At 38.6% G+C, this 72,089-nt stretch overlaps 1 pseudogene; it reads right to left on the minus strand.

The window, feature by feature from the left end:
• Nucleotides 1–4,045: 4,045 nt before the first annotated feature.
• Nucleotides 4,046–27,352, minus strand: LOC141522600 (lysophosphatidic acid receptor 1 pseudogene; annotated as a pseudogene).
• Nucleotides 27,353–72,089: the final 44,737 nt, after the last annotated feature.

Below are 72,089 nucleotides of genomic sequence, written 5' to 3' on the forward strand. Positions count from 1 at the left end.
AGAAAGCACAGACAAAAAAACAAAGAAAAATAAGAAAGTCAAAGGTTTCAATTTGCATTCAGATACCATTTTTTTTCCTTTGGAGATGGATAGTATTTTTCATTGTAGGTCCTTCAGAATTGTCTTGGATCTTTTTATTGCTAAGTCATTAATGTACAATATTACTTTTTATTACCATTATTCTTCTGGTTCTGCCCACTTCACTTTGTATTAGTTCATAGGAATCTCCCTGTGATGGTCATTTCTTATAGCACTGTAGTGACCCATCACAACCATAAACTACTTTCCAGCCATTTCCCAATTGATGGGTGTCTCCTCAATTTTTAATTCTTTGCCACCATAAAAAGAACTGCTATAAATATTTTTGTACATATAGAATCTTTTCCTTTTATAAAATATCTCTTTGGGATATAGACATAGTAGTGGTATTGCTGGGTCAGTTTTCTAGTCCTCTGGATATACTTTCAGATTGCTCTCCAGAATGACTGGAACACAAACATAGCTTTTCAAAGAATTTTGACAGTGAAGGAGAAGGGAGTAAGACAAGAGTCTGAAGTGGTTCAGGTCAATTTTAAGGTGTTTTTTTTAAATATTCAAGAGACTTGGGCACGTTTGAAAACAGTGAGGAAAGAACAAGTAGATGAGGAGAGATTGAAAATTAAAGAGGCATGGGGGTGGTCAGAAGGGCAATTTCCCAGCAAATCCTGATGAGTTTCAGGGAAACCATACAAAGGTTGGGCTAGATGAATAGGGTCTCCACTGGGAGAAAGGATGAGATAATGGACAGTGATGATAAGGGCTTTTCAGATATAGAGAATGGGGGCAAAGGTGAAATGACCTCATTTTTCTTTGTCTAGTAAAAAGCGAATTTCCCAACTGAGTTGGAGTGAGGTGTGGTACAGGGAATGGGACTTTAAAGGAAAGAAGAGGAAGTTTGCAATAACTTCTTGGGGAGGGGGTGGGAATAAATTAGGAAGGAATGAAAGGTTGACTACCTTACTGTAATGAAGATCCAGATGAGATAAAACCCAGACATTTGTAGAAGGCTTAGTGGACTCTGTAATTTCTTTTGTCTTGTCTAGATACTGGTAAGTGGGAGAGGAGGAAGCAAATAGAGGGAGAATTAAGGGATGGAATTTGGCAAAGCCTGGTGAAAGGATGGGGGCCGGGAATACACAATTGGGGAGCAGAGAGTTGAAATGGTTAAATCTAAGGCCAAGACTGAAAAATGGAGCAGGAGTGTTGACCTGGGAAACTATTGAGAGATGGAAGCATTGGAGGTCCCAGTGAGGGTGAAGACTAGATTAAGGAGGGATAAGGCATAGAGAGTGTATGTTAGAGGATCATTTCATAACGGAATTTTAGAGTTTTGTTGTCCAAGCAGAATTTTGGCAGATGATGGCTAGATGAGGGTTGGGGGTGGGGTGGGGGTGACCTTCTCCATGTGTAGCTGAGATGGAGTGGTGAGTTGATCATGGATGTTGAGAAGACTGAGGAATTAGGAGTTAGGGCATTTTAGGGAATGTCAATGATCCTTTGGTGTGGCTTCCAAGTAGTAATGGGCTGTCATCAGTGATTTCATTGATTCCTAGTCTCTTCATGTGGCGCATCTACTTGTTCCATGACTCAGATTCATAGACTTGCCCAGAGTTCTGAGATTTTAGATGACTTTCCCAGTCTCACAGCAAAATATGCATATATATGTATATATGTATATGTATATGTATCTATATCTATATATCTATATCTATATCTATATCTATATCTATATCTATATATATCAAAAACCAAACTTGAACCTAGGCTTTCCCAATTCTGAGATCTGTCCTAAATCCAACCTATTGCCATACCTCTCTGTGACAATCATAACGTAGTGGGGTGGTAGCAGTGGCAGAGGAGCACTTTTTAAGTCTGCAAAAAGTATTTTACATTTGTGATCTTATGTAGCCTCCAAAATACAATGAATCCAGTGGCACAAGTACTATCACATCCAATTTATGGAGACACTGAAGCATACCTTTCTCCTCTGGATTGTCTCTTTACAACCTAAGCTGCCTGCGGAGGGTGTGCCAAGCCCTACAGCTGGGATGAGTTGAAGATGGGAACTGAATCCAGGTGTTTCTTCTTGGTCTAGCCCTTTTACTTCCTGGAGATAGTAGATTTGATGATTTACCGTCTGAGATTTCTAATTGTTTTCCTTGCAATCACATGATTTCAAAACAGATGAATTAATCCCAATTCTTTGGGGATTAGAGAAACTGGGCATGATTTATCACTCGGCACAGTTTGCCACACTTCATTCCAATGAAACAATTTCCCTCCATTGTCTTATACTTTCTCTGCTCTGTAGGGTATTCTCACACCACTTTGTGACTGTCCATCCCCAATTCCTAGCCTCTCTTTGAGATATATATTCCTCTTACATTCACCACCAGAGTAAGCTAATAATGAAAAGCTTATCATTTAATTCTCTTCTTTAGACCCACCTTCTTCTCTGACTGAGAAACCTCCACAAACTCTGCGAGAGTAGAGATTGAATCATTTTTTGTCTTTTTATTTCCAATACCTAACAACATATATTAGCATAAACATTAAAGGTTTAATTCATGCTTACTGATTTTTTATTATCTTGCTCCCCATAATATTAATTTCCTCTTTTAATAGTAGCTAATCTCAGTAGAATATTCTCAGAATTGGTTCCAGTCAATAGCTGGAAGGTTTGGAGCCTATGTCTATCTATGGATAAATTAGGGCTAAAAATAAGGTCATGTCATTAAATATTTAATCATTCACCTCTCTAGAAAGAATAAGTACATAGAAAACACTTTAAAGTTTAATTTGCATTATTAAAGCATTCTCCATCCTTTTCCTAAGTCTAGACAACCAACAAAATAATGACTCAAACCTTGATTTGTAGAGTTGATTGATTTCTGAGGTATACATGCTCATATTGAAAATTTAAAAATTGGGTACACTTCCTTAAAGTGATGGCTATAGAAATGATAGAGTCCCCTTATTGATTGTGGAGACAGAAGAGCTGAGGATGCCTAAAAGAGAGTAGTCCCTCAGCTTGTTCTTCCTTTCAGGCTATGGAGTATATCAATACAGTTGCCAATCACATCCTGAGAAGGAATGAAAGAAAGGGGGGACCTGCCTCATAGCTACCCTTTTGTCCAGGAAGGCATGAACACAATTGTATCTAAAGTCCAAGTCTTGTCTAGGCAGGTCTGAACTTGGGTTTAGTACAGTGTGTGTGTGTGTGTGTGTGTGTGTGTGTGTGTGTGTTCTGATCCTAGATGAATGAGTACCTCTCCCAAAATAGTCATATCCAGGCTTGGAATCTGTGAATTTGACAGATCTGAATCTTTTGAACCATTGGTTGGAAGAGATTTAAGTATTATTTAACTATCAATCTTCCAGATTTTAACACTAGTTATAAATTGAGGTAATGAATCATATTTTTAGTTTGTTGTCAGATTCTCCCTTATGTGTATGAAAATAATTACCGGCTCATATTTTATTCATATTTTATCCTGAGCACCTTTCTCTTACTGTGCTTAAGAGAAGGCCGCTGGGGCCAACATGGAAGCAGGATTTCCACCTGAATAAATGCAGATGAGGAATGGAACTTTTATTCTTGTTTTGTAGTGTCAACTGCACAAACTGACTTCTAACCTGCGGATGGTCAGAACCGAACAGAGCAGGTTAGAGTCAGGAGAGTTAGGAGTCAAAGACAGGTTTAGCTTCAAAGTGAGGGAAAGAGCTTGCATGTCAAGTAAGAAGGGACAGGGATAAGGCTTTTAAGTGCAAAGACCACAAATGGTTGAACCACATTCTCCAAGTCCATGGCTGAGCTACAACAAACAGTCTCTAAGTTATTTTGACTCTTGAGCTTTGTGATTGTCCAGTAGGCACAGAACCAGGCTTAAGGTGGCTAGGAGAATCAACTGAGCATCTGGTTTGGTTCTCTGTAATTACAAGTGTGAAGGATTGTTGGTAGTTACAAGCACAGGAGACTGTTGGCATGATAAGATCAGGACACAGTTTACTGGCTGGATCTTTCATCTGAATAAGTGCCTATTAGTTTCTTGACAGTAGGTTTAACTTCCATCTCATGTTGCTGCTCCTCCTGATTAATCTCCAGCCTTTGGAGGGAAAAGCCACAGAGAAAGGGGATCTATCTGACCATCTGTGTGTGCCTTCCATCTCATGCTACATTTCTCTCCTGTCTGATCTCCAGCTCCTCTAGAATGAAACTTCCACATAAGGATGAACATTCTCACTCCTGGTCAATTCCAGTGATTTTGACCTCTCGTAGGTTATCATCCAAACCCTATTCCCTATTCTTCACCATCCTATTCTTCTCAACTCTCTCATCCCCAAGTCCCAACAAGATACCATCTACTTTTTTTACTTCACCTTCTGGAAGTCTTGTTCCATTTCCTCTTAAGTCTTCTCCTCTCTCACTCCTCCCATTTTCTAACAATCAGTGAAACCTGGCTTCTCTGATGATGCCGCTTCACTGGTCACCCTTTCCAGTTCTGGCTGCACCTTCATTCATTTCCCTTGGCTTACTGGAGGAAGCAAGGGAGTTAGGATACCTCTTTCTCCTATTGCCACTTTTAGATTCTCTCTCTATTTCCATCACTCTATAACCTCTCTTCCCCTGAGGTTCATTCTCTTTATATCTGCTGTCCAATCTGCTTCCTGGTAACTATTTTCTACATGCCTCCTGATCACTCCCCTTCCTTCCTTAATGAGTTTGGTAACTGACTCATGGGTTTTCTCTTCTATCAATTCCTATTTTCACAGAATGGGACTTCAAAAGTACTTAGTGTGTCACCTTTAAACCTACTTACATCCAATGAATTACTCCACCATCCCATTCCAGCCACACACAAAGATGGTCATACCCTTGATCTTGCAATTAGGAATAAAAACCCTACCTCCACATTTCAGAATTCTGAAATCCCTTCTTTTGACCAGAAAACATCAGTTTTCCATTTTTCTTCATGTCTTACCTGATTGAACCCTATTCTTCATCTACCCAGTGACCTCTAATCTCTCAACCCCTCCATTGTCTCCCAGACATCTCCCCAGAACTAGCCACTCTTTCCTCTTTTTCCCCTCTTGACTCCTCAGTGAACCAATTCACTCTAAATCGTCCTCCTCTTTTGAATCCTTAGTCCCTTTATCATAGCTCCAGTTATATTCTAAGTGTCAGTTTGGGATCGTTCCCTCCTTTTGCCACCTTCCCTGCTGGACATTCTGACTGGGCCCACTACAAATTTAGGTTACACAATCTTATCTGGGCTCTTACTACCACCAGATAATTCTCTTACAGCTCTATTATCAGCTCACTCTCCCACTCTCTGCAATGGTTGTTCTAGTTGATTTTTTTTTTTTTTGCAAGACACTGGGCTTAAGTGACTTGCCCACAGTTAGGTACTTGCTAAGTGTCTGAGGCTGGATTTGAACTCAGGTCCTCCTGACTCCAGGACTGGTGCTTCATCCACTGAGCCACTTAGCTGTTCCTGCAATGGTTCTTCTAAACATTCTCATCCTTCCTCCAACCTGCCGTGGATCCCCGCCCCTTTGCACCCTCTCAACTGAGAAATTTTCCTTATTTTTTCAGAAAATTGAAAGCATTCACTGTGAGCTCCCTCTTTCCCCTTCTCCTCATCTCCCACCATGCAGATACCTTTTGCTCCTCTTTCCTCCTTCCTCCCTGTCTCACAAGATAAAATGACCTTATACCCATCCTTCCACTGGAACAAATGATCCTTTCCATCTCATCTCCTCCCAAGACATTATTCCTTCTGAAATACCCACTCTCACTATTTTAATCCCTCCCTAGCTACTGACTTCTTCCCTTTGTCCACAAACATGTCCATGTCTCCCTCATACTGAAAAACAACTTTCATTTGATCCTTCTGTCCCCAGCAACTATGATCCTATATATCTTCTGCTCTTTGTGCCTAAACTCTTTGGAAAGACTATTTGAATGGATGTCTCACCTTTATCCCCTCTTATTATTTTCTGAACCCCATGAAACATGGCTTCCAATCTAATCATTCAACAAAAGATGTTCTCTCTTAGGTTACCAATGATGTTTTATTTATAAATGCAATGACTTCTTCATTTTCATTTTTCTTGACCTCTCTGCAGCCATTGGCACTCTTCATGCTCTGCTCCTTGGCACTCCCTTCTCCTTAGGCTTTGGCGCACACTTTTACCTGGGTCTCCTTCCACCTATGTAACCATATCTCTGTCTCCTTTGATGAATCTTCCTCCAGATCACCCCCTTTAACTGTACGTGTCTCAGGGAGTTCTGTCCTGGTCCGTCCTGGTCCATCCCGGTCCCTCCTCTCGTTCTATACTACTTCCTTGGTGACCTTATCACCTTCCATGAGTTTAATGATCATCTCAATGATGACCCCTCTCAGATCTACCTCATCTTCCCGAATGTCTCCATGAACCTCCAATCTCACATCTCGAACTCTCTTTCAGGAATCTAAAACTGGATTACTAATAGATATTTTAAATTTATTGTACAAAAAGGGGTGGCTAGGTGGCATAGTGGATAAAGCACCAGCTCTGGAGTCAGGAGTACTTGGGTTCAAATCCTGTCTCAGACACTTAATAATTACCTAGCTGTGCAGCCTTGGGCAAGACACTTAACCCCATTGCCTTGCAAAAAAAACCTAAAATTTTTTTTTTATTGTACAAAAGTCTTCAATAGACAAACAAGGTTTAATATTAGATCCTGGAGGTAAGAGGAAGTCATTGCAGTTCACTGTGTGTGCATGTAGGGGATGGAGAAAAGTTAGCCCTGTGCTTTAGGAAGAACATTTTGGGAGTCAGAGAAGTGAGAGAAATGATACTTATAGTTAGAGGATATGGGTTTAAAATTCATCTTGGATGCTAATTGCCTTGGTGACCTTGGCCAAGTCTTAGATTCCTCATGTGTAAAGTAAGAGTATTAGGTTAGATGGTCCCTGGCAGACCTTCCAGGTCTAGACCTAGCAGTCTATGACCTCCTGACATGGAAGTGACAGACCAGAGGTGCCCAATGAGAATTTTGGGGCATGCTCATTGTGGAAACTGTCTTACCTGACTCTACTGACTTGTGACAAGGGAAGAGAGAGAGAGAGAGAGAGAGAGAGAGAGAGAGAGAGAGAGAGAGAGAGAGAGAGAGAGAGAGAGAGAGAGAGAGAGAGAGAGAGAGAGAAAGAGAGAGAGAGAGAGAGAGAGAGAGAGAATGTGTGTAGAGGGTAAAATGTGAAGGTAAGAGTAAATAGTGAAAAGAAGAATGCTAAGAAAACAAGATAGTATTGACTTCCCATTAAACCATTAGAGAAAATCCACAAAAGAGGGAAAAGAGAGGATCAAATGTGGGACAGACTGGTGAGCTTGCTGACTTTGGAACTAACTTAATGTACTGAACTGAATTGGAGAATTAGAACTTTGTGGGGTCATAGATGGTTCTCTTTTTTTGTTGTTTCAATGCAGAAATGATCTTATTTAGGGTGTTTGTCAAATGCAGAATATAAAAAGTTAAAGTATCCATGGAGGTATCAAAGTATAGGAGAAAGAGTGCTGGTCTTGTCAGAAAACCCGGGTTCAAGTTATGGCTGCTCATCTTTTTAATTGATTAAGATTGCTTTTTGTTATTTTGAATTTACAAACCTCAATAATGAAGAACATTTTTATCTACAAAGAAGATCAGAAGAAAGGCAGCAAAGATGAAATATGAATCTCTGTTGCCTCTAATTTGGTGTTAAAAAGTATATATAATACATTTGAGTTCTAGATCTAGGAAGTCCACCCTGTCAGTTACAAAGCTTTAGCCCATTCTGTTTGACCCCAGGGGCAGAAAAGAAATAATGATGAGAAGTCACCAAACCTTCCTTATAATGTGAATTCTCTCTCAAAGTACATTGGACTGCCTTTGGAGGCAGTGAGCTCCCCTTCTTTGAGAGTCTCCAACAGAGACAGGAGGACTGACAAGTGTTGGGGACATCAGACAGTAGATTGTGGTTCAGGTGTGATTTAGACTGGGTCATCCCTTCTGACTCTGAAATTCTGGGATTACATCAGTTGTTTTCTACCTTGGGGGGCGGATTTGAACAATCACATTTTTTTCAATTGATTGCATTTATGATCTGTCCACCAGATTGCTTTCTTTCCCATTCTCCCTCCCCCACCATCTTCTACCCCCTCACACTTGGGTCAGTGACTGGAAGACCTCCTGTTTTTAATTCCCCTGCTGGAGCCTTGCCCCCCTTTGTGGAGTCTAAATATAACTATGGCATATGTGTTTTTCCAAGTCATGGTGTTTATAGGAATGGAAACATTTGAAAGCAGATTTTTCAGAGATTCTCTCCCATGATTCTGGTGCTAACCATGTCAAAGACAGACATCTAAATCAAGACTGTTTTCTTTCTTTTCTGCTCTTCTTCTTGAGGAGGAAAGTGCACTTGATGACAGCATGAATCATCTTGACCACCCTGTTGCTTCCATTTTCTGGGAAGAGCACTGATTTATTAAATGGGGGCTTGACGTAGTTCTCCAGTTAGTGCCTAGTATCATTAGATAGTGTCCACATTCAGGAGCAAATTTCTTTTGTGTGTAGTTCTTTTTTGTTTGTTTTTTGCAAGGCATTGGAGTTAAGGGACTTGCCCAAAGTCATACAGTTAGGTTATTTTTAAATGTTTGAGATCCAACTGGAACTCGGTTTTTCCTGACTCCAGGACTGATCCTCTATCTACCTAGTTGCCCCAAAAGGAGCAAATTTCAAATGTTTCAAGACTATCCCTTCTTCCAGAGCCATATTTTGTCAAATAGCCCCTGAATTTGATCTTATGCTCTTGCCACTTCACCCCATTGTCTCTCTAGGAGGAGAGAGAGCAGAGGACTTCTCAAGGTGGAGGGGTAGCATGATCAAAGGGGTAGATCAATGAGTCCAATTCGGAGATTCCATTTTACAGGTGAGCAAACTGAGATCTAGAGAGGAAAAGTGATAGTTCTAGGTCACAGAGTTAGTTTTTGGTTGAACTAGAACTAAGACTGAACTCCCCCACTCTGGTGGTCTTTTCAGAGGGTCACACAGATAAAATAAATAATAATAATAACAACATTAAGGTTTATAAAATACTTCACATATCAGCTCAATCGATATTCACAATAACCTCATGGTACTAGGTATTATCAATACCCTTATTTTACAGAAGAGGAAACTGAGACTCTCAGAGGTTAAGTGACTTACTCATGGTCATATAACTAGTAAGTGTCTGGAGCAGAATTTGAATTCATTTCTTTTGGATTCCTAGCCCAGCATTGTGTCCATGATCACCACCAACTTTCCTGATGAGCCAGAGAAATGAACAAGTGGACGGTTCAAAGGGTCTGTGCAGATTTTCCCCACCCTAGCATTTCCTGTCAGAGAAGCTCACACATAGATTTTGCTGTGCCTTCTTGGCTCCTACTGATCTTGGCATCCTACTGATGATTCTTCCAATGTAGACCACCTTCTCACCAATAATCGCCCTCTCCATGGACAGAAGAGAAGCTCTCCATGTGAACAAATCTTCATCAAGTCCAACTAACTTTTATTAAGTGTCTCCTTTATGCAGTGCACCAGCTGGGACACTAGGGATTCAAAGATAAAGACCCCACTGAACTTATATTCTATTAGAGGATATAATACAGATAAATAATCGGAAGGTAGTTTGAGAAGGAAGAAAAAATTCAATATTGAGAGTTGGGTGACGGAAGGAAGATGTCACTGAAGAGTTGACATCCACCCTGGGCCTTAAAGGCAGACATTTCCTATCTATGTGATCTGAAGACCCACTGGTGTGAGCTTATCCATACCAAATTTAATTAAGATAAGTTAGTGTTATGAGCCTCCCAAATTTCACTAGGACAAGATAGGCACCATGGCCACCCCACATTCCATCATGTTTTCACCTTGTATGACTCTATACTAAAGGATCAACATCCCAATATGATTGATTCATCATTTTGTAGCATGGGAAAATAGGATGTCAGAGCTAGGAAGGAACTTCAAGATCCTCTAGTCAAATCAAAACTTTATACTGGTGAGAAAACAGACTCAGGACAGGAATAAGGTCTAAGTTCACACCTCAAATCAGACACAGATGCCGTGAAGGAGCTCAGGTCTTCTGACTCCTACTTCATCCAACGTAACAGGCTTCATCTTGTGTTCCATTCTTTTAGCCATTTGGAGATTCCCTGTTGGCCACATCAAATGCCTCATGGAAACTGAAAGAGGTTTGGTTCTGGGAACATGAAGTTACCTTGTAGTAAACCCTCATAAAATTTAATTACAACATTTTAAAAGTTTTGATACATCAAACGAATTTGATTTATTGGCATAAAACCATAATGCTCCCTCCTTCATGTTAACTAGCTATGGCTTCATGGGTAAAATGTTTTCTCCCCAGGAATCAGATTCTGGAAAAATCACAATCTTGACCTGGGAGGGTGGTCCCAGCCCAGTGAACAGGCCTAACTTGGGGTAAGAAGCAGAGATAGAGCCTGACATGAGCAATGAGTGCATAATCACAACAATCATCAGTTGATCCATCAATAAGAATTCATTAAGCACCTACTTAGTATCAGACATTGCAATGGACTCTGGGAATACAAAACAAAGGTGAAAATTGCCCTCAAGGAATTTATAGTTGATTCAGGAGAAACAGTGTAGACATCTAGAGACATATACAAATACACAGGGCACACAGAAGGTAATCACTTCTCTTTATATTTTTTTTAGGTTTTTTGCAAGGCGAATGGGGTTAAGTGGCTTGCCCAAGGCCACACAGGTAGGTCATTATTAAGTGTCTGAGACCTGATTTGAACCCAGGGACTCCTGACTCCAGGGCTGGTGCTTTATCCACTGCGCCACCTAGCCGCCCCATCACTTCCCTTTCTAGCTGTTACAGTGGTAGCTCATTTTCCTTATTCATTTTACCCCAAATTTGGAGTCTTGGAATTTAAGGTAGTCAAGGAACATGCTATGATATGTCTTCATTATTGCTAAAATTGCGACACCTTTTCCATTAAACAATTCTCTTTGAGTTCTTGTTATCCATTAAATGTTAAATATATTTAATTTTTTTGAATTTTTCTATAATACATTTTAAAATTACAGTATGATCTCATATATATTCCAAACTATAATGTTAATGTTGATATATATTGATATTATCATAAAGAAGCACATTCATATGTTTATATATTTGAAAATAAAAATATGTGGCAGCTGGGTGGGATAGTGGATAGCTATCTGAACTTAGAAAGAACAGAGTTCTTGACTTCAGAGCTAGGATACAAACTCATATGCCCCAATCTCACATCTTCCATGCCTTCTACTCCACTATACTTCCAAGGACCTAGAACTCACATCTTTTTGTACTTTGTGGTTTACAAAGCACTCTCCTCTTAAATATCATTTATAGTTCATAGACTAAGCAATCATCCATTGGCTGAGCTAATTAAAAATGGAAGTACATAGTTTAAAAAATAAAAATACCAATATGTGTGTTCACCATTAATAAACTTATCTATAGATTTGAACATATTGTGACCAATATTTTAAAAATCTGCAAAATTTACCCATATATCCTTATCGTCAACTCATTGCAGTATTTAGTCGAGAAATCTCCCAATGATTTTATTTCGTTTGAAGTTTATTTTATCACAGTATAAAAATACCAACATACTTCATTTTTGGTATGTGTTGTATGGGGAAGGGATATGCTTATGCTGTTGTTTCATCTTGACTATTCTCTGTGATAAAGAATTCTTTTTCTTTGGAATAAAGTTTCTTGAAAAGAGATAACAGTGGAAACTCATTTGGAATGTATCTTGGAGGAAGGTAAAAACATTACTATTCTAGATTGCCCATGTCAAAAAAAGGAAAGAACTTAGTTTAATTCCTATCTCAGAAACTTATCAACTGAATGATCCTGGGAGAGTCACTTACCCTTTTATAGCCTCAGTTTTCTTGTATGCATGTAAAATGAGGCTTAAAATGAAAACTTACTTTATAGGGGTATGGTAAGAATTAGATGAGGTAATTCATGTAAACAGTCCTTAGCAAACCCTAAAACAATATTCATCCTAGTTATTAAAAAAGGGAAGAGAATAGCGCCTGCCAACTAAAGGTCAGTGAACTTGACTCTGACCGTCAGGGAAATTCTAGGGTGGATCATAAAAGTGATGGATTGGCCAATATCTACGAAGACATTTGGTGGTTACAAAAAGAGAACATGGTTTCATCAAATCCAAGATATGCCTCAATTTATTTTTTGAGATGTTTACTAAACAAGGAGATGAAAAGAATTCCAGAGATACAGTTGATTTTAGGAGAACTTTTGGTAAAATATCTCATGAGATTTTCCAGGGCCACACAATTGTCCGTCAGTGTAAGACTTCAAGTAAAGGCTTCAAGTAAGACTTCAAGTAAACCCATCCGTTGGTGGGTATAATGTAAATGGAATTCTGGACCAGGCACAGGTTGGCACAGAGGGCCTTTGAAGTCTTTTCTGACTCTGAGTGTCTGTAAAATGATATCCACACAGATAAGCATATTGCAAGGAATCAATATCATAGGGGAAAAAGAGTGATCTAGGAAACAAAGTGTCCTAGGAGTGTTTGGGGAACCCTTGGCTTGCAGTGATGAGGGACTTTTCAAGAAAGAGTTATATTTTGAAGTAAGAAGAGGATTTGAACAGGTAGAGATGAAGAGGGAGTCTGAGGAATGATCTACATGGATGAATAGTGGATGAAACATACAATGTTGAATTTGAAGAACAACTTGTTTGGGTTTTTTCCCCTGAAACCTAATGCAATGGAGTGGACTTTTAATGGTTCCATATGCTGATGAAGACTTTGTTATGGTCCTGAAAATGTCTCCCTATAAAAATGGTGGAAATATTCAATTTGGAGAAGATGGCACCATGGGTAGTCATACTTGAGTCATGCCCTTGGCCTTGACCTTGAGAAGGAAGCTCAGACACAGATATAGATAGAAAAAGCGAGAGTTGAGAGTTCAATAGAGCCCAGAAATTGGTTTCCTCAAAGGGAAGTTTGAGTATCTGTGAGGTCCTCTTAGGGAAATGTGACTCCAGCTAGGAGAGAACCTTGTGACCCCCGATATTCAGAGTAGCAAGGAGTTCTTGGGACAAGCTGCAGAACCCTGAGACAGCAGGACTGCAGAGGGAGTGTGGGATCAATGATGAATATTTTGGACAAATGGAAGAAATCCTCCTGGTTGCTGAGGAGTTCCTATATAGTTGCCAGATGAAATGGATAATTTTATGATCAGGCAGAAGCTGGAGCAGAGCCATAATGTGGAGGGGCAAATCTAGACTTTGTCTTCTACCAGTATTGTGAGCTCTATGGACTGTGCAGGTCTTATTGAAGGGATTTGACTTGCTCAGATTGGAACACTGTTTAGGTCCTTGAAGAACCAACCCTCCATGAGGCAAATGACTGTGTCCTATTCATCTTTGCCTCTCTGTTTTCCTAGAAAACAATTGATAAATAGATTTTGAATTAATGAATTCCAACTGTCTTGTATGCATGGGAATGTTTTTTGATCTTAGAGCAATTATTCCTAAATTATTCCAATCATGTATGAAGCTTGCCAGACATGAAGTGAGATCTGTAGAAATGAACATTCCTCTTTCCTTATGTCAAGGACACATGAAATAGTGAAGATGGTGGTTTTCTAAGCTCAGAAAGAGGCTTTGGATGTCTAAGGAGAGGAAGGAGGAATGGGGTGGAGAGATTCAGTTAAATGAAACTGCCTAGGATCATAGAATTCAGAAGTGAAAAGATCAATTCAGTGAAATCTCCCTATTTTATACATGAGGAGAAATTCATTTATTCATTCATTCATTGATTCATTCATTCTTCCTTTCCTTCCTTCCTTCATTCATTCACTCATTCATCCATTCATCTAACACATATGTCTTGAGGGCCTGTGGCTTCCTAGCTGATGGCTTAATGATTAGCTTGTACATCTGAGGGACAGAAGAGCCTTTTTTCATCTATCCAGTTGCCAGCCTATATAATGGACTTGCATCATTTTCTAGTAGGAACAATCCCTTTAATGTCTCATTTTGGCAGCCACAGCCCAGCTCCTCAGTGAGAATTGGGGAAAAGTCTAGGACCCTCAACTGCAGACCTAGTCCCACAATTTCCTTTTCATGCCTGTTCTACTAAAGGACAGGTCCAACTGTCCAATCCACTTTGATCTGGACCACTCCTGAGCATGGATGACCTCTCCCTCTCTCTCCCCCCTGCCCCCGCTTGTCTGTCTATCTGTTTCCGAATGTCTCTGTTTCTCCGTGACTCTGTCTGTCTCTCTCTGTTTATGCGCCTGTGTGTCTGAGTCGGGGGGATTAGTAAACACTTCTACTATTCTCTTCTATCCCCCAGTAAGAAGGCTAATATTTCCATAGAAATGATATAGTTTGATCACAACTAGGAAAGTGACTGTTGGGTGGGCTTGTAAAACTCAGACACTTTCCTCTTTGCTCATCTGGAATAAATTTCCCTCTTAGCGCCAAGCCAAAGCCAGACCTCTCAGTGGATTGCGATAACATTCAAACACTGCAGTGCTGTCCTAGACTATTATTTAATTGAAGAAATAGAAGGAAGCTGCCAGGAGCAGGTTCAGAGCTTAGCTTGCTCTACAAGGTCTGGCAGCAGTTGACCAGGACGCTAACTGGGCAGGATGGAGCCAGGGGGCAAGGACAACTCAGATTTCTATAGCCTTTGCCAAACTCATCATTGCCACAAGGTGACAATCCTCAAATCACATATTTCTAGCTAGAGGTCATATAACCCACTCATTTTACAGAGGAGGAAACTGAGACCCAGAGAATTCAGTGATTTAACCCCAGCTCCTCTGTCTCCCAAAGTGGCATCTTCACTCTGCATTATGATCTTAGAGCTATTAAGTCCCAGAGCTGGGATTCAAAACTAGTTCTCTCCTGACTCGAGGGTCACATAGAATGTTTTCCCCGCCCATGTCATCATTCATTTGTTGTCATGGTCTTCTTTGATTATGAAGAACAATAATCAATCCATCTCTATTTTACAGTTAAGGAAACTGCGGCAGATAGAGGTTGACTGTCTTGCCCAAGGTCACACAATTGGTAAGTGTCTGAGGTCAGATTTAAATTTGGTCTTTCTTACTTCAGTCCTGGTTTGGTACTCTATCCACTATGTCGCCTAGCTGTCCCTGTGGATGGGATCGTTTACATTTGCTGTAACCTTGCGTAGTAGGTTGCAATTTAGTTCTCTAGCAGTTAAGGGATTCCCACTCTTAGGTCACCATGTTAGGGGATGGGTCCATCAAGATGTTATAAAATGATTGTGATGCCTAATTTTCTTACTCGTAATAGCAAGTCAAAACTAAAAGGGTGTTGCGATGGTCCTTATTGGAAATGTACATTTTGTTCTGTTACTATATTCCACAATACCCATGCTGTCTCGATCGAGATTGGGGAGCAGGTGGCATCACTGATCTTGGTCTTGTGATCAGTCATCACACTGATCAGAGCTCATATGTCTTTTCCTTCCCGATGTGGTTGCTATGCAAATAGTTTTGCTTTTGTTCAATTCATGCTGCATCAGTTCACACAAATCCTCCCAGGTTGGACTGAGACAATTGTTCTCATTATTTCTTTTTTTTCCTTTTTGGTTTTTGCAAGGCAGTGGGGTTAAGTGACTTGCCCAAAGTCACACAGCTAGTAGTTGTGGCTGGATTTGAACTCAAGTCCTCCTGACTCCAGGACTGGTGCTCTGTCCACTGCACCAAGTAACTGCCATCTCATTATTTCTCATGGTACAATAGGATGCTATTCCATTCATATACCATAATTAGCTCAGTCAGATCTTCCTAACTGAAGCCAGTTTTCTACCTGCTACATCATATTGCCTCTTAGCTATTAGTGTCTCTTAGACTTTAAGTTGTAGAGGGGGTATACTATCTGTAGTGATAAGAGGAGTCCTTCATTGGCACTCCCTCTACCACTGAGAACACAGATACAGACAAAAATATATAGATATATTCTCATACTATGCCTTTAGATATCATGTCTGTACGGAGACTTTCTAAATATTCAGAATTGGTAGAATGAATGGTTCTGATAGAACAAAGTGTTGTTATGAATATTTTGGTACATGTCCTTTTCTCTGTGATGATCAGATGAGATCATCGTTGAGTGCGCAGTGACTGGTCCATAGTGAGCACTATATAATGTGTTATTATCGACTATTGATCTTTCTCTTAAGATTTTAGCTTCATTGCTTTGACTGGGGTAAAAATGTGAATTTTTTTATCATCAAAATTGCCCATTTTATTTCCTGTGATCCTTCTTTTGATCCCTTGTTTGTCAGAAATCCTTCCCCTTTCTATTGTGGTGAGAGATGCTTTCCTTTATTTCTCTTCTTGTTCATTTAAGATTGCTGCTCTTAGCCTCACATTTTCCGGTCATTCTGGATGATAGAGTCCGTAGAACTAGAGGAGAGAATGGTATGATTAATCAATCCACTTAAGGATGGCAGGGTACTGATACTGTGGGGAACTAAACATCTTACACATGTGTTTATACACATGTGGATTCCATCATCCTGTTGTTTTAACTGATGATTTCTCCCAGATCTTCTGCAAATCTGATGCATCTATCACCAGTATCTTGATCCAAATCTCAACTGAAAAAATGTCAAATAGCACAGATGTCTGGGAAATTCCACCAGTGATCTCCTTCCTTGGGGATATTGAACCATTCATTCCCCCAGGTCTGAATATTTAGAATGTCTACACAGACACAACATAGCAAGGCATGTTATTTGGATATACTTATATATTTTTGCCTGGCTTTGTGTTTTCATTGGTAGAGGGAATCCCAGAGAAGAACTCCTTTTATCACTACAGATAGCACCCTCTCTGCAACTTATAGTCTAAGGAAGTCCAAGAGACACTGAATGGAAAGCAGGTGGAGAACAGGCTTCAGTCAGGAAGATCTGGCTTTGAGTTCCTTTTCTGATACATATGGCTGTATATCCCTGCCCACTCGCACATGGCCCTGGCATCAGTAATTATTAATAAGTGACTGATTAATTCATATAAGGATATTCATGTAGGTTATATCTGTACATTGGTTGGAATCTTTCAAACTTCTCTATGGAGGAAATTTCCATGAAGAAATGAAACTCTGAAGGTCAAATAAGATGATGAAAGGATTCTCACTCATTCCATTTAAGAATGAGTTAAAGAAATTGAGGATGTTTGTCTGGAAGAGAAGAAAACTCAGGGAAGAAATACCTGTCTTAAAGCCTTTGGAAGAAGGTGTAATCATATGGAAGGGAGATTGGACGACTTCTGCTTGGCCCTAGAAGGACTAACCAGGAGCAACAGGTAGAGTGTGCAAAGAGAAAAATATAAGCTTGATATCAGAAAAAAAATTTCCTAAAAATGAGAGATATTTTAAAGAAAGATGGGCTTGCTGATTAATTTTTTGCTAAATCACCACTTTCTTCTCCATAGTCATCTGGAACCAATGGCCAGATATGAATAAGGATGAGTAGAGATGGCCCTGCAAGAATCATGGTTAAGTGACTTGCCCAAGGTCATACAGCTAGTGCTAATATGTATCAAACGTCTGAGGCTAGATTTGAACTCTTGGCTCCTGACTCCAAGGTTAGTCCATTGTACCACATCATTATGGCCCAGGGAGCTTAGATTCTAATGGACATGCCAGTCAGACTATATTCTCCTCTCTCTGAGATAACCTTTGGGGTCTCCAGAGTTGTGTTGTCTCTCTTCCAAACTTGCCCCTCCTGCCTGCCACAAAGATGCCACAATGAGGAGCTGAGCTCACCCGGAAATGAAGGGTTTTGTACAGGAGTCTGTCCACCCCCATAAACCTCCCCTTCCTTCCTCTATTCTCCTGAAGTCATAGAATGTGGGCCAAACTTGTTCTTTGTGGTTAAGGAAAAAAATGCATGAACTAGCAAAATCTTGGAAGCTATGTTTTATAGACTAGAAACCCTTAGATGATTTCCCGCCTGATATAAGTGTCTTTGATCTGAGATGTTTTTAAAAGATTGAGGAGGCTAGTCATAAGAGGAAACATTAATCTTGGTCCCGTTCAGCCCATCTGGGGAGATGGGATTATTCACCAACCAGGAAAATGGAGCCCATTTGGGAAAAAAATTCATACAATTCCAGAATCTCAGAATGAGAAGTTGACTGCAAAGCCACTTGCTCCTACTTGCACAACAATGGCCTCTGCAACATCCCAATCCAATCTTTATTGGAAGCATTCCAGAAAGTGGGAACCCGTAAGATCCCAATTTGCTTTTGGATAGCTCTCCATTTTGGCAGAAGCATTGAGTCTAATTTGGTTTCAATGCAACATTTATCCAATATGCCTAATTCTGCCCTCTGAAGTTAAATGGAATAAGTATAGAATTCTTTCTCCTTTTTTTAGTTTTTTTTTCTTTTGCAAGGCAATGGGGTTAAGTGACTTAATTAAGGTCATACAGCTAGGTAATTATTAAGTGTCTGAGGCCCATTTTGAACTCAGGTCCTCCTGACTCCAGGGCCAGTGCTCTATCCACTGTACCACCTAGCTGCCTCTAGAATTATCTCTTTTTCTGATGCTGGGCCTATCCAAACCTGAAGATAACCATTACATTTCACCCCTAGAGTTTACTCTTCTTCATATTAAATACTTCCAGTTCCTGCCACTGCCTGTTATGCTAAGAAAATAAAGTCCCTTTACTTTTCTGTCTTGTATCCTCTGGATGCTTCCTGGCTATCAACATCCTTTCCATAATATGGCACCCAGAACTCAATATCCTTTATGTGATGTGACTAGGGCAGAGCATAGTGGAACTCTCAGCTCTGCCATACCTCATTTAATGTAAAATTGTCTTTGTTTGCTTTGATGCCAGATCTTGCAGCTTGTTCAGGCTCACCCAGCTAGTGAATGTTTGAGGCTAGATTGTTTTTCTAGGACAGAGTTCTCTCTCTCTCTCTCTCTCTCTCTCTCTCTCTCTCTCTCTCTCTCTCTCTCTCTGTGTGTGTGTGTGTGTGTGTGTGTGTGTGTGTGTGAGAGAGAGAGAGAGAGAGAGAGAGAGAGAGAGAGAGAGAGAGAGAGAGAGAGATGCACCTCTGGTGAAGTCCACAGCCTCCTGAAAGTAATGCTTTTAAATGTACCTAGAATGTATCTGAGTTCTGGATGCCATATTATAGAAAGGGCATTGATAGCCAGGGAGCATCCAGAGGATGGAAGACAGAAAAGTAAAGGGACTGTATTTTCTTAGCATAATAGTCAATGACAGTAACTGGAAAGATCAGTTAATAAACCTCAAAGCATTTGCTGAGAACCGCTCTGGGTGCCATGATACAAGTAAAGAAAATAAAGCATTTACATTCAAGGCAGTGGGAATGGAGTGCTAAGAGTTACAGATTTATGCATATATAAATATTGATGATGTCCTCTAAGGACAAATATACCTTTTTTTGCAAGGCAGAAGATCATGATCATACAACTAGGTAATTATTAAGTGTCTGAGGCTGGATTTGAACTCAGGTCCTCCTGATTCCAGGGTTGGTGCTCTAGCCATTGCTCCACCTAGCTGCCCCAAAATAAATATATATTTTGTCTGATTTTCTTTTTTTAATAGCAAATATGCATCTCCCCATTGTATCAAAAGCACAGTGGATGGTCCCTACAACCTAAAAGGAAGAAGATTCAGGTTTTGTGAAGGTTTTTAGCAGATTTGATAAGGCTCAAAGGTCCTGCTGGGAGGGGCACTCCACCTAACCTAATGGAATTCTTGATAATGAACTCTTTCTCCATAATGTGGCACGAAGCACATCCTGAATTGAGGGGGACAAGCACAAAAGTAGTTTTATCAGATCCCACCTTCATTCCCCCAAATCACACTGTGGAGAGTGTGGGGGGGGGTTCTAATTTTCCAACTAGTCCCTGTTGCATATGTAGCTTGCAGAAATGTGTGGTTTTGAGAAATGTAATGCACTTGTTTATTAGTTTAATTCTGTTTGTTCCTTATTAGGACAAAGTCTGGAGATGGGTTAGAGCTGAGTTAGGGTTTAGTAGCATATGTTTCATTCCTTATGAAGGCCAAACTCATGAAGGTCACCAGTATATAGAATCTAAAAAGGAAAGAGAATTTCAGTGTGTGATATAGTTAAATCTAAGGTGCCTGGCACATAGTGGATACTTTATCCGTGTTAATTGATTAATTGATTGATTGAGGGAGGACATGACCTATAGGGGAATGGGGGAAGTCTTCTTGCAGAGGATGATGCTTGAGTTCTCTTTGGAAGGAAGAGAAAGATTCTGGGAGGTGGAAGGGAGTGGAAGCTCATTCTGAGCATGGAAAATGGCAGCCAAAGTCAAGTGTGATAAAGAGAGAGACCAGTTTGGCTGAATTGCAGATGACGAGAGGGGAAGCCGTGCAAAATGAAGTTCTAAAAAGAATTGGGGGCTAATATTGTGAAAGGCTTTAGAAATTAAGTAAAGGGATTCATAGTTCATCCTAGAGCTGATGGAGAGCCACATGAATTTCCTTAGGAGGAGAGTGGCAGTTAGATTTACTCTTAAAGAAAGAATCTTTGGGCAGCTCTGAGAAGATCTTACTGAAAGAGGCAGGAAATCCCTTTAATTGGGAGATTCCTTGATCTGAGGGGTCCTTTTAGCTCTTGAGTTCTCTGACTTGAATGCTATCTTTTCTATTCAATTCAAAAGTCATTAACCCTTTCTGCAAGCAAGCCATTAAACTCATTGCTAGGGATACAAAATTAAAAAAAATAACATTCTACTGAAGGTGACAGAGATGCTATGTGCTTTTTTTCCTTTTGTGTGAGGTCTGAAACTATGATTTCATTTGTGTAGAGAATTTCCAGTGAAGAAATCTCCTCTACCAATGTAGATTGTCATTTGTTTTGTAATTTGTAGTCTTGAACTGTGTCTGAGCAATTGAGAGGGTATGATTTCCCCAGGGTCTTACTATGAGGATATGTCAGAGATAGGACTTATTCCTTGGACTTTCTGTCTCATGGGCCAGGTCTCTAACCACTTTACCCCCTCCCCCTCTCCCCAGGCATTCACCTCAATACATTTGAATACAAGGTGCTATCTTATGGGTGACAAAGGAGATATCAGACCATGTGCTCTTGGGAAAAGAACAGAAAAATTACAAATAAATGTAAGAAATCAGAAATGCTAACCACATCTCTATAGATCATGATACAATGAAAAGGTAAACTAGTACAGCAAGTACAAGCAAAACTCTAGACTGAAAAGGACCCTTAGAAATGACATCTTGAGGGGCGGCTAGGTGGTGTAGTGGATAAAGCACAAGCCCTGGAGTCAGGAGTACCTGGGTTCAAATCTGGTCTCACCACTTAATAATGACCTAGCTGTGTGGCCTTGGGCAAGCCACTTAACCCCATTTGCCTTGCAAAAACCAAAAAAAAAAATGACATCTTGAATACTCAGGATCTCAAAAACCAATTCCCTTGCAATGAATAATGACATGAAAGAGAAAGAGTCCTGTTGAGTCTCAAATCTACTTCTCTGGCCCTAACCTCTCCGTTCCAATCTAACATCTCTAGCCGCCTATTAGATATCCTCAACTGAATGTTCCATAGGCATTTTAAACTCATCATGACCCAAAAAATATCAATCTCTTTCCCCTCAAACTCTTCCCTCTTTGTAACTTTTCCAATCATTCTTAATCTAGGTGTCATCCTCAACTCTTCACACTTTCTCTTTCCCTCATATCTAATCTGTTGCTAAGACCTGTCGGTCTTACATTAGTAACATTTCCCTTCTCTGATACCTCTACCACCCTAGTTCAGGTCCTCATCACCTCATGTCTGAACTAGGGCAAATTGGTGGTCCTGACAAACGTCTCTCCTAGTTCCATCCCCTGCTCAGATGCCAAAGTGATTTTTCTACAGTGGTCAGTCTATGTCATTCCTTCCCTGCCCAATTAACTGCAGTGGCTCCCTAGACTCTCTCAAGGAACAAATATAAAACCAGCTGTTTGGTTTTCAAAACCCAGGCTCATCATGTGCTGTGCCCCGCCTCCTCATTTTCCTGACCTTCTTACTTACCGCAGGGGACAGCTCAGGTGTGTATCTGGACATTGATTGAGAGCCAGGTTGAAGAGATGTTACAGGAACACTTAGATGTCATGAAAGCCACCAATACTTACTGTAGTGAAAACAATCTCTTGATTTTATTGTTGAATATCCAAACTTATATGTAACGAATATAATAAAACGTATCTGGAACATGGCAAATCAGATCCAACCCAGCTGCAAGGCTTCCCCGGTTAAATTTATGATATTTATCCTTCGAAGTCTGCAGACTTCCTTATAAGAAAGTTTCCCACACACTTTCAGCTCCTCAGATGTTTTAGGTCAGGCTTCATTGATGAGTCAACCAATCTGTTAATGAGCAAGAATACATGCTCATCCTGATGGCCTTCATCATCATCAGAAAATACCCCCCCCAAGGGGCTGGCCCTCAAAACTTACTCCTCATACCCCTCCCCCCAAAACTTAGTGACCCTGACCTTTTTGGTTGCTCAACAAATAAAACGTATCAGCTCCTGACTTGGTGCCTGGGATACTCTCTCTATACAATGTTGCGTACTGATTTCTTCCAAGTGCAAATAAAATCTTGCCTTCTATAGAGGAAACCTTTCTGATGGCCCTGATGGTATAATATAAGGGGTACAAATTGGTGATAATAGAGGAAAGGTTGTGTGTTTTCTCCCCATTCAACCAAGAACTCCTTAACAATGATTGTTTTTTATATACCCAAATACTGCATTGCACATAGGGGATTTGGTATTTAGATCATGATAGGTTCTTCCTAAAGGTTTACTGAATGGCTGACTACTATGCTGAGTTTTGGGTATATAAAAAAAGGAAAAAACCTCAATCCCATCTGTCAAAGAGCCCATATTCTTACTGGGGAAGATACCATAAAAGAGAAGTCAGCTGCTGGACAAATTGAAAGTTCTAGTGGGAGCTGTGATGCGGCAGATGGCAAGGCCCAAGAGTGTCTGTTTCTTATAACTAATCTACTTTTATTTAAAAAAGCAGCAAATAGTCTTGATATTTCCTACCTGATAATATAGCTCAATGTCTGTAGGTGTACTTTTTTTCACTACTCCTTTTTTCTTTATTTCTCTTGAGATTCAAAGACCTTTTTTCTCCTCTGTATTTTATTATTATTTTAACTGGTTATCTAAAATATCCTACTCTTAAGAGAGGATCAGAAAAAAGCAGGAACTCTGAGTAGGGAATGTCAGGAGGGAAAGTTAAATGAAGAGGTATTTAAAATTCTCTCTTTTCATCTCTCTCTCTCTCTCTCTCTCTCACACACACACACACACACACACACACACACACACACACACACACAGACAAATCCATCTACCTACTTCTATATCTACATCCATATACACATCCATATCATTTATCTATTACCAATCTCTCATTTATCTTTTATCAATTATCAACCTCTTATCTATGTTATTGATTTATCTCCTCTGTTTCTCATCAATCAGTCTCTCACTCATCTGTTATCTATTTTCAGTTGATTTAATCTATTACTGATTTATCTATTTCTGAATTTGACAACATTAAAAGCTATAGGAATTCTATATACAAAGAACAATACAGCTTTTTAAAAAGTACACAATAAATTCAAAAGGCCAATTTCAAAACAATATTACTTATCTCTCTTCTCTTAACTTATTTTTATTTGTGTTTTGCATTTAAAAATGCTTCAATGATCTCTCATTTATCTCTTTCCTATTTTTTTTATCACTGTCACTAATATCCTCCCTTATAAATCTGTTTCTCCTCCCCCAATTATAAAAAAGTTTCAAAATAGTGAAACAAAATAAATCTACATGACTATTTCTGAAGATGTCAGTCTCATCTGGAAACTGTTACTTCTCTATTAGATACTGAAAGGTGTATTTCTTTATCAACCCTCTGGAATCTGGTTGGTCATTGGTGCAGAGATCTTAAATTATTCTTTCTTTTTTGATTTTAAAATAATATTTATTTTAAACATTTGTTTAAATTTTTTTGAGTTCTAAATTCCCTTTTTTCATCCCACCCTTCCTCTACCCATTGAAAAGGCAAGAGATGCGTTTGAAGATTTTATATATATATATATATATATATATATATATATATATATATATATATATCTGAAATCAAGCAAATAATGGAAAAGATGTTTCCATATTAGTCATATTGCAAAAAAAGCAAGAAAAAATTATGCTTCATTTTACATTCAGACTCCATCAGTTTTTCCCCTGGAGGAGGAAGGTTTTTTTCATCATATGTACTTTCAATATTGTCTTGGATCATTGTATTGAGATCCTCATATAACACTACTGTTACTGTGTATAATGTTCTGGTTCTGCTCACTTCACTTTGCATCAGTTGATCTTTCCAGGTTTTTCTGTAACAATCCTGTTCATCATTTCTTATAGCAAAATAATATTCCATTCTAATTATACATCTGCTATAAATATTTTGCAATATAGGTCCTTTTCTTTTTTCTTTCATTCATCTCTTTGGGATACAGATCTGACTGTGATATAACTAGGTCTAAGGGTATACAGGTATACTCTTTAGGCATAGATTCAAATTTCTCTACAGAATGACCGCACCATTTCACAGCTCTACCAAAAGTGTATTAGTGTGTCCCAGTTTTTCCATATCCCCTCCCACATTTTTCATTTTCTTTTTCTGACATATTATCCAGTCAGATAGGTGTGAGGTGATATCTCAGAGTTGCCCAGATTTGCACATAGAGCATTTTTTTGTATGACTAAGATAAATTTGCTTTCTTTTTTTGAAAACTGACTATCTCCTTTGACCATTTATCAATTACCCAATAATAACTTTTGTACTAGTAAATTTGACTCAGTTATTTGTATATTTGTGAAAAGAGGCCTTTACAAAAGAACCTTACTCTAAAATTTTCCCCGAGTTTTCTGTTTTCCTTTGAATTTTGGCTGTGTTGATTTTGTTTGTTCAAATTTTTTTTAGTTTCATGTAACCAAAATTATTTATTTTGCATCTCATACTGCATTCTATCTTGGTCATAATTTTTTTCCCTTATCCATACTCTCATGATTTGCTTATGATATCACATTTAAAAAATATTTATATATGTGTATACATTTAGTACACACACATGGACAGACACACAGACACACAGACACACAGACACACACACACACATTGTGAGTTGTTGGTCAAATAGTGAGTTCTTGTTCCAAAAGTTCGATTCTGTGGGTTTATCAAACACTAGACTACTTTGGTCATTTATCACTATGTAATTGTGCACCTAATCTTATCCACTGATTCACCCCTCTGTTTCTTAACCAATACCAGATTGTTTTAATGATTGTTGCTGCTGCTGTTTTGTTGTTTTAGATGTGTCTGACTTTTCCTCACCCCATTAGGTTTTGCTTTGCTTTTTGGACAGACATAAACATGGTATTTATTACATGAAATGTATTCTTTTAAAAGGGGTGGGGAAAGGAAACCTAAATGTCTACATGTAAATAGAGTTAAACAGGCACAAGCATAATGAATCAGAGCTGTTTTCAACTGGCACAAAAACAAAGCAGTTGTCTGAAGAGTCTAAAGAGACCTTCTGAGATCTTGTCATAAATTCCATTACAAGGAATCAACTTTCTACTTTTAACGGGAAGAGGAGAAAGAGATTGAGTGTTTTGGCATATGCTAGTTTTCATTCATGACCAGTCTTGAGCATGAGTAGGTTTTCTAGAAATCAGTGCTGTTCTTGAGTAGTGTTGAAACTCATCAGTTTGTTATTCTCCCCTAGGCCCCCCTTCACAGTCTTTGACTGGCTCCTCATTTCCTATTTAATTAATGTTTATCCTTCATTTTCGAAGAAGACCACGGCATCAGGGAAGTGATATCACAACAAGCATGTGAATTGGATTAGAATAAGGGGGGGATTGTGCTAAGTCACCAGCCTCACTTTCTCCTCCAGAGCTATCTGACTCCAGTGGCCAGTTATGAATTAGGACAATTGGAGATAGCCCTGGATGTGAGGCAATGAGGGTCAAGAGACTTGCCCAAGATCACATAGCCAGTAGGATTCAAATATCTGAGGCCAGATTCAAACTCCCCTCCCTCCTCCTGACTCCAAGGCCAGTGCTCTATCCACTGTGCCACCTAGTTGCCTTAGTTTCCCATTTAGTCTGTACACAACTGAATGGTTATTGCTATGAACCCCAGCCAAGATGGTGTGGTTGAGTGAAGATACTGAGTAATCTGAGCCATCAGTGGGATCACTGACTTTCTCATTCTTCTGGCAGCAGAGAATCTATCTGAAGGTGACACTCATTTCCTTGGCACAGTAAGAATGGATGAAGAATGGCAGAATTGAACTCAGCAAGGAGAAGGGAAAATTTTCATAGACCAGTACATTGCACTGAGGGCAGCAGTCATCTAGAAGTAATAAGACTAACCTAGGAGTCCAGCAAATGATAAAAGCATCAAGCACAATGATTCATCATTGGTTCCCATTTTTTCCTTGGTCCTGAACTATGCCTAGACATTCTCAGTCCTTTGTTGAACATAGTCAAAGATGCAGGCATACAGGTCCACCATCACTACAAAGATAACCAGGTTGAAAATAGCCCAGAATACTAAGTAAGCGTCACTGTAGAAAGATACCGTGTTGAAACAGTTCGTAGTGTCACAGATACAGCTCCAGCCCACACTGGGTAATAGCACCCATTATGGCAGTAGTCCAGATGATCACAATAACAACAGCCTCCCCGCTGGTTGCTCATCAAGGTGTACAGCTGCTTTTGAAAAACTGTAACAGATCAATGAGACCCTAGAGAAGAAGCAAGTTGCTTACAGTTAGTCTTTGTGTATTGGGCCCTGTGCTGCGTGTTAGATAAAATTATGCCCGTCCAGCCAAGCTAGCCATTAAGTAATAAATAGGAAAGTGAAAACAGTGGTTGATGTCATGACTAGCAGATTGGCCAAGATGATGAGGATACAGCCAGTGATTCCAAGACCCATCACAAGCTCGCTGACCATCTTCCACTTAGTGGTTAAGTGCTTCCCACTCCAGTTATAGAAGAAGGCGATGGACTCACTGTAGTAGCATTATGGTTCACTCATGGCCATGTACTGTGACACCACTGAGAAAGGTTCCACGGCAGAGGGGACAGCCATGGTAGCTAAGCAGATACACAGGAATCCCTCTTCAGCACTGCCAAACTATGAATCCAAGTGCTAGTGTCACTTAGCAAATGCTAGTCCTACTTGGAGAATTCTCTACACCTGTGCTCTTTTAAAAATGACACACCAAATTAATTAATCTGCTCTTTCTCCGTTTTATTGATGTAAATATTTAGAGATATAAATTTTCCTTTATGTGCTGCTTGGACTATATCCCAAATTTTAGTATGTTGATTTATTTTTGTCAGGCTCTTTACTGTAATGTAATCATTTATTAGTTCTAAGATTTGTTCATTGACTCATTCTTTAAGATTAGATTATTTAGTTTCCAATCGATTTTTAATCTGAGTTTTCATGGCACTTTATTGAATGGAATTTTTTATTACATTATGACTTGAAAAGAATCTAATTTTTCTGTTTTTCTGCATCTGTTAGCCCAAATTCATGGTCAATTTTTGTGATAGAGCTATATACAACTGAGAAAATTGTATACTCCTTAAAGCTATTTCCATTCAATTTTCCCATGAAAACTATTATATCTAATGTTTCTAAAATTCTTTTAATATCCTTAAATTCTTTCCCATTTATTTAATGGTTAGATTTATCTAGTTATAAGGGGGGAAGGTTGTGGTAACCCACTAGTACAGTTTTATTGCCTATTTCCACTTATAATTCATGTAGGTTTTCATTTAAGAATTTGGATGCTATGTCATTTGGTGCATCTATACTTAATATCAATATTTCATCTTTTAATCAGAGGTTTTTTTTAGCAAATGTATCCCTTCTTGTCTATTTTAATTAGATGTATTTTTGCTTTTTCTTTGTCTGAGATCATGATTGCTACCTCTGCTTCTTTTTTAACTGCGAATCTCTCTGTTTTAGGTGTGTTTCTTGTAAACGACATATTTTTAGATTCTGATTCTGATCCATTCTGTTATCTGCTTCTGTTTTATGGATGAGTTCATTCCATTCACAGTTATGATAACTGATTGTGTTTTTTCATACACCCTGTTTATCCTTCTCTTTCTTTCTTTTTATCCTTTCCCTTCCCAAATGTTTCTTTTGTCTCTGACCATTGCCTCCTTTAATTCACTCTCTCCTGTTTTCAGAGGTAATTTTTGGAATCTCTATGTTTTTAAGTCTTCCAGCATAGTATGATCTAGGTAGAGGTGTGTTTTACTACTTCCCTGATCTATGCTCCAGTTTTTCTACCCGAATCACACGTATCCACCCTGAAACAGTGATCAAGGTTCCCACTTCCCTGCAGACCCAAACTCTGCGGTCCTAGTGTTCCTCCTTGGACTGTGACTAAGACCCAGGACTATGACCCAGATTCAAGTATAGAAATGCAACTGAACCTGCCCTTGGTGCCAGCAAAAGGATCCTTGTGAATCTCCTGCTCCATTGTCTGACCCTCTTATCATCTGAGGACTGAGAGGTCTAGAAACCACAATTATTTCCACTGATTCATTCGCCCCAAGGCCTGCTCCTAGTTTTCTGGATTTGGTTCTGTACTAATGGTCTGTTCTGTACTGTACTTCTTTCTTATCCTGGTGCAACAGACCTTTCCTGCTGACATTGTAAACTAGATATGTCAAATTCATGACCCAAGAGCCACATGCAGCCCTCAAAGCCCATTCATGTAGCATTTCAATTTATTATTACAGTCATTGGCAATATGGGTTATACTGTAGTCATAAATATTAAATCCTATATACAACCCTACAATGCAGCCCAGAAGAGTTAGTAGGTTGACCACCCATGTTCCAAACTGCCTTGGTCTGGAAAATTGTTCCACTCCATCTTTTTAAGGGTTCTGCTGCTCTAGAATTTGTGTAGATTCATTATTTAAAGGTATTTGGAGAGGTTTGAGTGAGAATTCAGGTAAGTCCTAGTCTTTATTATCTTGGTTCTTCTCTCCCCAATAAAATAATACACCATTAACTGTCAAAATAAGGAGATTCATCTCCATTCAGACCAGGACATGCACAGTAGGACCACAGAAATGTTGTAAGAGTCAGAAATAAATAAAATGGGATAGATTAAAAGCTCAATTATTTGTCAACAAAACTGATAATTTAGAAGAAATGAATATGTTTAAATATATAAAACACCTAGATTAACAAAAAAGGAAACAGATCCTTTAAATCATCTGATATCAGAAAAAGAAATTGAACAAACCACAAATAAACCTCTAAACGGGGAAGATTTCTAGGAAAAGTGAATATCAGACATTCAGAGAACGATTCATTCCAAAATTACACAAACTATTTTTGATAAGAAAAAGAAAATGTCCTTACAATCTCTTTCCGTAAGTATTGCTTTGATACTTAAATCAGGATCCCAGACCTTCTGGAATCCATTGGAAGGTGCCAACTTCCTGCTGACTAGGAGGAAAGCCTTCCCTGGAGAATGACTCTGAAGACCTTGGATGAGGACCAGCTTCTGCTTTAGCCCCAGATGTGGCCTCATGGATCCTCATAACAGCTTCCTAAAGGGAAGTGATTCCAGGAAGAACTGAAGATGGAAAGATGAGTGTGATCTCTTACAAACAACTCACTTTCCATGGCCAGCATCCGGTTGAAACTAGATTTTAAAAATAAAAGCAAAAAAAAATCCAACTCATTTTTTTTACACTCCAGTGACATACCATTGAACAATATAGGGGGACATTTACTAGGGATTGGAGTGAATCAGACATGACCAAAATAACTTAACTTTCTGTGAACACCCTGTGAGACTTGCAATTAGGATTCAGAGATATTGCAATAATGCAGGGGTCTTAGAATTTCCTTAAGGATTATTGCAGTGTCAGGGGGTCCCCCTCTACCTTTTGTGCTGCAGCATCCCACAAAAAATTGCTCTTTAGTTTCCAGTTTCTCTTCTATATGACCTGTCTTCCCCCCCTTACCTCCATTGACCATATTGTCCTTCAGGAGGTCACCTGGGCTTACCTGTCTCCTTCTCTGACTCTGATGTTACCACCTAACACATTCAAAGCTCTGGGACTTTGCTCTGAACACCAGGCAGTATTTGGGACACTCACATGCATATTTGACATGGATATTAGATATTGTCCATTAGACACAGTTCTGACCTTTGAACATTGTTCTTTTCACTAGACATCTTTCCAAATGATGGGTACTCCTTTGAACTTTACAGGAGACCAGATTGGGCAGGATGGCAGTTATGGGATCAAGCCATCAGATCAGGCCAAACAAGGTAAGGAAGGCAGGAGGCCGCAAGATTTCACAAAAAAAAAAACAAAGAAGAAGCAAAGTCAATTCTTCCAAGGTCATGATGGTCAGAACTGACAGAGAAGAGCAAGGAGAGCCTCATATGACTTACTGCCTCAGAGAAGGTTTGGATTGTCACTAGATCAATGTAAAGTATTATGCTTGGGTTCAAAAATTCATCTTCACTTGGACAAGAAGGAGAGGAATGACTAGAGGACAGTTTGTCTGAATAAGATCAAAATGACTTAGTGGTGCACAAGCTCAGGGAGTCAGTAGTGAAATATGGCAAGCAAGGCCATTGCTGTCATCCTGGACTGCATTAAGAGAAGTGCAAAGTCTAAGCATAAGGAGGTGATCCTCCTTCTTGGTTTTTGTCCTGTTCGGACCACAATTGGGATTGTATAATTAGCTCTGATTCTATATTTGACAGTGCATTGATTAACTGGAGAACGTCCAAAGAAGGAACAAAGTCTATGGAGCATCATTTGAAGTAACTGGAATTATTTGACTCAGAAAAGATTAAGGCAGGGGTATATGAGAGCTGCCTCTGGTTACTTGAAGTCTTGTCATGTGGAATAGGGTTAATTAGACTTGTCCAGCAAGATCTCAGAAGGGAGTCAGTCAGCAAGTCAATAAGCTACTAAGCATTTAATCTGTTCCAGGCTCCATGTCAAGCTTTGAGGAAAGGAAAAAAAATGAAAAAAGTCCCTGCTCTCCAGGAATAAATAAGATTAATGGGTCAAAGTCAAAGATGAAGAATTTAAATCCAGAAAAGGAAACTTTTCTTAAGAGGCAGAGTTGTTAATAAATGGAAGAGACTGCATTAGATGCCAGTGAGCTCCTCATTACTGAGAGGGACTGATCCTTGATTGGGAATTTTCCATTGGGGACTGGATAGACATTCAAGGGAATGTTTCCTTAAGCTTAAATGGATTCCATTAACCAATGGAGTTCCAGTCCCTCTATGTCTTGGAATCATAAACTTCTGAATCTTAAGTCTAAAGGCAGAAAGAACATCCTTTAGTCACATGAGGATTTCGGCGGTGTAGACAATCCATATCTTAACTGAATTCCACTCAGTTGAATCACAGGGCTGACAGTTCATGGCCTTTTTTGTTGTTGTTATTTCAGTCATGTGTGATTCTTTATGACCCCATTTGGGGATTTTCTTGGCATAGATACTGGAGTGGCCATTTCCTTCTCTAGCTTTTTTAACAGATGATCTAGTTTTATAGATAAGAAACTGAATAGATAGGGTTAAGTGACATGCCCAGGGTCACAAGACTAGTAAGTGTCTGAGGCCAGATTTGAACTCAGAAAGATGAGTCTTCCTTATTTCAAGTCTAGTATTCTATCCATCGCACCACCTAACTGAAGCTCTAGGCTATCTATGATCAAATGTAAAATTCTCTTTGTGGAATTCAAAGCCCTTTGATCTCTTCTTACCTTCCCAATCTTTTCTGACATGACTTCTTCCCCACTCTTCCCCATCATGTGCTCTGTAATCCAGTAACACTGGTGTTCTTGCTGTTCTTTGCATAATATGCTTCATCCAGATCTGGGCATCTCCACTGGTTGTCACCATGACTGAAATTATTTTTCTCATGTCCACTTCCTGGCTTTTCTGACTTCCAGGAAGTTCCAAGTAAAATTTCAACTTCTTCAAGATGCATTTTTCAATCCCCCTTGTTGTTAGAACCTTCCTTCTGAGATTTTCTCAATTTATAATACAGTGTTACTGGTAAAATTTAACAAAAAAGTAAACTGAGGCAAGTTTCTCCAAGCACAGTTATGATTTATTAGCTGGCAGTGTAACCAGTTAATAAAACAGGTCTCTTGACAGCCTCAAATAGCCCAAAGATCTAAAAGTGGAGTCGTAAACTCCTAAACACAGAAGAAAGAACAGCTCAAAGTTGGTGAGGGGATAACTGGCAGATTGAGCAAAACTGATTACATTAAGGAAGGGAGCAAACACATATGGGATCAGGACTCTTCTCTTTTTCTCTTGGAATGTTTTTTGTGAATTTAGGGGGGCCTAACTGCCTCCTGAGGTTATTGATAGTGGACAAGAGCAGCAGTCTCACAGGTGCCTGGGAATAAGCAAAGACCAACCAAAATTTTCAAGGATGGGATCTTCAGATGGGACAAAACCAGTTCTTTTTTCCCCAGGATGATATAGATACAGTATTCAGTTTTTTTCAAAAGACCGACGTTCCCTCGTAGGAGGGATTTGCAGGTGCTGCTGAGATAGCAGTCTTCATAGGAGTAGAAGGCTTCATGAGAAAAATTCTACTCCCGAACTCAAGTTTAGGTCTTCCCTTTCATTAACAGTGATTGTGGGAAAGCTTAAACCTTTGATATCTAACTCCGAATGAGAGAAAGATTGAAATTTTGAGCTCTTGAGTTTCTTCATTAGGGACAGAGAAGCAGCTACATTTTTGCATCAAATTCAGAATAAAAAATACAAAATCAGTATTTGAATCTCATAATGCTTGTTTGCCCACCATCTTCCTCCTTAGAATGTGAGCTCCTTGAGGGCAGGGTCTGCTTTCACTTTGCTTTGTTTCCTCAGCACTTAGCATAATGACTGGCAGGAATTCCTTCTTAGAGGGGGTTTCTGATGAGACTTGCCTTCAGAGTTCATTCCCCTAAGGACTTTAAGCAGCCCTGCAGATTTTCCATTCTACATTTGTGCATTGTGCTTTGTGCACGTGCGTGCGTGTGTGTGTGTGTGTGTGTGTGTGTGTGTGTGTGTGTGTGTGTGTTTGTGTTTAGGGGTTCATTTCGATATGCTGAATTAGCAAGTGGTTGATAACTCAGGGTTTGATCCATTCCCTCTCTAATTGTGATCATTTGTTATTATAATCCTCAGAGCAGCATAGTGTATGAAGTCCATACTTGGATTCCAGATTGCATAACTGTATCCAAGTTATAACCTTTACTAACAGCGTCAATTCCCTTTTGTAGGCCTTGGTTTCCTAATCAATTATATGAAGACGTTATCCCATATTATCCCAAAAGTCTCTTCCTGCTCTGTATTTATGATTCTAAGTCACTACACTTCAGTGAACCAGGGTCATATACAATACCAGGAACTAAGAGAGCATTGGTTATTCTAGCTGAGTCTGGTTTGGAAGTAATAATAATGAAATTTAACAATAGGAAATATGATAATTACAATAATAACAATAATGGTAACAATGATAATACTTCCAAATACCTGCTGGGTGCTGAGATTCATTCCTGGCCCATGCCAGTTGTTCTTCAGATTTTCTTTGGCTTCCACTGCTTTCTGAAGTGATACCAATCATGCTTTTTCAACTTCTTCCTTCACAGTGCTTCACAATTTAGTTTCCCATTAGTTCTAAAATCAGACAGTGGCAGAGGTTTTATCATGCGCCACTTGCTGCTGACTTCTACTTTCTGGAATCTTTTGGGTTCTTCCTTGTGACAACTTGTTTCTATAAATTAAACTTTTGCATGAAATAGTGATGGTTAGATGCAGCTTGGTACAGTAGACAGGGCACAAGATTTGGAGTCAAGAAAACCTGAGATACTAGCTTCTAACTAGTTATTTACTATTAACTTACTAAGTACTTACTTACTAGTTGACCCCTTGGCAACTTGTCTGTGTCTTAATTTCCTAATCTCTAAAATAAGAGTATAAGATTCAATGGCCTCTGAGAATCTTTTCAGCTCTGCATTTATGATCCTTGGATCTCTTTTGGGAAAAAAATAACACTTCTTATTGTCCATCAAACTGACAAAACTTACAAAAAAAGTAAATCATAATTGGTAGAGAAGATGTGGGCAGACAGGTATGCTAATGTATTCCTCTTTTTTTTGCAAGGCAATGGAGTTAAGTGGGTTGCCCAAGGTCACACAACTAGGTAATTATTAATTGTCTGAGGCCGGATTTGAACTTAGGTACTCCTGACTCCAGGGCTGGTATTCTATCCACTGCCCTACCTAGCTGCCCCTGCTAATGTATTCTTCCTCTTCTTTTTTTTTGCTAGGCAATGGGGTTCAGTGGCTTGCCCAAGGCCACACAGCTAGGTAATTATTAATTGTCTGAGGCCAGATTTGAACTCAGTTACTCTTGACTCTAAGGCCAGTGCTCTATCCACTGTGCCACCTAGCTGCCTGCTTATGTATTCTTAATGGAACTAGGAATTAGTTTAGCCATTCTGGAAAGCCAAATTAACAGAATTTCTCAAAAGGTCATATATATTTATGTCATAAATCCAATAAAAGAAAAGGATCTATATGTACAAAAATATTTTAATAGCAGTGCTTTTTGTTATAGCAAAGAATGAGAAATAAAGGAATTGTCCATTAATTGCAGACTGACAAAATGATGGTATATGGATGTTATGGAATGTCACAGGTATTGTAATGGAAGGAGCAGATTCAAAGAAGCCCAGAAGGGCTCAGTAGAACTGATGCAGAGTGAAGTGAGCAGATCCAGGAGAACAACATGGACAATGACATCAGCACTATAAAGGAAAATAACTGTGAAAGACCTTGGAATTCTGAGGAATGCATGGAAGAGCTCAAAAAGGATTCTAAAAATCAAGTAAGAGAGGCATAAGAAAAACTGAGAAGAGAAATGAGAGTGATGCAAGAAAATCATGAAAAAAGAGTCAATAATTTGGTAAAGAAGGCATAAAAATATTGAATCAAAAATAACTTAAATAAAAATTGACCAAATGATAAAAAAGGTACAAAAATGCAATAGAGAAGAATGTTTTGAAAAACAGACTTTGGCAAATGGAAAAAGATGTTCACAAATTCAGTGAATATAAGAATTCCTTAAAAAGTAGAATTGCGGAAAAGGATGTTCAAAAGGTCACTGAATAAAATAATTCCTTATGAAATATCTCACTGAAAAATTAACTGACCTAGAAAAATAGATCCAGGAGAGATAATTTAACAATTATTGAACTACCCGAAAGTCATGATCCAAAAAATAATCTAGACATCATCTTTAAAGAAATTATAAAGGAAAATTTTCCTGGTTTTCTAGAACCAGAGGGTAAAATAGAAATAGAAAGAATAGATCAATCACCTCCTGGAAGAGATCCCCAAATGAAAACTTACAGAAATCTTGTAGCCAAACTTCATACTTCCTAGATCAAGCAGAAAATGCTGCAAATAGTCAAAAAGAAACAATTCAAATATTGTGAAGACAGTTAGGATAACGCAAGACTTAACAACTTCTACATTAAAGAGTCAAAGAGTTTAGATTTAGAATATAATATTCTGGAGGACAAAAGAGCTGGGACTACAATCTAGAGCTACCTACCCAGCAAAAAATATTATCTTTCAGGAAAAGCAATGCACATTCAATGATATAGAGAGCTTTTTTAAGCTTTCCTGATAAAAACATCAGAGCTGAATAGGAAATTTGATTTTTAAATATAAGATACAAAAAAAGCATAAATGGGAAAGAGAAATAATAAGGCATTTAATAAGATTAATAAGATTGAACTGTTTATCTTCCTACATGGGAAAGTAATAATTATGAGTCCTAAAATCTTTCTCATTATTAGGCCAGTTAGAATGTACATGAACAGAAAGAAGAGCTGTGAGTTTAATGTGATGGTATGAATTTCTAAAAAAATTATGGGTTGAAAAAGGAAAATGCACTGGGAGAAAGGGAAAAGGAGAGGTTAGAATGGAAAAAATTATTGGGCATAAAAAAGCTGAAAGAGATTTTACAGGGAAGTTGGGAGGGGAGCATATGAACTTTACTCTCATTAGAATTGGATCAAAGATGGAAAAATACACACACTTTGTTGAGTGCAGAAATCTGTCTTTCCATACAGGAAGGTAGGAATGGAAAGGAATAAAAGAAGAGGGTAGAGGGACCGATAGAAGGGAAGGCAGTTTGAGGGAGGTAAAAGTCAAATGCAAAATACTTTTGAGAATGGTCAAGTTAAAAGAAGAGAGAGAATAAATAGGGGGGAAATTGGATTAAGGGAAATATATGGTTGCTAATAATTTCTACAAAAATTTTTTCAATGAATTTCTCTGATAAAGACTTCTTTTCTCATTCATATAGTAAACAGTGTCAAATTTATGGAAACGAGTCATTCTTCAATTGATAAATGGTCAATAAATGGTCAATATAGGCAGTTTTCAAAGTAATCAAAGCTATCTATAGTCATAAGAAACAAAATGCTCTAAATCATTATCAATGAGAGAGATAAAAATTAATACAATTCTCAGCTACACCCTCACATTTGACAGATTGGCTAAAATGACAGAAAAGGAAAATGACAGATATTGGAGGGAATGTGGGAAAATTGAAACACCAACGTCCTGTTGGTGAAGTCGTATACTGATTCAATGCTTCTGGAGAGTAGTTTGGAACTTTTTCCGAAGGGTTATAAAACCATGCATACCCTTTGAACAAGCAATATCACTACTTAGGTCTGTATCCTAAAGAGATTAAAAAAACAAAACAAAACAAAACAAAACAAAGTAGAAAAGGTCTTCTCTGTACAAAAATATTTGTAGAAGCACTTTTAGTTGTGGCAAGCAATTGAAAATTGAGGGAATGTTCATCAGTTGGGGAAATGACTGAACAGGTTGTTGTATATGATTTGATAGAATATTATTGTATTTTAGGAAATGATGAGCAGGATGTTCTTAAAAAACCTGGAAATACTGACATGAACTGTTGCAAAGTTAAATGATTAGAAACACGAGAACATTGAATCCAGTAAAAGCAATATTGAATGATGTTCTTGAATAATTCAGTCATTCTCAGCAATACAGTGACCCAAGACATTCTGGGGAACTTGTGAAGAAACGTGCTGTCCGTCCATCTCCAGAGAGAAAACTGGAAGTCTGAATGCAGATCAAAGATACTGTTTCTTTATTTTTATTGAGTTTTTTTTGTTCTGTTTTCCTTCGCAGAATGATTTACATGGACATTTGTTTTGTGTGACTACACATATGCAACATATGTCAAATTTCTTTCCTCAAGACAAGGGGAGAATTTGAATTCAAAATCTGAAAAAAAAAGAATGTTAAAATTGTTTTACATATTATTGATATAAATAAAATATTAAATAAGGTTAAAAATATACTAATTTTTCACTAGTTTTAAAAATTTAATTATTTTTCATAATAAATGATATTGAATTAACATCTAGTAGATTTTACTATTATTTTCAAGCTAATTAAATAAATATTATTTATCAGCTTTAATTTCTAATGCTGTTACTATTAATCCATATAATTCACATAATTGAAAGCATTTTGGGGTTCTCAATAATTTTTTTTTGTTTCTGTTTATTTTGGCAAGACAATGGGGTTAAGTGACTTGCCCAAGGTCAACACAGCTATGTAATTATTAAGTGTATGAAGCTGGATTTGAATTCAAGTCCTCCCCACTCCAGGGTAGGTGCTCTATCCAACTGTGCCACCTAGTTGCCCCAATTCTCAATAATTTTTTAGACTATAAAAGTGTCCTGAATCAAAAAGTTTGAGAACCACTGTATTAGAAAATGACTGTCTGGGGAGAGAGAAAGAACTTATTAGGAAATGTAGGTTAGGTAAAGATAAAAGATAAAAAAAAATTAAAGGCAAGAGCCTTGTTCAATTGTCCTCTGTTTTTAACATTAGAACAGTTGTAAAATCAGTAGAAGGATTATGGATGTGGAACATTGTGTTCAATCTTTGAGTTTTTCAATGTGTTGGTTAGTTTCACTGAATATTTAAAAGCTCATTTCCCTAAGAGATTATTCTTCTGAACAGAAAAGGCAAAGGGCTTCATTGGAAATTGCAAGTTTTGTAAAAATAAAAGATATCAGTAAAATATTAGTTTTAAAAAGGATCATTCATTTACTTCAAGACACCTTAAGTGGCACCTTCTGCATAAAGACTTTCTGATTCCCCAATTCCTAGAGCTTTTTTCAAAATTATCCTGTTTTAATTTCGCATATGTTTTGTACATGTTCACCTGTTGCCTTATCTGACTAAATGCAAACACACTGAAGACAGAGCTACTTAATCTTGTTTTTGCTCCCTTGGTCCTGAGTATAGTACCACTCATGTAGTACGTGCCTATTAATTCTTATTGAATGGGGATGGAGCCAAGATGGCAAAGTAAAGGCAAAGACCCCTACCTGTTCTTCGCCAAACCACTTCAAATACTTTTAAATAATGAGTCTAACCAAATTCTAGTGTTAGAATTCACAAAAAGACTGAGTGAAACAATTTTCCAGTTCAAGAATACTTGGAAAATCTGTGGGAAGAATCTGGGGTTAGAAAGGACCATCAGAGCAAACTAACTGCAGTTATCTAGGAATAGATTACAGGGTGCATAGGTCCCTGGGGTGTCTGGTTCCATGGTAGCAGTGGTAGTTTCTAGAACTTTCAGCCTAGGGATTGCCAAGGACAATTGGGAAACTCAGCAGGAAAATTCTGGTATACAAGGATGAGAGTGGAGTCCAGTTTAACACAGGCCTCAACACAGACCCAGCCCCAGGGGATTAGAAGAAGTCCCAGGAGCCCCCCAGCAACTGCTTCCAGAATGCTCAACCCGCAGATGGTAAGGGAGTTGGGGGAGATTGCAGTGGTCTCTTTGCTATCCATGAGGTGAGACTTCACCCATATTCAGATCCAGGCCACAGCCTGAGGATCCAGGCCACAGCCTGAGGCCCCAGGCTCAGAAAAAGGAGCTGAAACACAACAAAGCTTGCTGCCTGTGGTGGAGCAGGGACTCTTTTTACAGTTCCAGAAAGGAGTGCTGACAGAAAGGTCTACAGATCAGAGCACAGACCAGGAGGGCAATCAGAACCTCTCATAAGACCTTGGAGGAATTGAGAAGTTGCAGGTCCCTGGGGGGGGGGGTATCCCTGAAAACAGCTATAAAAACCTGCAGGGGTCCAGCCTCTGCAGGGTCCTTGGAACCTGACAGGAGGGATACAGTCGGCAAAATGAGTTGAGTCAACAAGTGGGTAAAGGCAGGAGCAGGTTGGCTGACTGTCAGCTGCTTAGATTTATTTTTATAGTCTCAGAATCATATCAAACAAGCAAACTAAAATCACTTCCTTGTTTACAAAAGTGTACAATTTTCATCATTAATCATATAGTTCATATGATCATGTAGTGGTTTTGATCATGTAGTCTTTCTTGCTCCTGCTCAGACCGTGATGACCTCAACCTGCCTGTTACCTAGTTTGTTGCTGCATAGTAAAGTTATTAATGAAGCAGAACTTTCCTTATGATAATCTTTGATATAATTTGTTTAATGGAATGCTTTTCTGTTTTTGTGCCGCATATGTAATGTTTTTTGATATGCTCCCTTGACAACCTATAGTGAGGGCAGTTACGTTTGTCCACCTCTCCGGTGACTCCTTCAACAGCCAATTTTCCTTTCAGCCCTTGTCGGTAGATGCTATGGTTTCTATGACTTCTTATTCTTTCCCAATAAACTAAGGCTGTTAGAGTTCACATATTGGCCACCTATACTAACTATTCTCTCACCATCTTTATCATATATTCCTGTGTATGATAAGGGGAGCAAAACTGTTAATTTACCTGGAATTCCATCTGATCCATCTTGTATCTGATTTCCCTGTATATATTCTGATATCTCCCTGGAACTCCCAGTGCTGTATCTTTGAAAGATTTCATAATGTTGAAGCCTTTTGTATGTCTCAGGGAGAGGCAATCCTGTTAAATTTGGACAGAGTTCACAATCTGTTTTATTCAAAGGATTTCTCTGAAATCCTTCCTTTATAGTCATTCCCCTATTAGGATGAGTAAGTTTTGCAATCAATAATAAACCTATAAATATGGGTATACATGGAATCCCTATATATATTGAAGAAGGAAATGTCCCATCAGGCAGTGTGACTGCCTTGAGTCTTCTTGCCATGACTGTATCAAACAGCTTAGAGATGCTGGCTCCCAACAAAAACCCTCAAAAACTTGGGACAGTGCATCCTCCATCCTGGAAACAGAGCCCCATCTAAACAAAAAATTAAAATCAAGTCATAGAGTGGGGAAATGAGCAAACAACAGAAGAAAAAAAATCTGAACATAGACAATTACTTTGGTCCTATGAAGGATCAAAATACACACTTAGAAGATAACAAAGTCAAAATTTATGTATTCAAAGCCTCCAAGAAAAATATGAATTGGTCTCAGGCTATGGAAGGCCTCAAAAAGGATTTTGAAAATCAAGTAAGGGAGGCAAAGGAAGACTTGGGAAGAGAAATAAGAGTGATGTGGGAAAATCATGAAAACTAAATCAGCAGCTTGGTGAAGGATATACAAAAATAATGAAGAAAATAACATAGTAAAAACAGTTTGGGTCAAATGGAAGCAGCAGCCCTAGAGATCAATGAGGAGAAGAATTCCTTAGAAAGCAGAATTGGCCAGGTGGAAATGGAGATACAAAAGCTCTCTGAAGAAAAAATTCCTTTAAATGTACAGTGGAGAAGGTAAGGGAAGCTGATGAGTTTTTGAGAAATCAAGAAACAATAAAACAAAACCAAAAGAATGAAAAATTAGAAGAAACTGAAATATCTAGCAAACAGAGCCAGCAGAGATGATTTAAAAATTTTAAACGACCCAAAATTCATGACCAAAAAAAGAGAGACTAGATAGCATTTTTCAAGAAATTCTCCAGGAAAACTGTCCTGATATTCTAGAAGTGGAGGGTAAAATAGGAATCAAAATAATCCATCAATTAACTTTCTGAAAGAGATCCCAAAATGAATACTGCCAGGAGTATTATAGCCAAATTTCAGAACTCTCGAGTCAAGGAGAAAATATTACAAGTAGTTAGAAAGAAACAATAAAAATATTGGGGGGGGACTACAGTCAGGATAACACAAGATTTAGCAGCATTTATGGTAAGGATTTATAAGACTTGGAATATGATATTCCAGAAGTCAAGAGAGCTTGTATTCCAGTCAAGAATCAGCTATTCAGAAAAACTGGACAAAGTCTTTCAGGGATAAAGATGGACATTCAATGAACTAGGGGACTTTCATACTTTCCTGATTAAATAAACAAAAAGTTTGATCTTCAAGTACAGAACCCAGGTGAAGCATAGAGAGGGTGAATGGGAATGGCAAATCATGAGAGACTTGATGCTAAACTGCTTGTATTTCTTCATGGGGAGATGATACATCAGTATCATCTCATGAACCTTCTCATTTATTAGGGAAGTTAGAAGCATATATAGACAAGGCACAGGAGGGACTTGAAGTTGAAGGTGTAAGATATTAAAAAGGTGGAGTTAATAGGGGAGAAAGAATGTATTGAGAGAAAGGGAAAGGAGAGGTGGAATGGAGTAAGTTTTTCTACATAAAAAGGCAAGAAAAACTTTTGCAGTGGAGTGGAAGATGGGGAAAGTGAGGGGGAGTGAGTGAGCCTTACTCTCATCAGAAGTAGTTCAGAGAGGGATTAATATATACACACAGTTGGGTATAGAAATCTATCTAATCTTAGAGGAAACTAGGGGGGATAGGGGAGGTGAGTAGGTGATAGAAGAGAGGGAAGATCATGGGAGAGAGCAGTCATATACAAGACAGTTTTGAGGAGGGACAGGGTGAAAGGAGAGAGAGAGAAGAGAATAAATGGGTGTGAGGGAGGAATAGGATTGAGAGAAATACAGTTAGCAATAGAAACTGTGAGAAAAAATATTGAAGCATTTTCTCTGATGGACTTATGATAAAGAATGCTATCCAACCAAAGACAGAGCTGATGGTGTCTGAATACAGACTGAAGTATGCTTCTCCTCCTCCCCCACTTTATTTTTCTTGAGGTTCTCTTTCTTTATGAAGAGTGGTTATGTTTAGTATTACTACTGTAGTAATGTTTTTCATGGCAACACATTTTAACCTCTACCAAGTTACTTATTTTCCTAATGGGGGGAGTAGAGTGGGAGAAAGGGAGAGAATTTGGAACTCAAAGTTTTGGAAATAAATATTGAAGCCTCTTTTTTCATGTAGCTAGGGGAAAAAATTAAAATAAAATATAAATAAATAGAAAGTAAAAAAATTCTTATTGAGTGATTGAAAAGATTTTATCTCAGATTTATCAGAAGAGAGAAGACTGGGAATAGGCAAGAATATAAGAGAAAGAAAATGTCATAAAGGGAAGAGTGCCCCTTCATTAGTACCTTTTGCTATAAAAGAGTTGATGACAGCCACAATTCTGACATTATTCCAGTGACACATACTCTCTCCCTTCCACTGCTCAGTTTGTAGTTTCCATTGTGTGTCACTGACCATACACTATTGCTTATCTTATTAATTATGGTTGGGTAATTGATTTTTCCTTGACTTATTTAGTATCACTAAATAAGGGAAAGAAAGGACTCAATAAAATCTCCCAAGAGAATCACTAAGGACTGTGTCTTGAAGGGAGATGACATTTTTCATCATGAATCCTTTGGAATTATCTTGGATCATTATATTGATCAGAGTAGCTAAGTCTTTCACAATTCATCACTGTTACTGCATTGCTCTTACTGTGTATAATAATTTTTTGGTTCTGCTCACTTAACTCTCCATTAATTCACATAGTTCTTCCCAGGTTTTTTTTAAACCAATAATTTCTTATAGCACAATTATATTTGATCATAATCATATACCCCAATTTGTTCATCCATACATTGCCACATCAAAAGAAATGCACAAATATTTTTGTACATACAGGTTCTTTTCCTTTTTCTTAGATCTCTTTTGGATATGGACCTAGTAGTGATATTGTTGGATCATGATTTTTATATTGAACTGGGCAATTATTCTCCAGAATGGTTGGACTGATTCTCAAATGTAACAACAGTGAATTAGTGTTCCTCTTTTCCCACATCTCCTTCAGCATTTGTCATTTACATTTTCTGACATGGCAACCAATGTGATATATGTGAAGTGGTATATATCATAGATGTTTCAATTTTTATTCTTCTAATCAGAAGTGATTTAGAGCATTTTTATGTGATATTAATTTTTCCTTTTCAAAACTTCCACTTTATATTCTTTGATTACTTATTAATTGGGTAATGACTCTTATTTTTACAAATTACCTATCTATTTGCAAAAGACTTTATTAGAGAAATTTACTGTAAAAGTGTTTTGATTTTACTCCATTGTCTATGGAACCTTTTTGTTTCCTAGATTATCTCTTTTTTTATTAGTTCTGTTTTGTGCATTTGCTTTATGTGATATCATGAAGTACTATCCTTGTCTTTTTTTTTCCTCTAACCTCAAGTGAAGCATTCTGCATCAGCCCCTCATTATAACTCGCTGTGTGTCTTTCTGTTTCAAATATATCTCTTGTAAATAACATATTGCTGGATTCTGGTTTCTCATCCATTCTGCTATATGGTTCTGTTTTATGGGTTGAGTTCATCCCATTCTTACTCACAGTATAAGTATTTCCCCCCCACCTCATTCATCCTTCTCTCTGTTCTTACCCTATATCCCAAACCTGTTTTACTTCTGACCACTGCTTTCTTTTTTCCTTTTATCATCTTCTTTCTTTTATTCCCTTCCTATTTTATTCCCTTTTTGGGTAAGATACACTATACACACACACACACACACACACACACACACACACACACACACACACACAGAGTTATATACATAAATGTATACATATGTATTCTTCCCTCTGAACCACTTCTGATGAGAATGAAATTCAAGTATTGCCAATCCTGTTATTTTACTTTACTGTAAAAATTTTTTCTTCCATGGCTCTTTTTTATGAGGTAATTTTCCACATTCTTTTTTCTTTCTTCCCTCTTCTCTAAGCATATCCATCTTTCTCATCTCTTCATCTTTTTTTCAAGATTACAACACAATTGACTTATATCTATTCCCTGTCTACATAGATACCTAATTCCTCTAATAATGGTAAAGTTCTCGGGAGTCACAAGTATCTTTTTCCCATGGAGAAATGTAAACAATTTTACTTATCAAATCCCTTATTATTTCTCTTTCATGTTTATCTTTTTATATTTCTCTTGAGTATGTTGTTTGAATGTCAGATTTTCTATTTGGTTGTGTTTTTTCATCAAGAATGCTTGAAATTCTTCTATTCATTAAATATTCATTTTTCGTTTGGAGGATTACACTCATTTTTTTCTGTTTAGATTATTCTTAGTTGTAATCCTAGCTCCTTTGCCTTTTGTAACATCATTTTTCAAGCCCTCTACTCCTTTAATACAGAAGCTGCTAAATGTGTGTGATTGTGATTGTGATTCCATAATATATGAATTTTTTCCCCTAGCGACTTCAAACATATTCTTTTTTTTTTTTTTGCAAGACAATGGGGTTGTTTCTTGCCCAAGGTCACGCAGCTAGGTAATTATTAAGTGTCTGAGGACAGATTTGAACTCAGGTCCTCCTGACTCCTGGGCCAGTGCTCTATCCATTTCAGCACCTAGCAACCCTTACTTCAAACATTTTCTCTTTGACTTCGGAACCCTTGAACTTGGCCAGATTTTTTCTGGAAATTTGAGATATTTTTCAAGATTTAGTCATTAGATTTCACAATTTATATTTTCATCTCTGGATTTAAGATTCTGGAGCAGTTTTCTTTAATAATTTCTTGAAATGTGATATCTAGATTTTTTTGTTCATAGGCTCCAGAGAATCTAATACTTCTTTTTTTTTGAATTTATTTTTATTAAAGATATTATTTGAGTTTTACAGTTTTCCCCCAATCTTGCTTGCCTCCCCCCCCCCCAGAAAGCACTCTGTCAGTCTTTACTTTGTTTCCATGTTGTACCTTGATCCAAATTGGGTGTGATGAGAGAGAAATCATATCCTTAAAGAGAAGTCTAAGAGGTAACAAGATCAGACAATAAACTGTTTTTTTCTAAATTAAAGGGAATAGACCTTGCACTTTGTTCAAACTCCACAGCTCCTTATCTAGATACAGATGGTACTCTCCTTTGCAGACAGCCCAAAATTGTTTCCGATTGTCGGCACTGATGGAATGAGCAAGTCCTTCAAGGTTGATCATCACTCCCATGTTGCTGTTAGGGTGTACAGTGTTTTTCTGGTTCTGCTCATCTCACTCAGCATCAGTTCATGCAAATCCCTCCAGGTTTCCCTGAAATCCCGTCCCTCCTGGTTTCTAATAGAACAATAGTGTTCCATGACATACATATACCACAGTTTGCTAAGCCATTCCCCAATTGAAGGGCATTTACTGGATTTCCAACTCTTTGCCACCACAAAGAGGGCTGCTATAAATATTTTTGTACAAGTAATGTTTTTACCCTTTTTTCCTTATCTCTTCAGAGTATAGACCCAGCAGTGGTATTGCTGGGTCAAAGGGTATGCACATTTTTGTTGCCCTTTGGGCATAGTTCCAAATAGCTCTCCAGAAGGGTTGGATGAGTTCACAGCTCCACCAACAGTGTAGTAGTGTCCCAGATTTCCCACATCCCTTCCAACAATGATCATTATCCGGGAATCCAATAATTCTTAAATTATCTCTTCTTTATCTGTTTTCCAGGTTTTTTATCCATTGAGATATTACACATTTTCTTCTATTTCTTCAATTTTTTGACTTTGTTTTATTGTTTCTTGATGTTTCATTAAGTCAATAGCTTCTACTTGTCCAATTTTGCTTTTTAAGGAATTACTTTCTTCAGTGAATTTTTGTGTCTCTTTTACCAAACTATTACTTCCATTATCATAATTTTCTCTCATAATTCTCATTCCCTGTATCCCTCTCAACTTTTCTCTACCACTTTTATCTGTTTCTTTAATTCTTTTAGGATGTCTTGTTAGGCTTATGTCCGATTTGCATTTTTTTGAGGTTTTACTTATAGCTTTTTTCATGTATTGTCTTCTTCTGAGTCTGTGTGTTCATCTGCTTTGTCATCATAATAGTTTTTGTGTCAAGTTTTGTTTGTTTACTCATTTTTCAGTCTTTTCTTGACTTTGAAATTTATGTTAAAGTGGGCTTTGCTTACTTGTTCCAAACTTCAGATTTTTTTTTGTGTTGCTGTTTTCAGAACTAGTTTTGAACATCTATATGTCTTTGATTTTTTTCAGAAATAGTGTTATCCTGGGAGAGATGTGGTCACTACTCTCTTGGCCTGTACCCTGATCTTTACCCAGGAAGAGAGTCTAGCCACAGGAACTGTTCCTCTCTGACCCAGAACTTTAATGAGGGATCTTGCTACATTGGGATGAGCCACAAGTCCCTCTCTTTGCCCCGGAACTGTGACTCAGAATTATCTGTTGGCATTGGAGGTGCTAAACATCCCTTGGTTCTATGCCTATTGTCAGCTCAGGATCACTTGTAATCTCTTTCTGACCAGTTGTCCATTTCCCTTACCATCTCTGGGTAGTAGATTTTGCTGCTGCTATTGCAGCTGCTTCCAAGGTCCATAGTGTTGCCATTGAGTGTGCTCTGGGTCAGTCTACAACTCAGCATCACAGACCTTTTCCTCTTGCTCTCCTAAGGCTTTTTGGGCTGAAATAGTTTCACTCTGGCTATATATTTCCAAAATTTTATTTATCACGTATGCCTGGCAGTATGATCTATAGGTTAAAGGCTATAAACTTTTAGGTCACTTTCTCTGCACACTTTCCAGTTTTCTCTGAATCACTAATAATTGGACCAATTTGTCAATATACCAATAGCAATAGTGGACATTTCCGTCTTTTTTGCAACCTTTCTAGCATTGTTTATTCCAAACTTTTGTTCATTTTTCCCAGTTTTATGGAAGTAAAAGATCAGAGTTGTTTTAATTTGCATTTCAATTATTAGTGATTCAGAGCAAACTTTCATATGGGTTTTTGTGCTTACAATTATTTTAGATTTATATATATATATACACATGATAAATAAAAAATATACTTTTTCTTATAGGTTTTAATCAATTCCTTATGCATTTTTGAAATGAGACTTTTATCAGAGAAAGTTTCTGCAAAGATTTTTTTCCTAGTCATCTATTTCATTCCTAATCTTTCTGTATTGACTTTGTGCAAAAACCTAGGAAGAAAAAGCTATTTAGTTAAATTTCTGGGATCCTCTTGGTCTCTTGTTCGATCATAGACTTTTTCCTTATCTATGTTCTGAAAGGTAATTTCTTCCTTGTTCCTCTAATTTGTTTAGGATATGACCTTTTAAAATCTACATTATATAGTTTTTGGAGTTTATTTTATTTTATAATAAAAGGTGTTGATTTCTTGACTTCCTTGATTCTTTAATTCCATGCCTAATTTATTAATCTCATTTCTTTTTTTTGTTGAAGATAGTGTTTTAAAGATATACAGTTCCCTCTAAGGACTTCCAAAATATTTGACATGTAATTATCTTCAATGAAATTATCTGTGTTTCTTTGATTTATTCTTTGACCCATTAATTCTTTAGAGCAACATGGGGGTGATCAACAACCTTGTTGGACTTGATCATCTCATCAGTCCAACAATCAGGGACAATTTTGGGCTATCTGTGATGGAGAATGCAATCTGTACCCAGAGAAAGAATTGTGGAGTGTGAACAAAGACCAAAGACTATTACCTTTAATTTAAAAAAAAACCCAATATCTTATTATGTAACTTTGTTATCTCTTATACTTTATTTTTTCCCTTAAGGATATGATTTCTCTCTCATCATGTTCAACTTAGATCAACGTATACCATGGAAACAATGTAAGGACTAGCAGACTGCCTTCTGTGGGGAGTGGGGGCAGGGAAGCAAGATTAGGGGAAAAATTATAAAACTCAAGATAAATGAAATCTTTCTAAGAATAAAAAAAGACTTAATCTGCTTCATGCATTTTAATCCTTTCTTCAGTAGTTCTTTATTGAGTGAAATTCATATTGAATTGCAGTCATAAACTATATATTTAATATTTTTACGTCTGTGAATATTGTGAGAAGTTTTTTCTCTATTACATAGCCAAACTTTTGTAAAAGTACCATGCACAGCACATATGTACTTCTTTCTATTAATATAAAAAATTGTCAAATGTTTATCATAACATTCAACAACATTCATCCACGGCCTAAATTCTTTTTTTTTGTTGTTTATATTTTTCTTGCTCTGAAGGGGGTACATTGAAGTATTCCTTTATTGTATTGTAACAATTTTTCCTCATAACTAATAATTGTTTAGATGATATGCCATTCAGTGCATATTTGGTAATCACTGAAATCAATTCATTGTCCCTCTGTTACTTCTCATTTTCCCTTTGAGCTGAATGTTTTTATTAGTGTGTATATGTGTCCTTTGATCACTCTTGATCAATTCAGAAAAAAGTAAATTTCAAATGATGCCCAGAAGAAAATTCTCCATGTTTTGCTCCAATGCTTTTGGGTCAATTGCAATCTACAGTTTTTCTAAGAATGTAGTTTCATGGTCTATAGTCTCTTGGCACCCCTAAGAAGAGGTACTGATTGCCCATGGCATTAGCATAGGTTATATCTTATTGTATGATCTTCCAGAGTCCTTGTGGCTGGAAAAAATCATTCCTCATGTTTAGAATCTGAGTTTGGTGGGTGATAAGTCTTTCAGAGATCAGATTGCCTGTTCCTCAGACAGAGAACATACCAAGGAGGCAACAGAGAAAGGCGAACAGTGGTACTGGGGATTTTTTAATCTTGTTTTTTTTTTTTATTCCAGACCTCTTAAAAATGAGGGTGTTGGACTAATAACTGTTTCCATGTTGTCATTTCCATTAGATGGTGAACTCCTCTAAGACAGAGAATTTGTTTTTGTCTTGGTTTGTATCCCTAACATTAAGTATAATGTCCGGTATATAGCAAGGGTTTCATAAATGCTTGCTGACTGACTAATTTAAGTGATTGATTTAGTTATCTGTTAAAGCTGCCAAATATTAAAAATATCCCCAAATCTTATGAAAATCACCATCCAACTATGCCCAGACTTTCACACACCAGCAAGTAAAAGATGGAATTTCCCAGCTATCCTTCTATTGAAATGCACTGGTGGATAGAGGCAGGGGCTATAACTATAAATAGAGAAGTCAGAAACTCAGATAGTTCAGTTCCTTCATTGACTGGAGGAAGAGATCAAAGTTAAAGGACTTATCCATTCAGGAAACAGACACAGAATTACTTGAATAAGGTCCCATAGTGAGTCTGTGCCCGGACCAGGAGTTCTGATGTCTAATACTGGGCTTTGAAACTTGATTGTGCAATTTTTTAAAGGAAATGTATTTCATTTTTTCATTATGAACAACAGACATCCACAAATAAGAACGTTTCAATATACTAAGAACATAAAAATGAATTGTTTTTGAAACTGCAAACTTCTATAGTTTTTTTTTTTTATTTTTTAGGGTTTTGCAAGGCAAATGGGGTCAAGTAGCTTGCCCAAGGCCACACAGCTAGGCAATTACTAAATGTCTGAGACTGGACTTGAACCCAGGCACTCCTGACTCCAAGGCCAGTGCTTTATCCACTGTGCCACCTAGCCGCCCCAAATGTCTATAGTTTTTTTTAAAAAGTTCATTAAACTTAATAAAATAATAATAAAATTGTCTTGCTTCTCTGTGTTCCCAACCAATCTTCCTTTTGATTTCTTTTGTGTATTTAAAATATATATTTCACTGATTTTTTATTATTATAGTATTTTTTTCTTTTATTACTTTCTACCTCTCCATTCTCCAAAAGAAACCCTTCCTTTTAACAAATAATTATAGTCAAGAAAAATAAAACAAACACATTGGTTATACCTGAGGATCTATATCCGGAGTCCAACACCTCTCTGATGTGAGACAGCAGGCAAGCTTCATCATTAACTATATCACACTCTGGATTTATGATTGATCATTGACTTAATCAGAATTCTGAAGTCCTGGTTATCTGGTCTCTGTATTTTTGTGGTGAATGCATACATTTCAGTTCCATAATATGACTTGCCATTGTTTTCAAAACCTCAAATGTGTCATCAAAGAGTAGGAATGCTAATTTATATTTACATAGCTTTTGAGGCATTAGAATTAACCTTTTCTTAAAAAAAAAATCTAAATTTGGGCAAGAGATGAAGAGGTGCCAAAGAATGCATTCCATTTTCTTGTAGAATGATTCATTCAAATTCATTCATTGAAGTGTTTATTAAGTACATGCTGGGTGTGAAATACTATACAAAGTGCAAAGTGAGCTGCAGAGTAGACAGGATAGGATCCCTGCTTCACAAAAAATTGTCAACTTTTCTGTTGACAATTCCCTGGGGAAGACATGGAATTTCCCAATATTGTCTGTGAGTTTTATGAAAGGAGACATAAAAGGAGACACATTCTCTTTGTGCTTAAATCCAGGGCTCATGGAACATTCAATGCAGAACCCTGGATTCTAGAATTTAAGAGTTGTAAAGAATCTTAGTCAAAATCTTGTCCAATTCATGTCAAATGATCCCTGTCATTTAATCCTATGATGGATTGGTGATCTCATCTCTATGAGGAATTCTATCAGTCAGTCAAACCTCAGTTTCCCAAGTCATGAAATGAGAGGGTTAGATGATATTATCTTTGAGTCTACTTTTAATTCTAGGTCCATGATGCCATGAGTGAGTATATAGCCTATAAAGGATTAATTCTGGCATATTTGGGAAGATGGAAGATATCTCTCAATGTTCCATTTCAGCCTCATAGATACCTACTTACCACATGCTATCTTTGAAAATATGCTAGTTTGAAGTCTGAGGACCTGTGTTCAAATCCCAGCTTTGCCTCTTCCTACCTGAGTCACCTTGGGTGTGTCATTTCTTATCTTGGGGTCTCAGTTTCCTTATCTATAAAATGAGGAAGTTGGACTGGATGGTGTCTGAGGTCCCTTTGCAACTCAAATCTAGGATCCTCTCTGTTTCTTCTGAACTCTGGAGGGGGGACCAGACAAGAATTTTAGTTCTGAGGAGTGGGTAAGACTTGTCAGGCAGGAACAAAAAACTTGATAAATGAGGAAGGCATCTTTTCCATGTTAAGGAAGAGGATGGTCCCACTCAGAGGACTAATGCTCACTGGAGACCCTGAAGCAGAGCTCTGCTCCATAGAGCATTCGAGAGATGGCTGCTGAGGAAGTGGCTCTCCTACTCATGGGTTATTTTTACTGATCCTGGCAGTCCATCCATCTGCCTCATAGCCCCAGAATAGTATGTTGGGGTGGGGGAGGGGACAAACATTGTGAAAAATATCTTTTCCATATTTTGAAAAACATCTCCTTTTAAGAGCTCTTTGCAGCCCCAGGTGCTCTGGGAAGACAGAATGGTCCTGCAGCTTTTTGGAATTGGGATTGGATGGGGGGGAGCAGAACGCTCCGATTCCCATTCCCCAAGATATTTTGAAGAAGCTTTAACATCTTTGCCATCTTGGGCAGATTGATTTGCTTGTCTATGACCGGGTTGGAAAAGGGGCCGACCTTTTCTACTTCTTTCCTTGGCCAGGAAGTTTGTAGTTCCTGGATGCAAATTGGGCTATTATTATTTTGCTTTTTCCTTCACATAAAAATGATTTTGTATATTGTTAATGAAAACTACATTTATATCTGTAGCATGTAAGCTTTGACCCCACTCTCCTAGGGTCATTCAAACTATTTCTTCCCCTTTTGTGAGACATTTGGACTAGATATTTCTCTATTACCATTAACTTAAGCCCCCAATAGCTCTGTTCCCCCCATTTGTTAGGGGCTATTGGCTAACAATTCATTTCCATTTAATCACTTAACACGAATGAGTTCAGTTCTTAAATGACTATTGGTTCCTATCCAGTTCATGTCATATGTGAGACTGCTGCCACAATTGTGCCTTCATCTTAGTTACTGCTGGGATGGGTTCTTGTAGGTCCCTACCCAAAGTTACTCCCAGCTCCTCAGGGCATCCAGGTAGCCATGGCAGCAATCAAACCCAAACTCAGGAATGATGAAAACCAAGAGAGACTCTACTAGCTTCAGGCCTCAAGATATTGATGTGGCACATCAGAACCTTAAAAAAGTGAGGTGGCAAGGAGCTTTCCCAAGGCTATAAGCTCCAATACCTTTAGCTTCAGTAGCACCAGGGCTGGGAAGCAGTCAAAAACCCTACTCTTCCATGTGTTCAGGATACTGTGCACTGTGCTCCCTAGCTGCTCCCAGCTGATCTGGGCATTGGCATGCTGTATTTCTGTTGAAAACTATTTATGCTCTTTAACCACTTAGGATCAGACAGCTAGAGCTAGAGGGGACCTCAGAGTTCACTGAGACCACCCTGCTTATTTTATGGAAATATGAGGAAATATGCAGGTTAAAGTTGTGGTCCCAGTCAATTAGGGAGACAAGACATGAACCTAGAGCCTAGCCTTCATAGTTAGCACTAGGATTGCCCCTACCCATGGGCTTTTTCTTTTTAAAATTGTTGCTCTCCTTTGACCAGTTACTTTTGTTCTGGGCGATGGATTTTATACTTCACATCCTATGAAGCTCTGTTTTTTGGTGACTCATTTGTTTACCACTAAGGTAGTTTGTGTGTGTGTGTGTGTGTGTGTGTGTGTGTGTGTGTGTGTGTGAGAGAGAGAGAGAGAGAGAGAGAGAGAGAGAGAGAGAGAGACAAAGACAGAGAGAGAGACAGAGAGAGAAGGGGAGAGGGAGAGGGAGAGAGGGAGGGAGTCTGTATAAGGTTTGAAATTTTTTTTGCATTTCTTGAGTGAAACTCCATTGTACTCTGCAATGCTGTATGACAATTCCATTGGGGATCCTATTTGCCCCCAATAGATGTCCATTCCAGTAAATCCACTAAGAGAGATTTAATAAAGTCCACTTTACTTAAGGGGCATTTCCAGGATATCCTGCAATTGTTAAACTTGCGAGTAAAATCAATTTAAGAGCAAAGTTTGGTTAAGTCTACACAGGCCAAGAGGTTATTTATACAAATATATCTTGTATCAGTGCTGATGGGGAGGAATAGTACCTGTCATTAACACAAATTCCTTAAGTTTTTCAAAACTCCATGCTGACTTTATTTAATCTTTCCCAAAGTCCTATGAGTTGGGTGCTATCACTATTATTAGTCCCGTTTTGTAATTGAGGAAACTTATGACTTATCCACTGTCATGAAGCTAGTTAATGTGGCAGGTTGGATTTGAAATCAGATTTCTCTGGGTTCTAAGTCTCACCTCCCCCTTGCCCCAGTTCCATGTTGCCTACAAAGAAAGAAATTTTTACCTTGTTATCTAGATTTAGTCCATTAATCATGAATCATTGATTGGTTGGTTCTTGTCCTTCATTGTCAAAGAAGACCCAAATGACATCACTATACCTGAGACAAATGACCGTATGCCTGACTGTGGCTGATCAGACCCACACGAGCTCAGAATGCTCTATTTACAAATCATCCATGTGAACAATTGGGATGCCTCCTCTCAACTTATGTATGATGTGTTTCCTTTGAGCTGCTTCTATTCTGCTTTCCTTATAGAACATAGAACTCTCACTGATGAAGACATGCCATGCTGGGCAGTCTTGTGCCAGTATCTCCCAAGCTGTACAATCATTTCTAAAGTTCTTCTTTCTTTTCTTTCTTTTTTTTTTTTGCAAGGCAAATGGGGCTAAGTGGCTTCCCCAAGGCCACACAGCTAGTTCATTATTAAGTGTCTGAGGCTGGATTTGAACTCAGGTTCTCTTGACTCCAGGGCCAGTGCTCTATCCACTGCACCACCTAGCCGCCCCCATTTCTAAAGTTCTTAAGAGAGATCTTTGGGATGTTCAGGTATTGCTTCTTCTGATCCCCTTGTGAGTGTTTGCCTTGTGTGAGTTTTCCATAAAATAGTCTTTTTTGGCAAGCATAGGTTTGGTATTCTAATAATGTGGCCAGCCCATTGTAGTTGCACTCTCTATAGTAATATTGGAATGTTAGACAGTTTAACTGAGAAAAGTCCTCAGTGTCTGGGATCTTCTCCTGCCAGGTGATCTTCAGAATCTTCCTAAGACAATTTAAAGGGAAGCGATTCAGCTTCCTGACCTGGCACTGGTAGATTGTCCGGGTTTCACAGGCCTACAACATAGAGGTCAGCACAAAGGCTCTTGGACCTTCCATTTGGTAGTTATTCTAATATCTCTTCTCTCCCATACTTTCTTTTGGAGCTTCCCAAATACTGAGCTAGCTCTGGCCTTGCATATGTCAACATCGTTGCCAATATATACTTCCCTGAAAAGAATGCTGCCAAGGCAAATGAGCTTATTCTCAGTAATCAAAACTTGATTACTTGTCCATTGTGTATTAGACACTTAGGATACAATGGAAAGAACACTCCCTATTCTTAGAAAAGAGCTGATGATGATTTAAGTCATATCTAGGGAGTCCCTTTGTTTCAATCTTCTGTCACTTTGTCATACTAAGGCAATTTGAATCATTCAATTCTGCCATTTGGGGGTCCCCAGCCTTGTCTAATGGTCAGCTGGAGCCTTAATCTTCTGAATGGATGGGTTCAAGGGATGGAGCTCCACCACCTGAGCTTCACTGCTCCTTTCCCATCCACTTGATCTTGGCGGTTGCATTTGTCATCTTTGATATTTAGTAGACTAATATTCTCATTGAGGTATCTACCTTCTCCCTAGAATGGCCTAGCTCTCCAAGCATCTATTCCTCTCTCAAGGTCTATCTCTTGTCCATGCCATCCCCTAAGGGGATGGACTCATGTGCGCTAGGCCCCTTCTGGTAAGTTTAGTAGTTTATGGAATATGAAATAATATCAAAAAGATAGGCGTATGGAAGAAGGATGATCCTTGGTCTACCTGACCTCGCAGCTAGAAACAAAATTAGAAAGAAGATTTGGCCTAGATATAAGTCAAACAATCAGCAAATAATTGTTAAGGAATTCAGATGAATTCCAGGATGGAAGGGTCTGCCTCAAGGTGTGGTGGGACTTCGGGCAGATGTTACCTGACCATTGGTTTGGATGCTGTAAATCCTTGATGTCCAGATATCCTTTGAGGTTCAAGGATTTAGGGATTCAGTGTAAAATTGCTCCATAGCTGATTCAGTTCCTTTCCCAACTCAACCAATCAATAGACATTTATTAAATACCAATGATGTTCCAGACATTGCTAATTGTTACTTATCCTCCACACAGCTCTTCCCTATAAGTCAGTGCTGATAATGTGCTGACGCCCACTTGTCCTAATGATTTGTGGTCCACAACTTTATTTTATTTTTATTTTTTAGGTTTTAGTTTTTTTTTTGCTAGGCAATGGGGTTAAGTGACTTGCCCAAGGCCACACAGCTATGTAATTATTAGGTGTCTGAGGCCGGATTTGAACTCAGATACTCCTGACTCCAGGGCCAGTACTCTATCCACTGTGCCACCCAGCCGCCCTGTTCCACAACTTTAAATAATTGTCCTCCTTCTTTTACCCACTCACCTTCCTCTTCTCTTTCCACCTTCAGAACCATAGATATATTCAAATCCAAAAGTCCCACATCTGAGATGGAGTGTGCTGAACAAGAAAGAGACCAGAATCTCCAGTACATGGATGGAAGTAAGGTATAAGAAGATTGAAAAGGTAGGAAAGGACCTGGTTATGATTAATTTTAAAAGTCAAACAGAATTTTCTATTAGTAGGGTAGGTGACAGGGAGCCTCTGGAATTTGTTGAATAGTGGGGGTGAGAAGGTTAGAACAGCACTTTTGGCAGCTGTGTGGATGATGATCTGAAGGGGGGGAGACCAATTAGAATGTAATTAGGTCCACTGATGAGGGGCTCACGTCCAGGTGGCAGTGAAGAGAGTCTAGAAAAGTGAATGGAGAGAGGGAATGGAAGTAGAAATTCCAAGACTTGGTAACAGACTAGATTAATGTAAGTGAGGGGTTCTTATGAGGTTGGGACTCAGGAGGGACTGGAGGGATGGTGGTGTCCTCAGTAGTAACAAGGAGGTTTGGAAGAGGGGCAGATGTTGGTGGGGTGGGAGAGATGGGGGTCAGAATCTCTTATTTCCTTCAACTCTCATTTCAAGTATTACTTTCTACCCAAAGCCTTTCCTGATCTTCCTCCCCTCCTTGTCCCACCCTACACAAAGCCTCCCCCCCCCATATATCACTTTGTACTGATTCTGTATTTACCTATATATGTATGAACTGGCTCCTCAGTAGATTATAAGGGTTTTGAAGGTAGAAGGTTGTCTCAGTATTCCTAGGACCTGGTCCACAGTCAAAACCAGAAGCTCAATCAAGGCCATACAGGCTTCCAACCCCATGCCTTTGACTACAAACCTCTGAAGACTTTTGCCCATTAATTTGTTGACTTGAAACAAACTAAATTGTTGGCATCATCCTCACATGCAGGTGAACTATTTTCAAGTTTGTGGTCTCTATGATTACTTTCAACACTGAAGTTCTACAAAGGTAGCATTCCAGGAAACAGGAGGTGAAGCTTACAATGTTTTGTTGCCGTCCAGACCTGGGCTATTTGACTCACAGGAAATGTGAGATCACACCCTTGAACTTGGGTGGGTCATGGAATTATTCTTGATGCAGAGGAAGTTGAGAACAAGAACTGCTCATGTTCCCTCCAAACCCATTTTTCTTAGAAGCAGAGAATGGAACATCCTTCTGATGGATAGATGGAACCGAAGGGCTTCCCAGGCTGTTGAAGGATTGGTGGGTTGCAGGTTCCATTCCCCAGCATCTGAAGAGGTGAGCTCAGTGGCAACTTTGGAATACAGCTTCCATTCAGTCTGACAACATACTCCCATGTTTTAGTTCGGGGCAGGAAGTACTCGACATACTCTTAGTGTAGGGCTTTGGATAGACTCAGGCCTTTCATTATTTTATACTCTCTTTCCTATCTTGGGCTATGTATGGTATTATAGGGGAGGAAGGTGTCTCTGAGACATGGTTTTCATCTCACCAAAAGGCCAATTTCATCATGGGAATGAAAAGAACACAGTAAACGATGTAAAAATGCAGTAAAATCTGGAATAGCGTGAGGTCATGGAAATTGAACTCTATTTTCAGCTCGGCTACTTTCAGCCTAGGTGACCTTGGGTAATTTACATGACCTTTCTGACTCTCATTTTTTTTCTTTGGGGCATTTCAAAAATAGAATTCATCATTGTTACTCCCAAAGCCTTCCTGACTTTGAATTTTTCTATTACTATCAAGGGTACTAATTTCCTTCTGATAATTTAGGCATTGTTTGAAGTTGTTGTTGTCTCTATGCACACACACACACACACTATACACATATGCACACATACTATACACACACACACACATACATCCACATCTCCTTTCCACACAAACCACACATGCGTTATACACATATACACACATCCACATCTCCTCTCCACACAAACCACACACACACACACACACACACTATACACATATGCACACACACTATACATACACACACACACTATACATACACACACATACATCCACATCTCCTCTCCACACAAACCACACATGCGTTATACACATATACACACATCCACATCTCCTCTCCACACAAACCACACACACACACACACTATACACATATGCACGCATACTATACACACACACACACACACACACACACACTAACTCAAGTTTGGACAATTTCATGGCCTTATTAATCTTCCTGAAATAAGACTCTATCCACTCTAATCCAATCCATTCTTCACATGACTACTAAAGTTATTTTTCCCAAAGTATAGGCTTGACAAAGCTCTCCCTTACTCAATAAACTCTAGTGATTTTCTATTTTGGGGGGGGAATAATATATAAACTCTTATTTTGTCATTTAAAGCCTTTCATACTTTCTAGTCTTATGAAATATTTTATCTCTTTCCTTCCTTTCTTTATGGAGAGCTAGACTATGGGTTATTTCTCTTAAGTTACATCCCACCTCCCATCTCTCTGATTTTGCCCTGGCTGTACCGACTGACTGGAATCTTCACCCTCTTCACCTTGAACTCTTAGAATTCCTAGTTTCCTTGAAGACTCATCTCAAGTGACATATTCTAAATAGAGATTTTCTTGTCAACCAGCAAGTATTAAGTTCTTGGAGAAACAAATACCAGGAATGAAACAATCCCTTCTTATAAGGAACTTCTCTTCCAAAGGAGGGTATTACAAAGTATCTTTATAAACATATGCTCCTAAAAATAAAGGGTATAAATATGAGTATGCAATGTGCTCTCCCCTAGGTCACCTTATAGCTGTTTTGTTTTTTCTTAAGTAAGTACCTACTTTCTCTTCTGATAGAATGTATGCTCCTTGAGGACAAGGATTGTTTCCATTTGTTCTATGTATTCCCAGCACCTGGCCCAATGACTGGCACTCATTTCTTGTTGATTGCTTGATGATTGAACTATCAGTCGGGCCTCCAAGGTTCCTTCTAATTTTAAATCCATAAAGATTGTGATTAACCCTTCAACTAGTCAATCTAATTCTAATCTAATTCAAAATCAATAATTAGGTATCTCCTCTGGGCCAGGCACTCTTAGGCACTGAGGATGCAAGGACAAATATGAAACATTCTTCCTTCTAGGAGCTTCCATTCTCCTGAGAGATTCATCATGTGCACAAAGCAAATGCAGCATAAGGAAAAAGGAGAAGGGTGTATTAGCAACCAGGAGGAGGTGTCAGGAAGGTGGTACCTGAGTTGATTCTTGAGGGATTTTGAGCAATGGAGAGAGTGAGGGAAAAGAACATCCCAGGTAGAGAGGGTAGCCTCTTCAATGGCACAGAGATTCAGGATTGTTGAACAGCTGTATTTGCACCATTAATCATGACAGTTCATTATGGCTAGTGCAAAATTCTTGAAGAGGAGGGGTATGGATGCCCAGATCTTAGGGGGTGAGGGAAATGGTGACAATGATAATTGGCCTAGATATTTGAGAGGTTTCTTGTGAGATTATATCCATAGCATCATGGACTTGTTCTCTGTTTCAGTGGTGACTTATTACTTTGGGAAAAAGGAGAAAGTTTGGGTAGGTGCTCCCTGGAGGGTGACCTGAACCAAATAATTAGTGCTACATTGATTGGAAGTTGGAATGGAGTTCAGTCTGGGGTGAAAAGTTGGCACATATAGCTGAAGGTTTTCTTTTTTTTCATAGAAGCATTAGAATTTATTGAATGAGAGTGGGAGTGTACCATTGTCACATTTGAGCTTTAGAAAATCTGTTTGGTAAGTATGTGGGGGATGAATTGGAATGTTGAGAAACTGGAAGTTAAATTACCAATTAGAAGGTAATTTTATTGTATAGTAGAAACCATAGGAGGAATTTAATTGGGGACAAAGCAGATACTGATATATTGCATAGTGAACGAGGCACCCACAAAATCGTAGGGTTGGAAAGAACCTCAGAGGCTATTCATTCATTCATGTATTAAGGACACATATGGTTTCTGGGGATTCAACAATGAATAAAAATAGATCTTGCCTTCACAAGGGTTTCTAGTTCAACATATATTTGAATAAGTATCCCTTTTGTATCATACTGAAGCTGTCATTTAGCTTCTACTTTAGGATCTCTGAAGTACTGATGGTTAAGTTTTTAAAAAATTTTATTTATTTAAGGCAATGGGATTAAGTGACTTGTGCAAGGCCACACAGCTAGGTAATTATTAAGTGTCTGAGGCTGGATTTGAACTCAGGTCCTCCTGACTCCAGGGCTGGTGCTCTATCCACTGCACCACTTAGCTGCCCTTGACAGTTAATTTATCTCCTCTATTCCTGCTCTGTGCCATCCTTATTCTCCGAAATGCTTCATGGATGGCCAGAATTCTAGCAAATCAAGTCTTGTGGTCATCTAATTGGTATGGATTTGAGCTCCCTGAAAGAGTCTTCATTAGCCTGCCTAGGTCCCTGAAATGCCATCATTGTCCATCAGCAGTTCCTAGCCAAGCTAATTCCTAATACTAATGGGAATCCATAAAATACTTTACAAGTTTCCATGTTCTACATGCAGTATCTCACTTAGGTTTCACACCAATCCTAGGAGATCTTGGTTTTAGGGATTATTGTAATCCTTTTACAGATGAGGATATTGAGGTTTAGGGAGATTGTGACTTGTTCCAGATCCCACACCTGGTGAGCAGTAAAGTTGAGATTTTAATCTATCTTTTTCACTACAACTTCAGAATTATACACATTCTATACTATGGACTTTTCTCAGATTGAAGTTATAATTGAAAAACTCATAAGCAAGTCATATACTTTCATGTCATATTCTGGAAAGAAAGCATTCTTCATTCACTTGGTTTTTCCTTTATGGATAATAAGGTTGATTTCTCTCTCTCTCTCTCTCTCTCTCTCTCTCTCTCTCTCTCTCTCTCTCTCTCTCCTTTCTCAAAAAAAAATTTAACTGGCATTGAAATGATGACTTAAGGTTTGCAAAGGACCTTACAGATATCTGATGCGATTTTTACAACTTCATTGAAATAGATGCTATTATCTTTATTTTATAGAGAGGAAACTGAGGTTAAGGGATGTGCCCAGGGTCAAATAGTTTGTGAGGAGTTGTATATTTCATTTAGGAAATTCCAAAATTCCCAAGGATTAGTGCAATGATCACAGTGACATCCATAAACAGGTGCCTCTGAAGAACCTCCCTTTCCACTGGAAAAGTGGCTAGAAGTGTAGAAATGGAATAAGGAATAGATGGATATGAATCTCACTTCAGATAATCCCTAGCTCTGGCACCTTAAATAACGTTTTGGAGGCTCAGTTTCTTTACCTAAAAGTTGGAAGAATAATAATTGTAGTATTTCTCTTAGAAGGTTATTGTCAGGATCAAATTAAATTAAAAGTATTTTGAATATTTAAAGTTAAGATTTAAAGCTTTGTTAATGATAGCCACCCCCTACATTTCTCCTCCTCCTCCTCCTCCTCCTCCTTGTCTTTTCATTATCATCTTTTTCAATGTTGTCTAGATAGGAAAACGTCTTGGGACAAGCTGCTATCCTAATATTCTTCTTTTCTTCTCTTTCATCTATGCAATTTTGCCCATGTGGAGACGGCAGTTGATTCTGGGAGTCAAGTTAAAGCACTAGGTTATCAGCAAATTCTCTGTAGATGTTGTGAAATCATCTTCAATTCATGATGGCTCTTGGAGCAGAGAGAAAATGCACTTGATATGGATTTCATCTTATTTTCTACATAGTCTATAAGGAACAGAAGGGAGGAAGGGTTTTAGAAAATAAAGACCTCTCCACATTCAGGTCTTTATTTCCTAAAACCCTTCCTCCCTTCTGTTCCTTATAGACTATGAGTGTTTGATGGCATCTATTAAAGCTTTGGATCAATCTTTTATCTGAGTGTTGGTAGATAATAGTTTGGACTGTAACAATGGTCCAGTTCCAATACAGTACAATTCCAGTTTTCAAAAGATAGTTTTTATTTGTAACACGGGGTTGTTTTATCTGTCATTTCATGATTTTTTGATGTTTAATTCTAGCCTTTAGATCATGCCTTATTGCCTGGGGCAGCCAGATAATGCAGTGGATGGAGCACAGGCCTTGAAGTCAGAAGGCAAGAGTTCAAATCTCGTCTCAGACACTGGACACTTAACTGTGTGATCTTGGGCAAGTCACTTAGCCCTGTCTATCTTGCTTCCAGGATCAACTCCAGTCATCTTGACTCATATCTGGCCACTATAACCAGTTGGTTCTGGAGAAGAAAATGAAGCTTATGACTTAGCATAGCCCCCCTTCCCCACCAAATCCAATTCATGTGTTTGTCATGGAATCACCTTCCTGATGTCATGGTCTTCTTTGATAACAAGAACAAATATCATCATTTAATAGGTGCTAAATTTTTATAGATTTCAGCACGTGAAATACAGCTTTTAACTATGGTATTGCCTAATCCACATCAATTGCTAAGCTCCTGATTCTTAAGAATAACCACTCTGCAATTTCTAATGACAATCACACGTCCTAAAATGTTATCATCAACACATGAATCCATGCAACTCAGCTATATGTTCAATACTCTTTCGTCACTATATTAGTTTTAATTAATATGACTGTCACCCATAAAGTGTCTTTTGATTTCACTCTTGGTTCTTAGGCATTTTGTTTCAGGGTTTTTGTCAGTAACTGTGAAGACAGTTACTTGAATACTTTCAGGGTATGTAGAGTCTCAGATATATACCACCCTGGCTAGCATTCCCATGCTTTGCTGTCTCCTTTTACACTTTTCCCCTCTCTCTGCAAGACATCAACTTTGAGTTAGTTTATCTCATTGAATAGCTTCTTAATTCTTGTTTTTTGCCTGTAATGCCATAGATAGTACAGAAATTCTCTTGGTAAACACTTCATCTCATCCAGATGCTCTTCCTGGGTCTACAGCTGTAAACATAGAGTTTGAAACAGATTGAGTTTCCCAGAAAAACTAAACACTATTAAAAAAAACCCCGAACTTCAAAGTGATTACATTAAATTTTTTAGGTTAAATATAAGCAGTTCCTGAAGAAAAGGATAAATGTCAAAATGGTTAAAATAAGGAGCCAATCAATGGGTTCATAAGCTTGAGTGAATGAAGTAGAGAAGTAAAGAAAACAAATGAAGAAACTCTTACCTAAGTCCTCCCCATAGCAACTGCTTTACAATAGTAATGAACTATTTGTTATTATAGAGGGATTAAAAATAATAGGAGTGTTGTTTAATTCTCATTGGATGTTCTAATCAGATGTGGGAAAAGTGGAGGAACAAGACAAGAAGAATTAAATTTCAAGAAGGATTTAATGTTTAAAGAATTAACATTATTAAAAATAAAAAGAATGAAAAGGCTTTACATGTTAAAATGAAACTAGGGCCTGGTGGAAGCGTAGGATTATCTTCTTTTATGGAAGAGGTAGAATTTACTTTTTTTTTTGTAAAATCAATAAATCAATATTATAAAAATAGGAAATTTACCTAGTTTTGTCATTGGTAAGTTTAGAAGTTGATTAAAATTAGAATTTATAATTATTTATTTACTTTTAGAAAGATTTTATTTATTTTGAGTTTTACAATTTTTCCCCTACTCTTGCTTCCCTCTCCCCCACAGAAGGCATTCTGTTAGTCTTCACATTGTTTCCATGTTACACACTGATCTGAGTTGAATGTGATGAGAGAGAAATTATATCATTAAGGAAGAAACATAAAGTATGAGGTATAGCAGAATTACATAATAAGATAACGGATTTTCTCCCCTAAATTGAAGATAATAGTCTTTGGTCTTTGTTCAAAGTCCATAATTCTTTCTCTAGCTACAGATGGTATTCTCCATCGCAGACAGCCCCAAATTGTCCCTGGCTGTTGCACTGATGGAATGAGCAAGTCCATCAAGGTAGATCATCACCCCCATGTTGCTGTTAGGTTGTACCATGTTCTTCTATTCCTGCTCATCTCACTCAACATCAGTTCAAGCAAATCCCTCCAGGCTTCCCTGAATTCTCATCCCTCCTGGTTTCTAATAGAACAATAGTGTTCCATGACATACATACACCACAGTTTGCTAAGCCATTCCCCAATTGAAGGACGTTTACTTGATTTCCAGTTCCTTGCTGCCACAAACAGGGCTGCTATGAATATTTTTGCACAAGTGATGTTTTTACCCTTTTTCATCATCTCTTCAGGGTACAGACCCAGTAGTGGTATTGCTGGATCAAAGGGCATGCACATTTTTGTTGTCCTTTGGGCACAGAATTTATAATTATTTAAATTGAAATGAGTTCAATTAGTGAAATAAATAAGATTATTCCTTTCAGGAAATTGAATACTTTAGCAAAAAAATGATTTGAATGTAACTAGATTGAATTCCCCATAACAACAAAAAGAGTAATTGAATAGATTACCACTTGTCTCTCCCCCCAATCAAAATCTACCAATATTCTGTATATGTGGAATTCAAGTAATATCTAAAGATAGGTATTCATTTAAAGCCATATGTAACCTAAAATTTATAGAATTTATTTATGATAAAATTGTCTGAGGAAAGTGAATAGAGACTAGACCTGGGATTTCCTGATATAGGGAGCATTCAATGAGGAACTTTCTCTTCTTATTTCAGGTGACACTTTCTCAGTCATTTATATTCTAATGAGTCATCTCTAGTCATCCTCATTCATATCTGACCACTGGACCCAGTGACTCCACAGTTCCCCCTCAGTCAAATCCAATTCATGTGTTTTGTTGTGGCATCACCTCCCTGATGTCATGGCCTTCTTCAAGAATGAAGGACAAAAATCATCTTATTTTTCTCGAACTACCTAAAGCACTTAGTGGCTAAGAGACATCCCAGGTCATGTAGCCAGTAAGTGTCAGAAGCAAAACTTGATACCAGATTTTGTGGTCTCCAAAACCAGTTCTATTCATTATACCACATTATACCACATTGCCTTTCTGGCTCAGGATCTGGAATTAAAATAATAATGATAATGAACATTTTACACAGTTTAGCATATTCCTGTCTACTAATTATAATGGTAGCATGACATGTATGGTAAAAAGCCTGATAGTCAGTTATCCAAACAGTTTTGTGATAGCCTTCTGGTAAATTGTGCTAGTAGTTAGAAGACGGTATTGAATTATGTTACTGCATGTTTGTGGTTCTTTATGTTTCACTTTTCTTTGTGCATTAGAAACCATTTACTTGTCGGACAGCTGATTTATGTGTTCTATTGAGGATAATATCCCTTTTGTTTCTCTTGCTTCTGGATTGCTTCCTGACTTGTACACCATAATCTAATTGATTAGAATTTCTTGGGACATTGGGATGGGGGATTTAGCAACTTGATGAGTATGATCAATGCTCAAAGTTTAAACCTTCTAGATAGAGTCAGCCAATCAACATGTAATAGACACCTCCCAAGTTCCAGGTAATATGATAAGTCTAGGATACAAAGAAAAGTAAAAAATAGTTCATACCCTCGAGTCACGACTTCTCAGAACTGACTCCAGGCCAGGAACTCTATGACCAGGTGCAGAATAAAAAAAATTGCATGGTCATTTGACCCCTGTGAACTTGGCAGGGGAACCTTAATGCTAGATTTTTTCAAAACTCTGAGTTATATACTGAGAATACAAAGACTTGGAACCCACAGTCAAGCTCCTTTACTGCCTTATCTGCCTCTCCCCCTTTACCAAGGATTCTGGGCTTTCCTATACCAGGCTCCTGTAGTTCAGGGTTCATCTCAGCCTGATTCAGACAGTCATTTCTTTTTTGGGGTTCTTTGCTTCCTCCTTAGAGTTTTACTTAAAATAATATCCAAAATAAGGCAGCTATAGCTTTCATCTAAGTCCCCTTGAATGTGAATAATAGGGTCCTCAATTCCTGAACATCTATTCAATGCACAATGGTACTGCCTTTATTTTAGCCAAGGCAAAAAATGTAAAAGAGACTTTAGGACTCAGAGGACAGACATAGAAGAAAAAACCACTTCAGTAGTTTAACACACTTTGGGGGAGCTGCTAGACAAAGATCTCTTTTTTCCAGACTTGGACTAACCCAGTATCTTCTAAGAATGGTAGGGAAGGTTGATGGTCCAGTTCTCCTGGCTCCTCTTGAAATGGTTTTTAGTTTGGATAAGAGATACATCGAACATTCTCTTCCTCCAAGAGTCTTAATTTTCAGGAAATCTCTCTAGGAGCTTAGTACTTAGCTCTTGAAATAAGGAACTATCCATTCCTTCAGAATTCAATCTTGGAAGGCATGAAACTCAGGATTACTTCTGTGTAACTCAAAAGGTTGGGAAAATTCAGTCTCTTGGTTGAGCCTCTCCAGCAACACGCAAGCATATGTCCATCTTTGCCATATGCTTCTGCAGGGACTCAATCAATGCCCCAACTGCTCTCATATCTTGGGAGAAAGGTTGTTCCCTGAAACTGAGCCAGGGATCAGAATAGGAAACAGAAAGGCAGAAGGGAACCAGGAACTCAAACCTTTGAACGTTCTTCAGGTTATCTGGGTAGGCATAGGTGGGTGGGTCTTCTCTGGATCCATTATCCTGAAAGATATCTTTCTTGTACTCTGTCTGGACATCCAAGAGAACTAGAAGGAGGGAAGGGGAGAAGGGGGAGGAGGAAGAGAGAGAGAGAGAGAGAGAGAGAGAGAGAGAGAGAGAGAGAGAGAGAGAGAGAGAGATCAAGAGATACACAGAGAGAGACAAAGATCAAGAGAGACAGAGAGAAAAACAGAGAGAGACAGAGAGATGGAGACAGAGAGACAGAGGCAGAAAGAGAGAGATCAAGAGATACACAGAGAGAGACAAAGATCAAGAGAGAGAGAGAAAGACAGAGAGACAGAGAGACAGAGACAGAAAGAGAGACAGAGATAGAAAGAGAGACAGAGATAGAAAGAGAGACAGAGGCAGAAAGAGAGACAGAGATAGAAAGAGAGACAGAGGCAGAAAGAGAGACAGGCAGAAAGAAAGACAGACAGAGAAACAGAGAGAGAGAGAGAGTTACTATGAATGGATTCAAGGCGGATATGAAGAAATCTTCAACAATGGAACTGACTCAGTGGTGGATGGGCAACCTAGAAGGGCAGCGGGTCCCCCTCATTAGAAGTCTTCTAACAAACTCGGAACAACAACTTGTCTAGTATATGATGGACAGATTCCTTCTGTGAACAAGTTGGACAGGACGGACTCTGAGATGCCTTCCAGCTCTCAGGTCCCATATAATCAATCACGAATTGGAGAAACTGATTGGTGGAAGGTTTTTTTTTTGTTTGTTTGTTTGTTTGTTTAGTTTTTGCAAGGCAATGGGGTTAAGTGACTTGCCCAAGGCCACACAACTAGGTCATTATGAAGTGTCTGAGGCCAGATTTGAACTCATGCCTTCCAGACTCCAGGGCCGGTGCTCTAACCACTGCACCACCTAGCCACCTCTGGTGGAAGAGAATCCTCAGATTTGAAACTGGAAGGGAATTGGGGATTGCTTTAGTCACTTGCTTCTTTATTTACAGCAAAGGAAACTGAGCCTGAGAAGTTCAGGAACTGACTTGAGGTCACAGTCATCTGAACTGTGATTTTGACTTAATCCTTCACCTTCAAATCCAGGACTCTCTCCATTGGCTCACGGTCTTTGTACTGACCTACAAGGAGAGTGAGAAGAGAAAACAGGAAACTGGGCACTGGCTCCCCACCCACAGGACATGATGTCAACGAGCTCCTGCAAACTTCATGCTGAGCGAACACATATGGTCCTAGCTTGGGAGAAGCTTTGTCTTCTGGCCATATTTAGACTTTTTTTTTCTTCTCTGGCCATTAGTCTCTGCCTAGGCTGACTAAAATGCTCTCATGACACAGCCTGGGCTGGCCCAACTAATTTCCAGTTATTCCATTCACACCACTGACTTTCCTGGTGATGACTTACACCCCTGGGGTACATTGAAGGGTCTTTCCTAAGGTTTGGAGTGTCCTCTTTCCTCTTCTACTTTTCTGTTTAGGGGCCTCCTCCAGGAAGCCTTCCCTGTTCCCTCCCACTTTTCTGTCCTACACGACCTCTCTAGAGTGTCATCTCTTCCCTTGGGACATCCAGGGTCCTGATGACCTTTGGACCATGATTATCTGTATGAGAGTGTTGTAAATCTCATGCTTGGGGTGGGGGAAGGTCTGTATTATTTTCTTTCATTATATTTTCATCACTGAATTTTGTAGACAGTTAAGTGGTGAAGCTGGAATCAAGAAGACCTGAGTTCAAATCCAGTCTCAGACCCATAGGTGCATGACCCTGGGCAAGTCACTTAACCTACATCAGCTTCAATTTCCTTCAAGTGAAAAGTGAGGATAATAATCTCTTTCCCAGGGTTGTTGTGAGGATCAAATGAGAATATATATAATACTTTGCCCATGGTAGACACTATACAAATACTACTTTTTATTTTTGCTGTCATTATACAGAATATAGCATCTGCATTTAACTGGGAATTGAGTTAAAGAATGGTCTGAAATAAATGATGACTTGTTGCTTGCTATAGACATGTAATCTTGGGCAAGTGATTTCACCTGGATGGCCCTGGCTTTTCTTGTCTGTAAAATGGCTATAAGCCCACTATGACTGTTTTTTTTTTTTGCAAGGGGTTAAGTGGCTTGCCCAAGGCCACACAGCTAGACAATTATTAAGTGTCTGAGGTCACATTTGAACTCAAGTCCTCCTGACTCCAGGGCTGGTGCTCTGTCACTGTGCCACCTAGCCTCCCTCACATTGACTTCTTTCTCAGCTACTTCACACCAAGCACACGGATTCCGTCAGTCATTCACCATGCATTTATTAGACAACTAATATGTGAGAAATGCTGAACTTGATGTTGAGGCTACAGAAAGAAAAGGAGAATAGTCTCTGGGCTCGGAGAGTTTACAAGGAAACACGGGGGGGGGGGGGGGTAAAAAGAGACCAAGGGGATATTGTAGGAGAAGCTTCTTGTAGAAGGCTGCCTTGCCATTGTGGGTCACTTTAGATTGATCCCATTAAGCTCTGCTTTTATCTGATTTGACCTAAATGATTTGGGGGCTTTGGAATGGCAATTAGAATTAAAGTTGGGCCGAGGCACTTGAGGAATTTGGATTGCTCCTCCCCTTTTTTAACTTTGTCTAATTTTTTCCAAAGGGATTTGGGAAGTAATTCATGGACTTTGAGAGCTAGGAATAACTTCAGGGATTACTCCATCTAAGACCTTCATTTTTTCATTTGCATAAACTCAGATCCGGAGTGCCTGACATTCCAACGGAGTGAAACAAGGCTGTATCCTTGTTCCTATACTTTTCATTTACATCCATGCTATCAAATGCCTTCACTGAGGATGAACATAAAACCAAAATATTCAGTAGGGTCCTAAGTGAGGTTGAAAAATGTGGGACCATGGTCAATTTCTCTGGGACTTGGTTTCCCTATTTGTAACACAAAAGGGATGAATTGATGATTCTAAGGTTCCTTCTATCCCTAGTTCTATGATCCTATGAAGAATTTTACTAGTGTATAATGGAGATCTTTGTGGTCTCTCCTCTCCTCTTCATCTGTCCATTTCTCTCTCTCTCTCTCTCTAAACACACACACATATTATATACAAAGATGCATATATTTACATACACACACAAAACACACACATGTGTTATATATACATTAAATAGACATGCATGTGTGTGTATGTAGATGCCATGGCAAGGTCCTTGTACATGATTTATATGATGTGTCTGCTTGTTTGTGTGTGAATGTGGTTGAGTATTCCCAGTCCCAAATCACTGACTCCCACCAGCAGACAGGACTTTGGAGATCACCAAGTCCAATGACACCTGAAGGACACTATCATACCCCCAGTCTCAGAATGAAGACCTCCAGGGAAGGAGAACCTACTGCTCCCTAGGGTAGCCATTCCACTATTGAGCAGTAGTGTCTGGAAGGAAATCCTTCCTTATATCAAGCTAAAATCTGCCACTTATAACTGTTTTAGGGCTGGAAGGGTCATCTAGCCTAAGGCCATAATTTTACAATTAAGGAAAGTGAGTGTCAGTTTATAAATGATTAATCCAAGGGCATACATATGGGAAATAGCATAATCAGACTTTAAACTCAGATCCGCTGTCTCCAAAAACAGAATCCTCTCCACTCTAGCACCCAGTGCTCCTTTTCTGCCCTGGGAGTGCCAGGAACAAGTCCAATCCCTTTTCTAATGGATAGCCCTTCACATACAAGTACATGGCTCTTAAGACCCCATTTCCCCACTAGATTTCCTCTCTGCTCTTGTGGACAAAGGGCAGAAGCCTTAGGCTGATGCATCCTTAGAAGATGACTAGAAATCCATTGTGGAAAAAACAACTTTTCACCTAATCTCCCTGAATATTTTGCTTCATTGTCATGTTTCCCAGTAGAGAAGAAAACAGGTGAAAACAGGACTATCCTCTTTCTCTTTTGAAGAAATTCAGCCAGATTTTCAATACCATTTAAATTGTATTTTTACTCCTGTTTGCATTTTATGTTCTTTCCACACTGAGAATTTGGGCCTCCCCTTCCTGACCCAATCATACTTTTGAGAGCTTGCTTGAAATTTGAGTATCAATTATAAAATTTATAAATTTTGGTTTGGATTCTGCTTGTCTATACATATCCTATAAATACCACTAGAATGGAAGCTCCCTGAGGGCAAGAACTGTTTCAGTTTTATCTTTATATCCCCAGTGCCTGGGACATCCTTGATGTTTGTTAGTGCTTCTTGGTTGATTGATTGCTTGGTAGGGTCACAGTATATTTTGTGGCAGCCTCCAACCTTAACCTCACTAGGCTTTGGGGTAAATCCAAGGGGTTTTTCTTTCCCCTTCCTTGGTGAGCTCACCAGCCCAGACACTTCCCTAGTTCCTTCCCTCTGTGTACAGGCAATCACAGACCAGTGGATTTTCCATCCAGAGATCTCTACTGTTCCTGATACTCAGAGATGGGATAAAGCTCCCTTAAAATCTTTTTTTATATTGTGGTAATTTATGGTCATCAATCATAAAAATGATTGACCAGTAACGAGAAGGAAAGAAGGGATTGTGAAGGGATTGAAGTTCCTCCAAGGGGTAATTGGAAAATGATTTATTTTAGGGGCAACTAGGTGGCGCAGTAGATAGAGCACTGGCCCTGGAGTCAGGAGTACCTGGGTTCAAATCCAACCTCAGACACCTAATAATAACCTCACTGTGTGGCCTTGGGCAAGCCACTTAACCCCATTTGCCTTGTACAAACCTAAAAAAAATCCTATTTTAATGTGTACCATAAAATATGATTGAGAAAGAAAATGCATCAGTGGTTTAAGAGGTACACATGTATAAGACAAAAAGTAAGAAAATTAGAAAATAGAATCTTTCTTTTGTAGTGGGAAAGAACCTCATGGCTGCTGCCAGGAAGCTGGGTTTGAGTCTCAGCACTTCCTGCTTAATTTCTCACAGCCACGGATTCCTGATCAATGTAATTATGGGGCTGGACTGCATGACCTCCAAAGTCCCTTGCAGATGTACATCTAGGACCCTTTGACGTGGGTCTAGATGACCTAAAGTGAGCTAATAGAGTATATTGGACAGATTCAACCTTAGAAAATCACTGGCTATGTGATCCATGGCAGGTCTCTTAAACAGAATGCCTCAATCTCCTCAATTGTAAAATGGGGAAAATCATAATATGCACTTCCTGGTGTTATTGGAGGATCAAATGAGATAATATTTATAAGGAGGGCTTAAGGCCTGACATGCAGTGGGCACTTAATAAATTCTGCTCCCCTTCCCCTTTCCCTAGTCTGGAATTGCTCCAGGGAAAATGGTCCTGTTTCTACACTGGCACCAAAACAGGTTTAAAAGCCTTTAGTAATACCTAATTGTCTCAGAAAGGTTAACAAGGAAACATTAGATACCTTTACTCTTGTAGCCAGTTGCATTTGGGGGAAAATATTTATAGACAACCCATTCTTGCAGCTAGGTGCTGCATGGGAATCAGGAAAATCTCATTTGAATTATGGCTTCAATCACTTACCATCTGTGTGACCCTGGGCAAGTCACTTAACACTATTACTCATTATAAAATTAGCTGAAGAAGGAAATGGCAAACCACTCTAT

The sequence above is a fragment of the Macrotis lagotis genome, chromosome 4, assembly GCF_037893015.1.
Source record: "Macrotis lagotis isolate mMagLag1 chromosome 4, bilby.v1.9.chrom.fasta, whole genome shotgun sequence".
NCBI classification, from domain to species: Eukaryota; Metazoa; Chordata; class Mammalia; order Peramelemorphia; family Peramelidae; genus Macrotis; species Macrotis lagotis.